The following is a 72,089-nucleotide window of genomic DNA, read 5'->3' on the forward strand; positions in this document are numbered from 1 at the left end:
CACTATGAGGAACATAGTAAGGAAATGGAAGACCACAGGGACAGTTCTTGTTAAGCCCAGGAGTGGCAGGCCAAGAAAAATATCAGAAAGGCAGAGAAGAAGAATGGTGAGAAGAGTCAAGGACAATCCACAGACCACCTCCAAAGAGCTGCAGCATCATCTTGCTGCAGATGGTGTCACTGTGCATCAGTCAACAATACAGCACACTTTGCACAAGGAGAAGCTGTATGGGAGAGTAATGAGAGAGAAGCCGTTTCTGCAAGCACGCCACAAACAGAGTCATCTGAGGTATGCAAAAGCACATTTGGACAAGCCAGCTTCATTTTGGAAGAAGGTCCTGTGGACTGATGAAACAAAGATTGAGTTGTTTGGTCATACAAAAAGGCGTTATGCATGGCGTCCAAAAAAACAGCATTCCAAGAAAAACACTTGCTACCCACTGTAGAATTTGGTAGAGGTTCCATCATGCTTTGGGGCTGTGTGGCCAATGCCGGCACCGGGAATCTTGTTAAAGTTGAGAGTCGCACGGATTCCACTCAGTATCAGCAGATTCTTGAGAATAATGTTCAAGAATCAGTGACGAAGTTGAAGTTACGCCGGGGATGGATATTTCAGCAAGACAATGATCCAAAACACCGCTCCAAATCGACTCAGGCATTCATGCAGAGGAACAATTACAATGTTCTGGAATGGCCATCCCAGTCCCCAGACCTGAATATCATTGAACATCTGTGGGATGATTTGAAGCGGGCTGTCCATGCTCGGCGACCATCAAACTTAACTGAACTTGAATTGTTTTGTAAAGAGAAATGGTCTAAAATACCTTCATCCAGGATCAAGGAACTGATTAAAAGCTGCAGGAAGCGACTAGAGGCAAAAGGAGGAGCTACCAAATATTAATGTCACTTTTCTGTTGAGGTACCCATACTTTTGCACCGGTCAAATTTTGGTTTAATGCATATTGCACATTTTCTGTTAGTACAATAAACCTCATTTCACTCCTGAAATATTACTGTGTCCATCAGTTATTAGATATATCAAACTGAAATGGCTGCTGCAAACACTAAAATATTTAGAACTAAAAATGATTAAGATTAATTTGAGTGCCCAAACGTTTTCATAGGACTGTAAGTGTAGGCTGTAGAGCACAGAGGAATCGGAGAGAACAGAGCTGGGGCCGGCCAGGTATTCCCATAACATGCGCCTATACTTGTCCCTCCTGGTGACACTAGGCCCCTCAGTAGCAGTAATTTGGCCAGGGGGGCCATTAACGCGTCCCAGACCTAGTAATAAGTCTTGCAACAGGGGGTATGCCTTTGCCTGTAGCCACCGTTTTTGCTGCTTAGCTTGCCTCCACATCTACACTGCTTTCACCCCTAGATATCACCCCAGTCTATGCCTCTGCTTCTAACCACCTGTTTTGTTGATTAGCTAGCCTCCACATCTACACTGCTTTCTCCCCTAAACATCACCCCAGTCTATGCCTCTGCTTCTAGTCACCTTTTTTGTTGATTAGCTAGCCTCCACATCTACACTGCTTTCGCCCCTAAACATCACCCCAGTCTATGCCTCTGCTTCTAGCCACCTTTTTTTGTTGATTAGCTTGCCTCCACATCTACACTGCTTTCGCCCCTAGACATACATCACCCCAGTCTATGCCTCTTCTTCTAGCCACTTTTTTTGTTGATTAGCTAGCCTCCACATCTACACTGCTTTTGCCCCTAAACATCACCCCAGTCTATGCCTCTGCTTTTAGCCACCTTTTTTGTTGATTAGCTTGCCTCCACATCTACACTGCTTTCGCCCCTAGACATACATCACCCCAGTCTATGCCTCTTCTTCTAGCCACTTTTTTGTTGATTAGCTTGCCTCGACATCTACACTGCTTTACCCGCTAGACATCACCCCTGTCCATGTCGAGTCGGTGGCCTCGTTGTCCACCAACTCCTCTTACAATTGCTCAATGTCCCCTTACTGCAAACCGCACATAACCACAGCTCGGGCTTGGTCTGCGTTGTACCCTACACCCTGCTTAACGCAGCTGCCATATCCAGAGTTGTGATGAGCGCATGCTAATGTTTTGTGTCCAGTGGAAAGGATGGGAAAGGATTTCACATAAGTCTGCCACCCATGGAAACTCATGGTGCAGAAACTGGGGGAGCTGACTCTGAGGAACCTTTGGGTTTTGGACATGGTACTCCATCAAAGGTCTCTGCTGCTCACACACTCTATTCTGGCAGATGGAGGCGTTGCTGGAGGCTTTGGAGGCTAGCAGAAGCTCCTGTACACTTGCGAAAGTGGACGCACCAGCGCTGCACTTTCACCAGTAGCTCGTGTACATTTGGGTATGTTTTCAAAAAACGTTGCACCACTAAGTTAGACGTGGGCCAGGCATGGAACGTGTTGGAGGCTGGCAAGCTCCATAGCCGCTACCAGGTTCCTGCCGTTATCACACATGACAAACATGCCTGGCCCCAGGTGCAGCAGGGAAAAAGACATTTCCATCTCAGCCAGGATGGCATCCCTGACCTTGGAGGCAGTGTGCTGTCTGTCCCCCAAGCTGATGATCTTCAGCGCGGCCTGCTGACGTCTCCCCACGTCAGTAGCTGAGGTCGATTCAACGGCGGAGGAGGAGGAGAGTGGTGTTTCAGCAGTCCTGCCAGGAACATTGGGCGGGGAGACAAAGCAGGCTGCCAAAGAATCTTGTGTTTTGCTTGAAGAAGAGACCATCTTAGTCTGACTGCTGGTTGCTTTTGCTGCAGCATGTGGAGTTGTGTCTGTCGGCCTTGTGATATACTCCTCATTCTGGATCCCATTACTTTCAACAGTCTCTAAAGTCTTTGGACACTTTGAGTTTTGTTCAGTTCCAAAGGACTCTGTGTTTAGATTTGGCTCAGTTGCAGCTCCAGGACATGCCTTTGAAGGCAAGGGTTCGTTTAGTGGCTCCATCTCAGCAGGATGATGATGGTGAACTTACTCCCCCCTGGTGTCCACTTACCTCCAGAGATGGCTGGTCCGGTGCCTTCCTTGTTCCTTGCCTCGCTGCCGCTCCACGCTGCTCTTCTCCCTTCGCTGCCCCTCCCTGCCAGGTTAGGAGAGTGTGGGCGGGTTAGGAGAGTGTGGGCGGGTACTGGGAGGGGAGACGTCACGTCTCCCCGCCCTGTACCCGCCCACACTCTCCTAGGCCGCAAGACCCGCCTACCTAGCGCTTTAAACACTAACCTGGGAGGCGGGGCAGCGAGGCAAGAAGAAGGAGGGCACCGGAGCAGCCATCTCTAGAGGTAAGAAGCTGCTAGAAATGTTTAGTTTAGCCTCCCATTCGAATGAATGGAGGCAGCCGGCGCGCAGGGGGTTAAGGCTATGTGCCGGCTGCTTCCATTCATTCCTATGGAACTGTAGCGGAGCCTTCACACTGAGTATACAGCGGATACTCAGTGTGAAGGCTAAGCAAAGCATTGTCGGAAAAGATCACCGATCTCGATCCCACATAAATAGATCGTGTTCGGAATTCCGATGGTGAAATTTTCTCGATCGCCGATCGGAATCAGATCTTTCCGAACATGATCGCTCAACCCTACCTGTTAGCTAATTTGGAAGGGCTCATGTTAAGGGCTAGAAAAGTGAATTTTGAAAGGTCTTACCACATCTCACACACACACACACACACACACACACACGGGTGAACCTGCTCCTTTCGCCGCCCGAGGCGAAGTACAGAAAGCCGCCCCCCCCCGCACCGGGAGGAGGGGCAGACCGGGGGCGTGGCTTAGCGGAGGGGGCGTGGTGTCTCGAAAGGGGTCAGGGCTTAGCGCCGTTCGCCGGCAGAGAGCAGGCCCGGAGACTTCCTGCGCTCTGCCTGAGCATGAGGGGAGGCTGCTGAAGCAGCGCTGCTCCAGTGGCCTCCCCAAACCACCGCTCTGTGCTAAGCCAGTCCAGGACAGCTTGTCCTGGACTGGCTTGGGTTAGCAAAAATGCCACCCTCCCTGAGGCCCTGGCATAGTGCCGCCTGAAGCGCTCGCTTCAGGTCGCCTCATGGGAGGTGCGACACTGCACACACACACATCCACAATGACAGTTGAGGGTGGGTACTGTTGGATTTCCCATTGCTTATTCCATCTGTGATTGTAATGGGCAATGTGATTTAAAGGGGTGCTTGTTAATGTTTTTTTAGCTTAAATTTGGGTTTGTGTCCATCCATTTGGGGAGTAAAGAAGGTTTCCAGATATTTTCCCACTTTGGTAGAGGTTTTTTTGAATGTGCAAAGTGTGTAGTTGTTAGGCTGTGATAGTGGGGTAATAGAGGGACATTGGTGTGTTAGATGTCCCCAGACATGCTTCCCCTGCTGTCCCAGTTGCATTGCAGACGTGTTGGCATCGAATGGTGGGATCCCCTGAAACGAAGCATTTTCTCCCATAGACTATAATGGGGTTCGATATTCGTTCGAATAGTCAAATATTGAGATGCTATTCGTAACGAATAACGAATAGAGATGAGCGAACAGTGTTCTATCGAACTCATGTTCGATCGGATATTAGGCTGTTCGGCATGTTCGAATCGAACAGCCACCTTCCCTGGCGCCTTTTTTGCTCCAATAACAGCGCAGGGTAGGTGGGACAGGAACTACGACACCGGTGACGTTGAAAAAAGTAAGAAAAACCCATTGGCTGCCGAAAACATGTGACCTCTAATTTAAAAGAACAGCGCCGCCCAGGTTCGCGTCATTCTGAGCTTGCAATTCACCGGGGACGGAGGTTTCCGTCCAGTTAGCTAGGGCTTAGATTCTGGGTAGGCAGGGACAGGCTAGGATAGGAAGGAGAAGACAACCAACAGCTCTTATAAGAGCTAAATTCCAGGGAGAAGCTTGTCAGTGTAACGTGGCACTGACGGGCTCAATCGCCGCAACCCAGCTTTCCGTGGATCCTGAATGGAATACACTGACAGTGTATTCCCGTATACCCGATATATACCCCCGATACCCGTTCCAACGGTGTGCCCCCCCACCTTCACCTCAGAAATACCCTGCAAGTCCCCTAGCAATAGAATTGGGGCTATATACACCCACAATTTTTGCTACTGGTATATAGTGCCATTGTCTGACTGGGAATTCAAAGAATATATTGGGGTTACGTGCACCCACAATTTTTGCTACTGGTATATAGTGCCATTTAGAGATGAGCGAACAGTGTTCTATCGAACTCATGTTCGATCGGATATTAGGCTGTTCGGCATGTTCGAATCGAATCGAACACCGCGTGGTAAAGTGCGCCATTACTCGATTCCCCTCCCACCTTCCCTGGCGCCTTTTTTGCTCCAATAACAGCGCAGGGTAGGTGGGACAGGAACTACGACACCGGTGACGTTGAGAAAAGTAGGCAAAACCCATTGGCTGCCGAAAACATGTGACCTCTAATTTAAAAGAACAGCGCCGCCCAGGTTCGCGTCATTCTGAGCTTGCAATTCACCGAGGACGGAGGTTTCCGTCCAGCTAGCTAGGGCTTAGATTCTGGGTAGGCAGGGACAGGCTAGGATAGGAAGGAGAAGACAACCACAACAGCTCTTGTAAGAGCTAAATTCCAGGGAGAAGCTTGTCAGTGTAACGTGGCACTGACGGGCTCAATCGCCGCAACCCAGCTTTCCCAGGATCCTGAATGGAATACACTGTCAGTGTATTCCCGTATACCCGATATATACCCCCGATACCCGTTCCAACGGTGTGCCCCCCCACCTTCACCCCAGAAATACCCTGCAAGTCCCCTAGCAATAGAATTGGGGCTATATACACCCACTATTTTTGCTACTGCCATATAGTGCCATTGTCTGACTGGGAATTCAAAGAATATATTGGGGTTACGTGCACCCACAATTTTTACTACTGGTATACAGTGCCAGTTTCTGACTGGGAATTCAAAGAATATATTGGGGTTATAAATACCCTCATTTCTTGCTACTGGTATATAGTGCCATTGTCTGACTGGGAATTCAAAGAATATATTGGGGTTACGTGCACCCACAATTTTTACTACTGGTATACAGTGCCAGTTTCTGACTGGGAATTCAAAGAATATATTGGGGTTACAAATACCCTCATTTCTTGCTACTGTCATATAGTGCCAGTTTCTGACTGGTAATTCAAAGAATATATTGGGGTTACGTGCACCCACAATTTTTACTACTGGTATACAGTGCCAGTTTCTGACTGGGAATTCAAAGAATATATTGGGGTTACAAATACCCTCATTTCTTGCTACTGCCATATAGTGCCAGTTTCTGACTGGTAATTCAAAGAATATATTGGGGTTACGTGCACCCACAATTTTTACTACTGGTATACAGTGCCATTGTCTGACTGGGAATTCAAAGAATATATTGGGGTTATAAATACCCTCATTTCTTGCTACTGGTATATAGTGCCATTGTCTGACTGGGAATTCAAAGAATATATTGGGGTTACGTGCACCCACAATTTTTACTACTGGTATACAGTGCCAGTTTCTGACTGGAAATTCAAAGAATATATTGGGGTTACAAATACCCTCATTTCTTGCTACTGGTATATAGTGCCATTGTCTGACTGGGAATTCAAAGAATATATTGGGGTTACGTGCACCCACAATTTTTACTACTGGTATATAGTGCCATTGTCTGACTGGGAATTCAAAGAATATATTGGGGTTATAAATACCCTCATTTCTTGCTACTGGTATATAGTGCCATTGTCTGACTGGGAATTCAAAGAATATATTGGGGTTACGTGCACCCACAATTTTTACTACTGGTATACAGTGCCAGTTTCTGACTGGGAATTCAAAGAATATATTGGGGTTACAAATACCCTCATTTCTTGCTACTGCCATATAGTGCCAGTTTCTGACTGGTAATTCAAAGAATATATTGGGGTTACGTGCACCCACAATTTTTACTACTGGTATACAGTGCCATTGTCTGACTGGGAATTCAAAGAATATATTGGGGTTATAAATACCCTCATTTCTTGCTACTGGTATATAGTGCCATTGTCTGACTGGGAATTCAAAGAATATATTGGGGTTACGTGCACCCACAATTTTTACTACTGGTATACAGTGCCAGTTTCTGACTGGAAATTCAAAGAATATATTGGGGTTACAAATACCCTCATTTCTTGCTACTGGTATATAGTGCCATTGTCTGACTGGGAATTCAAAGAATATATTGGGGTTACGTGCACCCACAATTTTTGCTACTGGTATATAGTGCCAATTTCTAACTGGGAATTCAAAATGCGCAAGGCTCCCGGAAAGGGACGTGGACGAGGCCGTGGGCGAGGTCGGGGGAATGGTTCTGGGGAGCAAGGTAGCAGTGAAGCCACAGGGCGTCCCGTGCCTACTCCTGTGGGGAAGCAAGCATTGCGCCACTCCACAGTGCCAGGGTTGCTTGCCACATTAACTAAACTGCAGGGTACAAACCTTAGTAGGCCCGAGAACCAGGAACAGGTCTTGCAATGGCTGTCAGAGAACGCTTACAGCACATTGTCCAGCAGCCAGTCAGACTCTGCCTCCTCTCCTCCTATTACCCAACAGTCTTGTCCTCCTTCCTCCCAAAATTCCCAAGCTTCACAGAACAATAACCCCAACTGTCCCTGCTCCCCAGAGCTGTTCTCCGCTCCTTTCATTGTCCCTCAACCTGCCTCTCCACGTCACGATTCCACGAACCTAACAGAGGAGCATCTGTGTCCAGATGCTCAAACACTAGAGTCTCCTCCATCTCCGTTCGATTTGGTGGTGGATGACCAGCAACCCACCCTCATCGACGATGATGTGACGCAGTTGCCGTCAGGGCATCCAGTTGACCGGCGCATTGTGCGGGAGGAGGAGATGAGACAGGAGTTGGAAGAGGAAGTGGTGGATGATGAGGACACTGACCCGACCTGGACAGGGGGGATGTCAAGCGGGGAAAGTAGTGTGGATGTTGAGGCAAGTGCAGCACCAAAAAGGGTAGCTAGAGGCAGAGGCAGAGGTCAGCAGCTTAGGCGAAGCCAGGCCACACCCGGAATCTCCCAAGATGTTCCAGTTCGTACCCAGCCCCGAAAAACTCCCACCTCGAGGGCACGTTTCTCGAAGGTGTGGAGTTTTTTCAAGGAATGCGCCGAGGACAGATATAGTGTTGTCTGCACAATTTGCCTCTCGAAATTGATTAGGGGCTCTGAGAAGAGCAACCTGTCCACCACTTCAATGCGCCGTCATTTGGAATCCAAGCACTGGAATCAGTGGCAGGCAGCAACGGCAGGACAAAGGCCGCCTGCCGTTCACGCCACTGCCACTGCCTCTGCCACTGCCTCTGCCTCTGCCACTGCCACTGCTGACTGTGCTGGCGATGCACTCCAGAGGACGAGCCAGGACACCACTTCATCTGCCTCCGCCACTTTGTTGACTTCTCCCTCATCCTCCCCTGTTCCTGTCTTATCTCCTTCTCCTGCACCATCAAAGGCACCATCAGGCGCTTCTTTACAACAACCCACCATCTCTCAGACATTGGAGCGGCGGCAGAAATACACTGCTAACCACCCACACGCGCAAGCCTTGAACGCCAACATCGCTAAACTGCTGGCCCAGGAGATGTTGGCGTTCCGGCTTGTTGAAACTCCCGCCTTCCTGGACCTGATGGCAACTGCGGCACCTCGCTATGCCGTCCCTAGCCGTCACTACTTCTCCCGGTGTGCCGTCCCCGCCTTGCACCAGCACGTGTCACTCAACATCAGGCGGGCCCTTAGTTCCGCGCTTTGCACAAAGGTCCACTTGACCACCGACGCGTGGACAAGTGCATGCGGACAGGGACGCTACATTTCACTGACGGCACACTGGGTGAATGTAGTTGAGGCTGGGACTGCTTCCCAAACTGGCCCGGTGTACCTCGTCTCCCCGCCTAACATTCCTGGCAGGGACACGAGAAGAACACCCCCCTCCTCCTCCTCCTCTACCGCCTCCTCCTCCGCCACCGCCTCCTCCTCCGCCACCGCCTCCTCCTCCGCTGTTAGATTGACCCCAGCTACGAGTTGGAAACGTTGCAGCACTGGCGTTGGTAGACGTCAGCAGGATGTGCTGAAGCTGATCAGCTTGGGGGACAGACAGTACACTGCCTCCGAGGTGAGGGATGCCCTCCTCGATGAGACGGCAATATGGTTTGAGCCGCTGCACCTGGGCCCAGGCATGGTCGTTTGTGATAACGGCCGGAACCTGGTAGCAGCTCTGGAGCTTGCCGGACTCCAACATGTTCCATGCCTGGCCCACGTCTTCAACCTAGTGGTGCAACGTTTCCTAAAGAGCTACCCCAATGTTCCAGAGCTACTGGTGAAAGTGCGGCGCATGTGCGCCCACTTTCGCAAGTCGACAGTAGCCGCTGCTAGCTTAAAATCTCTCCAGCAACGCCTGCATGTGCCACAACACCGGCTTTTGTGCGACGTCCCCACACGCTGGAACTCAACGTTTCAGATGTTGAATAGAGTGGTTGAGCAGCAGAGACCTTTGATGGAATACCAGCTACAAAACCCTAGGGTGCCACAAAGTCAGCTGCCTCAGTTTCTCATCCATGAGTGGCCATGGATGAGAGACCTTTGTGACATCCTACGGGTGTTTGAGGAGTCCACAAGGAGGGTGAGCTCTGAGGATGCGATGGTGAGCCTTACAATCCCGCTCTTGTGTGTTCTGAGAGAATCCCTGATTGACATCAGGGATAACTCAGATCACACAGAGGAGTCAGGGATAGCATCCGATCCGTCACAGCTGGAGAGTAGGTCCACACATCTGTCCGCTTCATCGCGTTTAATGGAGGAGGAGGAGGAGGAGGAGGAAGAAGAGTTGTCCGATGATGTGATGGTGATACAGGAGGCTTCCGGGCAACTTCGAATCGTCCCATTGTTGCAGCGCGGATGGGTAGACATGGAGGATGAGGAGGAAATGGAGATTGAACTTTCCGGTGGGGCCAGAGGAGTCATGCCAACTAACACTGTGGCAGACATGGCTGAGTTCATGTTGGGGTGCTTTACAACCGACAAGCGTATTGTCAAAATCATGGAGGACAACCAGTACTGGATCTTTGCTATCCTTGACCCCCGATATAAAAACAACATCTCGTCTTTTATTCCGGTAGAGGGGAGGGCCAATCGCATCAATGCTTGCCACAGGCAATTGGTGCAGAATATGATGGAGATGTTTCCAGCATGTGACGTTGGCGTCAGGGAGGACAGTTCCTCCAGTAGGCGACCAAGTTCTCACCGGTCCACACAAACGAGGGGCACACTGTCTAAGGTCTGGGACACCTTGATGGCACCCCCTCGCCAAAGTGCCGCCACAGAGGGTCCTAGTGTCACCAGGCGTGAGAAGTATAGGCGCATGTTGCGGGAATACCTTTCCGACCACAGCCCTGTCCTCTCCGACCCCTCTGCGCCCTACACGTTTTGGGTGTCGAAGTTGGACCTGTGGCTTGAACTTGCCCTATATGCCTTGGAGGTGCTGTCCTGTCCTGCCGCCAGCGTCCTATCTGAGAGGGTGTTCAGTGCAGCCGGTGGCATCATCACTGACAAGCGCACCCGTCTGTCAGCTGAGAGTGCCGACCGGCTCACTTTGATAAAAATGAACCACCACTGGATAGAGCCTTCATTTTTGTGCCCACCTGTGTAAAGCACCCCAACATGAAACTCCATGTCTGTACTCAACCTCTCCAATTCCTCCGCATCCTCATACTCATCCACCATAAGCGTTGCACAATTCTGCTAATACTAGGCTCCCTCCAACATGATTTCCCCCAACTCTGCTGGTTAGAGGCTCCCTCCACCCTGCTTTCCCACAACTCTGCTGGTTAGAGGCTCCCTCCACCCTGATTTCCCCCAACTCTGCTGGTTAGAGGCTCCCTCCACCCTGATTTCCACCAACTCTGCTGGTTAGAGGCTCCCTCCACCCTGATTTCCCCCAACTCTGCTGGTTAGAGTCTCCGTCCACCCTGCTTTCCCACAACTCTGCTGGTTAGAGGCTCCCTCCACCCTGATTTCCCACAACTCTCCTGGTTAGAGGCTCCCTCCACCCTGATTTCCCCCAACTCTGCTGGTTAGAGGCTCCCTCCACCATGAATTGGTCCAAACTGGGGTTTTTAGAGGCTCCCTCCACCATGAATTGGTCCAAAATGGGTTTTTTAGAGACTCCCTCCACCATGAATTTGCCCAAACTGGTGTTTTTAGAGGCTCCCTCCACCATGAATTTGCCCAAACTGGGCTGTTTAGAGGCTCCCTCCACCATGAATTGGTCCAAACTGGGGTTTTTAGAGGCTCCCTCCACCATGAATTGGTCCAAACTGGGGTTTTTAGAGGCTCCCTCCACCATGAATTGGTCCAAACTGGGCTGGTTAGAGGCTCCCTCCACCATAAATTGGTCCAAACTGGGTTTTTTAGAGGCTCCCTCCACCATGAATTGGTCCAAACTGGGCTGGTTAGAGGCTCCCTCCACCATGAATTAGTCCAAACTGGGGTTTTTAGAGGCTCCCTCCACCATGAATTGGTCCAAACTGGGGTTTTTAGAGGCTCCCTCCACCATGAATTGGTCCAAACTGGGTTTTTTAGAGGCTCCCTCCACCATGAATTGGTCCAAACTGGGCTGGTTAGAGGCTCCCTCCACCATGAATTGGTCCAACCTGGGGTTTTTAATGGCTCCATCCACCATGAATTGGTCCAAACTGGGCTGGTTAGAGGCTCCCTCCACCATGAATTGGTCCAAACTGGGTTTTTAGAGGCTCCCTCCACCATGAATTGGTCCAAACTGGGGTTTTTAGAGGCTCCCTCCACCATGAATTGGTCCAAACTGGGGTTTTTAGAGGCTCCCTCCACCATGAATTGGTCCAAACTGGGCTGGTTAGAGGCTCCCTCCACCATGAATTGGTCCAAACTGGGTTTTTTAGAGGTTCCCTCCACCATGAATTGGTCCAAACTGGGCTGGTTAGAGGCTCCCTCCACCATGAATTGGTCCAAACTGGGTTTTTTAGAGGCTCCCTCCACCATGAATTGGTCCAAACTGGGGTTTTAGAGGCTCCCTCCACCATGAATTGGTCCAAACTGGGGTTTTTAGAGGCTCCCTCCACCATGAATTGGTCCAAACTGGGGTTTTTAGAGGCTCCCTCCACCATGAATTTGCCCAAACTTGGCTGTTTAGAGGCTCCCTCCACCATGAATTGGTCCAAACTGGGGTTTTTAGAGGCTCCCTCCACCATGAATTGGTCCAAACTGGGCTGGTTAGAGGCTCCCTCCACCATGAATTGGTCCAAACTGGGGTTTTTAGAGGCTCCCTCCACCATGAATTGGTCCAAACTGGGTTTTTTAGAGGCTCCCTCCACCATGAATTGGTCCAAACTGGGCTGGTTAGCGGCTCCCTCCACCATGAATTTGCCCAAACTGGGCTGGTTAGAGGCTCCCTCCACCATGAATTTGCCCAAACTGGGGTTTTTAGAGGCTCCCTCCACCATGAATTGGTCCAAACTGGGGGTTTTAGAGGCTCCCTCCACCATGAATTGGTCCAAACTGGGGTTTTTAGAGGCTCCCTCCACCATGAATTTGCCCAAACTGGGCTGTTTAGAGGCTCCCTCCACCATGAATTGGTCCAAACTGGGGTTTTTAGAGGCTCCCTCCACCATAAATTGGTCCAAACTGGGGTTTTTAGAGGCTCCCTCCACCATGAATTGGTCCAAACTGGGGTTTTTAGAGGCTCCCTCCACCATGAATTGGTCCAAACTGGGGTTTTTAGAGGCTCCCTCCACCATGAATTGGTCCAAACTGGGGTTTTTAGAGGCTCCCTCCACCATGAATTGGTCCAAACTGGGTTTTTTAGAGGCTCCCTCCACCATGAATTGGTCCAAACTGGGCTGGTTAGAGGCTCCCTCCACCATGAATTGGTCCAAACTGGGTTTTTTAGAGGCTCCCTCCACCATGAATTGGTCCAAACTGGGGGTTTTTAGAGGCTCCCTCCACCATGAATTTGCCCCAACTCTGCTGGTTAGAGGCTCAATCCACCCTGATTTTCAAAACAAATGTTGGTGCCAACCTCAACTTACTACAAGGGCCAAATTCACTGCTGGTGACAAGCTCTCCTCACTGCAAGTGCCAAATACACATGTTTCAAGGTGTTTTCCTACTGTCAGAGAGGTGGTATTGAGTGTGTAAAGTGTGTAGTTGTTAGGCTGTGATGTTGGGGTAATAGAGGGTCTTTGGTGTGTTAGATGCCCCCAGACATGCTTCCCCTGCTGTCCCAGTGTCATTCCAGAGGTGTTGGCATCATTTCCTGGGGTGTCATAGTGGACTTGGTGACCCTCCAGACACGGATCTGGGTTTCCCCCTTAACGAGTATCTGTTCCCCATAGACTATAATGGGGTTCGAAACCCGTTCGAACACACGAACATTGAGCGGCTGTTCGAATCGAATTTCGAACCTCGAACATTTTAGTGTTCGCTCGTCTCTATTACAAAATAATCACTAAAAAAAGATAGGAGTGCACCGTATGCCCTATATTTAATGCGGCCCTGTATTCCCTGCTCATATAATACCGCCAGACAGTTCACCTATACCACCGTATCATATCCAGGGGCCCCTCCCAGATGTTTTGAGAGAGTTGGAGAATAACAGAGGGGCCTTGAGCCTCCTTGTGCACTTAGGCCCATGTATATCTGCCCTCCCCGCAGCCCCTGGAGCTATGATCTCCTCATTACACAATATACACATTTACATATATCTGCCATATATTGGAGCATTTGTTGGTGCGGTCATGCATTTGGTGTAACTGCTACCTCTGTCTTACTTATCATTATAGGCTCCTAGATCACAAAATATTATTATATACAGTAAAAAAAAGAAAAACAATTTACACAATCTTTTTTTTTTTTTTTTTTTTATTTACATTTTTTTTTTTTTTAGGAAGAATTTGCCATGGAATAAAGTATATGGCACCATCCGGGTCTGGAGCTGCCGTGTCCTGTAACGGATTGTAGTTCAGGCTGTTCTTTTTCCAGGCTTGGATATTCTTTCTGGATAGAAAAAGATAAAATGTTATTATTTCTATGTTACATGTCACATACATCTGATAGGGCGGAGGGAAAAGATGAAATATAGATGGCTTACCTTCCATTATTTTGGGATGTCTCTGTTCATAGCCCTTCATGGGGCTTCATTGGAAGCAGTGGTTACGGCACAGGGGGCACTGAGAGTGAGAGCGGAGCCAGGTCGAGATGCAACCCTGATGAAAGTTATGAGTACAGGGAAGCTCTGTGACTCGCTCTCCAATCTCATATTCAGTCATACAGATTACACATGACTGGGCCTCCTCCTGAGATATTACCTCTCTAGTGGGTAAGTTCTGAATCTGCAGAGTTCTTCTGCTGGGCGGACGCCGCCGTCTCTCCTGCCAGAGTAGATATTGTGCATGTGGTTCAAGTGGTTGCCCCTGTGGCATTGCCGGTGACGTTGGGGTCATCCCACCCATGTCCAGCAGCTGAATGAATCTACTGAATGCACGGGTTGCAGGGTAGGAGTATACAGGAGATCTGCTTGGAATTGGATCCTCAGGGGGTGGAACCGGATTTGGCCGTTGAAATTCAGTGGTGTCAGCTGTGGATCCACTTGCTGGACGGCTGCTATCACTGCTACTCTCTCCTATTATTCTGGAGGGCTCTGCAGGGGCGGGTCTTAATGGAGAGCGGCTTCTTTCCCTGCTCTCTTCTAGTCCTCTGTGCTGTGGAGGAGCTCTGTCGCGTCTCCCTGTCCTCGCAGTGATAGGATTCCTGCTTCTTTGATGTCCAGTAGAAGGTTCTCCATGATGTCCTAGGGATGACCTCAGTCTATGGACAATTGCTGCCTGACCTGTAAATATATAAAGGTAACACATTTAGCCCATAGGAATGGATCCTGTTATTGCTAAGGGTTTTGAGGAGAAGAGACCCCAGTATAGCTAAGTTCAACAGTAACCTGAATAAAGATATATATCATTCACTGGATGAAGGGACGCCATCAACTAATATTGGACAAACTGGGCCCCATAATCACAAAACAATAAGTCGTCTGAATTTTTTTTTTTATTCCCAATAAATAAATAAAAGAACTCCCAGCAATGTTAAATCTCCAATGCTAAGGGCTAGTTCACACGTAAAAACTGCCTGGCTTATTTTGGTCCCGAAAAAAAACGCTTCCTAATTAGGAAGCGGTTTTTTTTACCTTGAGGCGTTTTTTGGAGCGTTTTCTGGAGCAGTTTTTTCAGAAAATGACAGGCGGTTTTCCCCTCCCCTAAAGTGAATAATGAAAGCTAGCAGTCTCCATAGACCACCATTGTATGGAGGCAGGTTTTGAGGTGAAATCTGCTGTCAAAATCTGCCTCATTGCCCCCCGTGTGAACTAGCCCTAACGGTTCCGCTGCTCATAGTGTATAGTAATCATACAGGGACCAAAACAATAATAATCTAATGGGGATTTATAGAGATTAGAAGCCTAATCTAATGCCAAACAAAGATCTTTGGGAGATATAATTGCCCAACCTGATAATCGCGGGGATTAATGCATGTCCATAGCATATGCCATTAAGAACAACAGGGAGGCATAGAAGGCACTCTCCCCAGTAAACACTAACCCCAATGGGCTGTTAGTTCCCTAAATTAACTGGAAACACAAGCAACAGCCTCTCCCTGTCATAGACTTATATGTGCGCTGGCCACCAAGGATTAAAGCCCATAAGTTCCCTCTCCACACAGGTGAGCGCTAGCTTTCCCCCAACCAGGGCCGCACCTCTGAGGCGAGGTCACGCAGCCGCCTCAGGCAGCACTTTCAAAGGGGCGGTAATTTTACCAGTTTATTTTTTTCCTTATTTTTTCTCTTAACCAGCCCAAGACAGGATGCCCTGAAAACAGATCTGAGCAGTAATGTCCCAGAAGTCACGTGGGGATGTCACGTCTGGGACATTGCCATAAAGTCCTGAAGCCTGTGCTAGGAGTAACAATGGATCCCGGAGAGGTGAGTTACACTGTTTATTATGCTTCTTCACCTCCCCTGAGTCTCTGATTATTATACTCCAGGGTCTGAAAAGACCCCAGGGTATAATAATAGCGGCAGTTTCTCTCGGGGTTAGCCTTGTTTGTTCCGCTGCCCGTTCAAAGAGGGTAACCTCTCGCCAGAAATCTATTCAGCAAAATCTCACTTTGCTGATCATATTGATATGTGAATTCCATGGCTTGACCATTTATTCGGGCCTACACAGGAGTGGGTTGCCGCGATAGAAAGCTGATGCTGCATCGGCATTTCGTCGCGGAATGTTCAAATGGAATGTTCCGTGAAAAAGATATGAAGGTCACAGCTCTTAATATAGAAAAAATGATAATAATTTAGAAGTGCACTACTCACGTGTCAGAGCCGTCAGCGTTGTAGCAGGATTCCAAAAGATCGGTGCACGGATAATGGCTCTCTCGGCTAAGCCAAAATGCAGCAACAGGAAAAGACAAAAGGATATATCCAGCACTCGGAATCCGGCCTAATAAAGATAAAACTTAACTTTTATTAAGAAATGGTCATTCTTCCATTAAAAAATTATGATCATACAAGGGACATTAGCTTACCCCTCGTATGATCAAAAAAATTTTAATGGAAGAATGACCAATTCTTAATAAAAGTTAAGTTTATTTTTATTAGGCCGGATTCCGAGTGCTGGATATATCCTTTTGTCTTTTCCTGTTGCGGAATGTTCCGTGACCTTTTCCTCCGTGTGAACATACCCTTAGAGTGGGGGGTTTAACGTTGTTGGGATTTCTTTTATTGATTTATTGGGAATAACAGTTATGTTTTAGACGGGTTATTGTTTTGTGATTATGGGGCCCAGTTTGTCAAATTGCCTGAATAAAGAACTTCTGTTTTCTATCATGGGCAGGGGTGGAATTCGGAGGAAAGTAAAACCCACCCCAAACGACTAGGAATGGAAAATGTGCTGTTTACCCTGAAACATTGCTCAGCAGAGCCCAGGGATAACTCCTCCCAGGAAATCTCCTCTAGGGTGGGGGGAATATTGTCTCTCTCTTCCTGAACAATTCACTTACCTTGATTCTCCGGTCGGCGCAGCCATGTATCATTGTCAGCTATCAGCTGACGCAGCTCTCGGGCGCTCATGGCTTAGTTACCAAGGCGGATCTGATGAAATATTAGAGAACTAAGTTCTCAGGTGGCTCCGATATTACTGGGCCCTGATCACAGATCAGTAAGAATGAATGGAAGTAATCACTAGATATGTAGTACAAACTAGTTCGCTCTTCCAGAACCAAAGTGAAGTGTCAGCAAAAGCATCAACTCAAGAAATGGCTGTGATGTCAGAGCGCTCAGGGTTTATATACCCTCAGGGTTCCGTTATGACATCATCATATGCAAATATGTGCATTATGACATCATCATATGCAAATATGTGCATTATGACATCATCATATGCAAATGTGAACAGAACCTCACATAATAGGTAAGCAGATCCTAGTTTTATGACATCACAGAAGTAAGGTCATGTGACTGTGTGTGTGTGTGCAAAAATAAAAAATAATAATAATAATAATAATAATAATAATAATAATAATTTGAATTAAAATCTGGATGTGGCTATTTCTAGGTACCGTACCTATGAACTCCTGGCTATTTTTAGGTACCATCCGTGTACCGTGCCTATAAACTTAAATGAACTGCAGATGTATCATATTTATCCCAGTAAATTTTCACTTTATTAAGACATTTATGTTACAATGGCTAATCTTCCTCGCACTGCGGACATCCATCCACTCTATAACAATCTTCATGTAGTGTGGAACAACAAGAAAAACAAGTTGTCAATTTTTTAGACTTTTTCCCCAAATCAAAGTGGCAAATCAGACATTTCTCTATTTCCTTGCAATTTTTTTGTGTTTTCGTTGTTTCCCTTTTTCTCCTCTTTGTGGATACCTTCAGCCTGAAAAGGTACAACTACCTGCGGACGCGCAGATGAAGATTTGCAGCTTGTAGAAGGTGGTGTATTTCCATCAACTATATCCGGAACATTTGAAGTCTCAGCACCTGCAACATCTTGATGTACAGACTGGTTATATGACAAGCTGGGTTGTAATAACGAAGAACCTCGTCTGGCATTGTTTTGGATAACCTTGATTTCTTCCAAGTAGTTTAGAAAGGTTGAAGTTCCGTGATTAGATAAAATATCCGCCAACTGAGTTAGGGATTGGAACGCCAGATTGTACTTAGCAGTACTACTGAGTGGTTCTTCATCAATAGTCTCTTGTTCTTCCACAGCACAATATAAATCAAATTCTGTGTCTTCAAAACTAGGCTCAATTTGCAAATTTTCCCAGTATTTTTTGTGGAAGCAGTTCCTATCATACAAAGGGATTGATTCGGTTTCTCTCATTAACCACATGAGGACCGCCGTACGTAAATTTACAGCCTCATGTGCTGGGATCCGCCGACAATTGAAGGTGATGGGCATCCCCCGCGGCGAGATCGGGGGGTGCCGATGTCAGTAAAAGGTAGTCTGGGGTCTGGCCAGTGACCCCAGACTACCGGAGCCCCCACATACCTGGTGATCCTGCCAGGCGATGGAGGAAGTGAGCGATGTGTCTCACTTCCTCTGTAGCTTACAGGATACGAGCAGGCTCATGTCCTGCTCGTGTCCTGTCTGCTATTGTGCAGAATCAGTTGATGCTTTCATCAAAGCATCAACTGATTCAAGTGTCCTAAAGGGATACATGAAAAAGTAAAAAAAAAAGTAAAAAAACAAAAAAATAAAGTGTATGAAAAAAGTAATAAAGTTATAAAGACCAAAAATCTCTTTTTTTCTATACAAAATGAATTATATAAATAAGCACTAAAAATAAAAAAAGCAAAGCATATTTGGTATCGCCGCGTGCGTAACAACCTGTACAATAAAACTGAAATAATATTTAATGTACACAATGAACGTCGGGAAAAAAAACATGGAAAAAACTTTCCGGAAGTAATGATTTCTTGCCATCTCATCCTACAAAATATGCTATAAAAAGTGATCAAAAAGTCATAGGCACCCCACAACAGTGCCAATAAAAAGCGCACATTGTCCCGCAAAAAATAAGCCCTCAACCAGCACTGTCAATTGAAAAATAAAAATGTTACGCCTCTCAGAAGATGGCGATGCAAAAAACATTGATTTATGTCCCCAAATGTGTTTTTATTCTACAGAATTAGTATCGCATAAAAAAATAACATAAATGAGGTATCGCCGTAAACGTACCGACCCGCAGAATAAAGGTCACATGTCGCTTATACTGTACGCTGCATGACGCAAAATTTAAAATGTGAAACTCAATGCCAGGATTGATTTTTTTTTTTTTTTTTTTAATCCAGCAAGAAAGAGTTAATAAAATGTATTCAGTAAGTTGTAGGCACCCAAAGATGGTGTCATTACAAAATGCATCTCATCCCGCAAACAACAAGCCCTTATATGGCCGCGTCACCATAAAAATAAAGAAAATATAGCATCTAATAATGTGAAGACAAAAACCCGCAAAAATCGCCAAATCATTAGAACACGACTGGCTGCGGCAGGTAGGGAATATATAAGCTGTGCGAGCGAATATCAGGGGACACCCCAGATTTACAGCTTATGAGGGAAAAGACACCAGAAGTGACCCCCAAAGTGACCCCCAGAGCAACTCCCCCAATCATAGGAGCTACTGGGACATATTAGGGAATTTGGTGTCTGCAATGTCCTCCGCACCTCTTATATATTCCCTCTTCGCCATCCGCTGTGCAGTCACGTCCGGGATACTAATACTCACTACACCCCCTGAGAAATTCTTTGAGGGGTGCAGTTTTCAAAATTAGGTCACTCCTTTGGGGAATCCACTTTTCTGGTACCTTACTGGCTCTACAAACATGACATGGCGTTCAGATACCAAACATCTGAATCTGTGCTGCAAAAGCCGCATCGCGCTCCTTCCCTTCTGCGCCCTGCTGTGCGCCCAAACTGCAGTTTATGACACATGTATGACACATGTATGACACTGCTGTACCCCGGATAACGTATGTAATGTCATTTGTGGGTATAAACTGATATTAGGGCACAGCTGGACACAGAAGGGAAGAAGGGTTATTGGGTTTTTGGAGCGCAGACGGTTTGGTTTTTGGATGCCATGACACTTTTGCAGAGCTGAAACACCAGTAAAGTGGAATCCCCTGATATGTGACCTTATTTTGGAAACTACACCCCTGAAGGATTTATCCAGGGGTACAGAGAGCATTTTTAACCCCCAAGTGTTGCTATAACTTATTATCCATAAATGAATATGAAGCGAGGTGAGAGGTGAAAATAACAATTTTTCCAGGAATCTGTCATTTCAGTGCCTAACATGTTGTGCCCGCCTTGTATCAGAGATGAACGCTCTAAAAGCTGTTGTGCCCGGGATACCCGCTTACCAGTTTTTGGAGTGTGTATCTCTGCTGACATAAGTTGGGCACAACATATCGGGCACTAAAATGGCGAATCTCTGGAAAAATTTCATTTTTAACTTCTCTATCAGTTGCGATTTCATTTCTGGAAACTAAATAAATGCAACACTCAAGGGTTAAAAATTCTCGCTACGCCACTTGATAGATCCCATCAGTGGGGTAGTGTCCAAAATAGGGTGACATGTCTGCGGATTCCACTTTATTGACAATTCAGGGGCTTTGCAAAAGTGGCATGATGTCCAAAAACCAAACTGTGCTCCAAAAACCAAAATAGCGCTCCTTCCCTTCTGTGTCCGGCTGTGCCCAAACAGCCATTTCTACCCACATATGGCATTAAGTCCGTTATCCGGGGTACACCAGTGTCATACATGTCGGCATACACCGCTATTTGGGTACCCAGCAGGGTGCAGATGTGAAGGAACGCTATGTGCTTTTGGAGTGCAGATTTAGATTCTTCGTTTTTGGACACCATGTCACATTTGCAGAGACCCTAAAATTGCCCCTACAAAATGGGGTCACTTCTTGGTGAATTCCAGTTTACTGGCACCTCCAGGGCTCTGCAAAAACAACATGGTGCCCAGAGGGTCCCTCTAAATATGTACCCCAAAAGCTAAAACACACAGTGGTCGTTCCCTTCTGAGCCCTACTGTGTGCCCAAGCAGCAGTTTACACCCACATATATAATTTTTTAACCCCCGGGATGGCCCCTTAATAGTTTTAGGAGTGCAGGTCTCTGACAACACAAAGTGGGTGCAACGTGTTGGGCACTGAAATGGCATATTTTTAAAAATTTCAATTTTCATTTTGTACATTAATTTTTGGGAAGCATTTTAGGCTCAAAATGATAATACCCCTTGATACATTCCTTGACAGGTGTAGTTTCTAAAATGGGGTCACTTTTGAGGGGTTTCCATTGTATTGGTACTTTAGGGGCTCAGCAAATGCGATATGGCACCAGAAAACTATTCCAGCAAAATCTGCCCTCCAAAATCCAAATAGCGCTCTTTCCATTCTGAGCCCCACCATGTACCCATACAGCAGATTATGGCCACATATGGGGTATTGCCGTGTTCAGAAAAAATTGTGTAACAAACTGTGGAAGGCTTTTAATTCTTAAACTACTTGCAAAATTAAAACTATGGCGCTAAATGGACGATTTATTGGGAAAAAAAAGTAATTTTTCATTTTCATGTCCCAATGTTAATAAAATCTGTGAAACACCTGTGAGGCCAAAATACTCACTCTACCCCTAGATAAATTCTATGAGGGGTGTAGTTTCCAAAATGGGGTCACTTTTAGGGGGTTTCCACTGTATTGGTACTTTAGGGGCTCTACAAATGCGACATGGGACCTGAAAACTATTCCAGCAAAATCTGCCCTTCAAAAGCCAAATAGCCCTCTTTCCATTCTGAGCCCCGCCATGTTCCCATACAGCAGATTATGGCCACATATGGGGTATTGCCGTGTTCAGGAGAAATTGTGTAACGAACTTTAGGGAGCTTTTTCTCCTTTATCCTCTTGTGAAAATTAAAAATTTGGGGCTAAATTGACAGTTTATTGGAAAAAAAGTAATTTTTCATTTTCATGGCCCAATGTTAATAAAATCTGTGAAACAGCTGTAGGGTCAAAATGCTCACTCTACCCTTTGATATGTTCTGTGGGGGGTGTAGTTTCCCAAATGGGGTCACTTTTAGGGGGTTTCCACTGTATTGGTTCTCTAGGGGCTCTGCTAATGCGACATGGCACCTAAAAATAATTCCAGCAAAATCTGCCATCCAAAAGCCAAATAGCGCTCCTTCCATTCTGAGTCCTGCCATGTACCCATACAGCATACTATGGCCACATATGGGGTATTTCCGTGTTCAGGAGAAATTGTTTAACAAACTGTGGGGGGCTTTTACTCCTTTAACCCCTTGTGAAAATGAAAACTTTGGAGATAAAGTGACATTTTAGTAATGTTTCATTTACACATCCCAATGGTAGTAAAATCTGTGAAACAACTGTAGGGTGAAAATGCTGACTATACCCCTTGATGAATTCTGTGAGGGGTGTGGATTCTAAAATGGGGTCACTTTTGGGGGTTTCCATTGTTTTGGTATTCTAGGGTCTCTGCAAATGAGGCATGGTGCCTGAAAATTATTCCAGCAAAATCTGCTGTTTAAACACCCAGTGTCGCTTCTTCCCTTCCATGCACTGCCGTGTGCCCAAAAATCAGTTTACACCCACATGTGGGGTATTTCTGTGTACGGGAGAAATTGCACAATAAACTGTCAGATGCATTTTCTCCTTTAACCCTTTTTGAATGTGTTAATTTTAGGTCTAAATGAATGTATTAATGAAAAAAAATGAAATGTCTAAATTTCACTGCCATATTATTTCTATTCTTATGAAATGCTTAAAGAGTTAAAAAAACATCCCAAATGCTGTTTTGAATAATTTGAGGGGTGCAGTTTTGAAAATGGGGTGATTTATGGGGGTTTCTATTATACAGGCCTTTATAATTACTTTCAGAACTGAAGTGGTCCCTAAAAAATTGGTTTGGAGAATTTTCTTGTAAATCTGGAAAATCGCTGTTACACTTGGAAGCCTTGTGACGTCCAAAATAAATTAAAAGACAATCAAAAGATGATGCCGATATAAACCAGAGATATGGGAGATAATATTTATTCATGTATTTGGATGGTATAACTATCTGCCTGAAAAGTAGAAAATTTCACATTTTGAAAATTGCAATTTTTTTCAAATTTCCATCAAATTTCCTAGTTTTTTTTATAAATAAATACAAAAATATTGATTAGTGTTTACAACTAACATGAAGTATAATGTGTTACGAAAAAAACAATCTCAAAATCACTTGTGTAAGTTAAAGCGTCTCAAAGTTATTGCCATTTAAAGTGATACATGTCAGTTTTGAAAAAAAAGGCCTGGTCTTTAACATACTTTTGGGCCCGGTCCTTAACCGGTTAAAAGCATGTGTCTGCATGGAACACAATATTGTAGCCGGAAACTGCAGTTACACAAGTTAACAGAACTGTCGTAAGCTTTTGAGTGATCGCCATTGCATGTTTCGATTACGGAATTCTACAAAATTTGCAAATTTGGCTTCATCGTTTGAAAACTCTTTAGAACTTTGCAAAAGAACCGTACACCAACTTCTGTAATTTCCTGCGATGCTGAATCAAGGTGAGTTTGCAATGGCGGATCGATTATTCTAAATGCTTTAAGCGACTGTTGAATCTGTTTATGCTGTAATCAGTTATCTATGAACGTTATGAGTTCTTTCATGCAAATAGTCACTGTTGGTAAGCTTCGAAACTTTTCCTGAAGATTAGAGATGAGCAAACGGCGTTCGATCGAATAAGTATTCAATCGAATATCATGGCGTTCGATGTATTCGTTCACAATCGAATACCAGGCCGCATACACAGTAAAAATTCGTATCCCCTCCCACTTTCCCTGGTGTGTTTTTTGCACCAATAACTGTGCAGGGGAGGTGGGACAGAAATTACGACAATGGAGGCAGTGAAAAAAATAGAAAAAAACCATTGTCTGCCGAAAACATGTGCCCTCCCATTCATAAGAACGGCCGCTGCCCTATTCGACATTTTTGCCGTCAGACATATGGAGAGAAACATATCTGCTGAGGGCTAGATAGAAATTAGCTTCATATAGGCAGGTAAGAAGTAATGAAGAAAGCCACCAGCTCTTCTCAGAGCTATACACTGTAGGGACATCAGTCCAGCTTTCCCCGGACGGTGGAAAACAGGGACACACAACAGATACAACTTCATATATAGCGGAGAAACAGCTTTCATTTTTAGCTGTCCGCACACAGAATAGCCGGAATCCATAGCAGTGACTAATTCATATAGAGATGAAAAAAGCCCTGAATTTATTTTTATTTATTTTTTTTATTTTTTTTTTTTTGGGGGGGGCTGAAAAATAGCAGCAATCCACAGAAATTACAAGTTCATAAAGCTGGAAAAAGCCTTGAATTTTGGGGGGCCTGAAACATAGCAGCAATCCACAGCAGTTACTTCTTGCTACATACGTGCTAAGCAGCTTTTCAGGCTGTGTAACCCCAAAACAAGGATACAGAGCAATTAGTTCAGGCTATGTACGCTCAATCCAGATATTCAGGGTGTGTACCCCCAAAACCTAGGTGGGAGACCCAGAAATTCAGTCACGCTATATCAGCTCAATCCAATTTTTAAGGGTCTACCCCCAAAAGCTAAGTGTGATACACAGCAATTCAGTCAGGCTGTATCAGCTCAATCCAATTTTTTTTTTCAATCCAATATTGTTTGCTCTCCATGATGTGAACTATGCCTTTGTCTCTTGAAAAGCAACCCAACATGAAGTCAGCCATGTGTGCCAGTGTGTTACTTGGCATGACTTTGCTACCCCCAACTGTAAGGGTCACTCTCCATTTCCTCCATTTTTCACTCCCCTTCACACCATCCATGCTGAAGCAATGGGATGCACTAAAATGCACTCTCAAGCCTCGTGTGGGACAGTGACATGAAATGCCACTTCATCCCCCTCATCTTCCTCCACCAGCCAACGGTGCGAAGATGTCAGGAGTGCGCTATGAATGTTTTCTGCCTAGTAGAGGCTACTTCTCACTTACGAAAATGGCCGCACTTTGACCAGTATATCAGGCACAATGGTGTAGGTTTCAAAGAACCTTTGCACCAACAAGTTGAAAATGTGGGCCATGTGTGGACCGTGTTTGAGTCTGGCAAGCTCCAGATCTGCTACAAGGTTCCGGCCATTATCACATATGCAAAAATGCCTGGCCCCAGGTGCAGCAGGGAAAAACACATTGCCATCTCAGCCAGGATGGCATCCCTGACCTCGGAGGCAGTGTGCTGTCTGTCCCCCAAGCTGATGAGCTTCAGCACGTCCTGCTGACATCTCCCCACGCCAGTGTTACAGCGTTTCCAGTTTGTAGCTGGGGTGGAGGTTGCAGCGCAGTAGGCTTTCAGATAACCCGTGGTATGAATTTTGGGCTGGGAGAGGAGATAGGCCACCCCAGTTTGCACACCCGGCCCAGACTCCCCTACATTCATCCTGCCTGTCATTAAAGATAAGCAGCATCCCTGACCACAGGCGCTTGTCCATGCGTCGGTGGTCAAGTGGACCTTGCAGCAAAGCGCGGAGCTCTGGGCCCGACTGATGTAATGGGACACGTGCAGGCGCAAGGCAGGGACAGCAATCCAAGAGAAGTGGTAACGGCTAGGCCCAGCATAGGGAGGTGCCCCAGCTGCCATCTGGTGACGGAAGGCCTGTGTATGCAGAAGCATAAACGTCAACATCTCCAGGGCCAGCAGTTTTTCGATGATGCAATTAAAGCCTTGGGCATGTGGGTGGCTTGCGCTGTACTTCTGCCTGCAATGAAACGCCTGGGAGATGGGGAGTGGCTGGGAAGAAGCGCATGATGGTGCAGGCCAAAAGGGTGGATCAGCGTGAAGTCCCCAATGTGTCAGAGACAAATGTGTAGGTGGCTGTGTATATGGGTCAATTGAAATGTATAAGTCTGTACTCTTATCCAAAGTTGTGGATAAAAAGTCCAGTCATGTACATTACAGCTTAGTAACTCAATGTGCCTCATATTAATAGCAGTTAACCCCATCATGTTCCGCACATTAACCCCTGTGTGCTTTACATAAGGGACACTGATATGTGAGAGACATGGAGGTAATAAGTGAACATCTTCATTATATAGGTCCCTTATTAGTACCTCCATATGTCTCACACATCAGTAACCCTTATGTGAGCCACATAGGGGTTAATGTGAGGGACATGATGGGGTTAACTGCTATTAATGTGAGCCACATGGAGTTACTAAAACTAAAGTAATAACCCCAAATGCCTGACATTAATAAGAATAGTTAGTAACACACGTACCTGGTGTTGTGTTTGCTTTCACTTTGCTCCCCGGAGCTTCCTCTCCTCCTCAGGGCTGCAGACGGCAGGAGCTCCTCCTCACGTGTAGCAGCAGGTCCAGGGAGCCCTTATCCTGTACAGTGAGAGGCTCACCTCTGATTGGTGGCAGGGAGAGAAGGGGGCGTGTCCTACACCTCAGCTCTAGCAGAGTACTGAAGGGACGCTCTCTCTTAAATTAGTGCATGAAGGTTGTGGGCTGGCTGGCGTGCCGACAAAATATGCCTCGTGTGCCAGGGGTTGCCGATCCCTGCTCTAGTGGGTAACTGCCACTATTTACTTACTGATCCCCGCCGTATCCACAGCCACCACCGTCTCCACTTCCACTTCAGCCCTCCAGGGGGCCTCCTCTGTCCCACATGATGTCGTCGCTGATGCTATTCACTAATGGGGGCAGAGACTGTGGTATTGGTGATGGGGAAGGAAATAGATTGACGGCCGTTACCTGCTGGAGTATTCCAGGAGGTAGTGGCCAAAAGTCACTATGGGTGGCCTTTACTTTCAGGGCACCTGTACATGGGGGCATATACTGTGTGGGGGGGTCAGTAACTGAGGCATTTACTATGTGGAGGGCAGTAAAGGAGGTAGAAAATTGTCCAATAACAAGGCAATATACCACTTGGGGGCCAGTAAATGGGGCGTTATAGTGTGTGGGGATATTAAAGGGAGAGTTATACTGTGTGGGAGTCACGAGACGGGCACTATACCCCATAGGTGCTGTTGGGGCCCAGGCAATTTTTGCTATGGAGCCCGTTCTTTGCTAATCGTTGCTAATCAGCAACCGCTAATAATAAACCTGAAATGTAGACAGAATTTTTTTTGTATTTGTAGATCTTGGATCTGTGTATGTAGATATATCTGAAGACGGATACTGAGTGTGACATCTATAAAATAATACCGCCAATATAATAGAATAAAAGAGCCGAAAGTTACAGGAGGAGACGTAACAAGTAGAGATGAGCGAACACTAAAATGTTCAAGGTTCGAAATTCGATTCGAACAGCCGCTCACTGTTCGAGTGGGTTTCGAACCCCATTATAGTCTATGGGGAACATATACTCGTTAAGGGGGAAACCCAAATCCGTGTCTGGAGGGTCACCAAGTCCACTATGACACCCCAGGAAATGATACCAACACCCTGGAATGACACTGGGACAGCAGGGGAAGCATGTCTGGGGGCATAAAAGTCACTTTATTTCATGGAAATCCCTGTCAGCTTTCGATTTTCGCAAGCTAACTTTTCCCCATAGGAATGCATTGGCCAGCACTGATTGGCCAGAGTACGGAATTCGACCAATCAGCGCTGGCTCTGCTGGAGGAGGCGGAGTCTAAGATCGCTGCACACCAGTCTCCATTCAGGTCCAACCTTAGACTCCGCCTCCTCCGGCAGAGCCAGCGCTGATTGGCCGAAGGCTGGCCAATGCATTCCTATTGGTAGCAGTGCTGAGCCAGTTCTGCTCAACTACACCGTGTGCCGGTCAGCCCATCTGATATAGCAGAGCCGAGTGTGCACTCCTATATCAGATGCATTCCTATATCAGATGGGCTGACCGGCACACTCGGCTCTGCTACATCTGATGTAGCAGAGCTGAGTGTACACACTCGGCTCTGCTATATCAGAGGGGCTGACCGGCACACGATGTAGTTGAGCAGAACTGGCTCAGCACTGCTACCAATAGGAATGCATTGACCAGCCTTCGGCCAATCAGCGCTGGCTCTGCCGGAGGAGGCAGAGTCTAAGGTCGGACCTGAATGGAGACTGGTGTGGAGCGATCTTAGACTCCGCCTCCTCCAGCAGAGCCAGCGCTGATTGGTCGAATTCTGTACTCTGGCCAATCAGCGCTGGCCAATACATACCTATGGGAAAATGTTTATGTCACAAAAATCACAATTACACACCCGATAGAGCCCCAAAAAGTTATTTTTAATAACATTCCTACCTAAATAAAGGTTATCCCTAGCTATCCCTGCCTGTACAGCTATCCCTGTCTCAGTCACAAAGTTCACATTCTCATATGACCCGGATTTGAAATCCACTATTCGTCTAAAATGGAGGTCACCTGATTTCGGCAGCCAATGACTTTTTCCGATTTTTTTCGATGTCTCCGGTGTCGTAGTTCCTGTCCCACCTCCCTTGCGTTGTTATTGGTGCAAAAAAAGCGCCAGGGAAGGTGGGAGGGGAATCAAATTTTTTTGGAGTTTGCCACGTGATGTTCGATTCGAATCGAACACATCGAACAGCCTGATATCCGATCGAACATGTGTTCGATAGAACACTGTTCGCTCATCTCTAGTAACAAGGAAATCCAGTATAAATTGTCATGTGCCCAACATCTTGCTCCTCCTGTCACTGTGGAGCTGAGCCCTGGTCTACAAGGATCCATATCCAATATGTCCTTAAAAGATGAAGTGCATACATGGATGTTTTTGTGTTTGAGTTGACTGCCCCCTACTGTCCGCCATGCGCTTATGTTTCCACATTATATGATGGTGAACGATACAATCTTTTTATTTTTAAGCTTATTTTTGACAGAATCCAGTTGTTTGAGGAACATCCAGACACCTGAGCTCTGAAATTTAGCATCTTTATTGTATTTAGATAAACCTGTACAAAACATGGAGATGCCGGGGATTGAACCCGGGGCCTCATACATGCAAAGCATGCGCTCTACCACTGAGCTACATCCCCTATATAAGAATTACATTAATGTTCTCAATTCTGAGATGAAACAACACGTTCCATTGAGCCCCTGTACTGAGGGGAAATAAGCCCAGCAGGTATTAGGCCCTATATAGTTACCGATCCCTGCCGCTGCCCCCAGCCACCTTTGCTTACATTTCAGTCCTCTAGGGGGCCCCATACGTCTCATATCATGTAGCTGAGGCTGAACAGTGTCAGGATGTTGTTGACAGCAACGTGATCCGCATCGTACAGGGCCCCCTGGAGGGCTGAAGTGTAAGCGAATGATAGCTATCAAGACTATTTTTCTCAGATGTGTTGGGGGCATTAGTATGGATAGCCTATAGGGGATGTAGCTCAGTGGTAGAGCGCATGCTTTGCATGTATGAGGCCCCGGGTTCAATCCCCGGCATCTCCAATTTTTGAGAAAAACAACTACAAAACATCAAAGGTCAGTAAAACTGATATACAGGCAGGAAGTCACACGAAATATGTTGGGGGATAATACAAAGACGGAATTTAATGTAAAAGAGCTTAACCTTTTGTCTGTAGAGAAAATGATGGACACTAGGGGGCAGTCTAGTCCACACAATACATGTACAGGAATACATTGCCGGTGACACAATGACATAGGATGGCGCTATAGAAATAAGGAGGACTATTTATTACATCACTGGCCATGTGTTTCTATACATGTATTGTGTTAGCTACACCGCCCCCTAGTGGTCACTATCGACATAGGATTCTAAAATGGTGAACAGATAATATTCAGCCTTTATAATACAGACGGGCAGATGTTTCCTGAATTCCTGCACATTTATCAGTTTTCTGGATCTTTGATGTTTTTGTAGTTGTTTGTCACATAACATGGAGATGCCGGGGATTGAACCCGGGGCCTCATACATGCGAAGCATGCGCTCTACCACTGAGCTACATCCCCTACAGAAAACCACTACAAATACTCCAATTCCTGAGACAATATACTACGTGTAGCCCTATTGTGCTGATACTACTGGATATCATTATGTGATTAGTAAAGTGGAAATATATAATAATAATACCGCTATATAGATAAAATGTCGCCATACAGCGCCCACATACAGTACACCTAAATAACACTGTCCTACAAATAAATACTAAAAACATAGAGTGCATATAAATGATACTGCCAGACTGTGCAAAACAATAATACCACCATATAGTGCACACGGATAATACTATATATACTATACACATTAGTAGTGCTACTACGCAGTACACGTAAAAAACCCCACTTTTGTGTTTCAACAATTTGAAGTGTGTACATGGATGTTTTTGTGTTTGAGTTGACTGCCCCCTACTGTCCACCATGCGCTTATGTTTCCACATTATATGATGGTGAACGATACAATCTTTTTTATTTTTAAGCTTATTTTTTGACTAAATCCAGTTGTTTGAGGATCATCCAGACACCTGAGCTCTGAAATTTGGCATCTTTATTGTATTTAGATAAACCTGTACAAAGCATGGAGATGCCGGGGATTGAACCCGGGGCCTCATACATGCAAAGCACGCGCTCTACCACTGAGCTACATCCCCTATATAACAATTCCTATAACTATTCCACTAACGTTCCCAATTCTGAGATGAAACAACACGTTCCATTGCGCCCCTGTACTGAGGGGAAATAACCCCAGCAGGTATTAGGCCCTATATAGTTACCGATCCCTGCCGCTGCCCACAGCCACCTTTGCTTACATTTCAGTCCTCTAGAGGGCCCCATGCGTCTCATATCATGTAGCTGAGGCTGAACAGTGTCAGGATGTTGTTAATAGCAATGTGGTATGCAACGCACAGGGCCCCCTGGAGGGCTGAAGTGTAAGCATGACTATTTTTCTCTGATGCATTGGAAGCATAAGTAGGAGCATTGTGTAGGGGATGTAGCTCAGTGGTAGAGCGCATGCTTTGCATGTATGAGGCCCCGGGTTCAATCCCCGGCATCTCCATCTTTTGAGACAAAGAACTACAAAACATCAAAGGTCAGTAAAACTGATATACAGGCAGGAAGTCACAGGAAATATGTTCGGGGATAATACGAAGACGGAATTTAATGTAAAAGAGCTTAACCTTTTGTCTGTAGAGAAAATGATAGACGCTAGAGGGCAGACTAGTCCACACTATACATGTACAGGAATACATTGCCAGTGACCCTGCAGCACCTGGTGATTTCACATCCTATCACCAATGTGGTATGCCAGAAATCCAGTATAAATTGTCATGTGCCCGACATCTTGCTCCTCCTGTCACTGTGGAGCCAAGCCCTGGTCTACAAGGATCCGTATCCAATATGTCCTTACAAGTTGAAGTGCGTACATGGATGTTTTTGTGTTTGAGTTGACTGCCCCCTACTGTCCACCACGCGCTTATGTTTCCACATTATATGATGGTGAACGATACAATCTTTTTATTTTTAAGCTTATTTTTTGACAAAATCCAGTCATTTGAGGAACATCCAGACGTCCGAGATCTGAAATTTGTCATCTTTATTGTACTTAGATAAACCTGTACAAGACATGGAGATGCCGGGGATTGAACCCGGGGCCTCATACATGCGAAGCATGCGCTCTACCACTGAGCTACATCTCCTATAGGAAACCTCTGAAAATACTCCAATTCCTGAGACAATATACTACATGCAGCCATATTGTGCTGATACTACTGGATATCATTATGTGATTAGTAAAGTGGAAATATATAATAATAATACCGCTATATAGATAAAATGTCGCCATACAGCGCCCACATACAGGTCATCAGATCGTTCCTATCTGCATAAAAACTGTCCTTACCTGTGTAAAGTGAGGAGCCCAGTGTCACTAACAGAATAACATTTATACACGTACATACCCCTTTTTAAAATTCTAAGCACCTTACCCCTGTCCCTGATATACGACCCCACTCCCCTTCTATTATCCAAACCCCCTATTTCCTATAACGTCTTTAAGTTAAGGGATTCTTCTTTAAACTTAAGCAATTATAGACTGTTACAAGTTAGTATTGCTTAGTGCACAAAGAACTCAGCTCTGACACTTTTCTGTATATATAGTTCAAACTGTCTCAGAGATTTTGTCTCAAAGCTGAACTTTTGTGTAATTTTTGCAAAAAATCAATGTTTGATAAAAAGTTGCATGAAGGTGGCTGTGAATATAATAAGCTAGATGGTATTTTTTTTTATCATCGCCAGGGTGTCTGCTGTTTGGAAATATATTGGTTTATGGGGTTTAGTCATTGATTGTAATGTCTATGGCATGTTTTAGTCATGCTACTATTTTTTTCACATTTAAGGCCAAAATCAAGATTTTGAGGTGCACTTTTTTTGGGTCTTAAGGGGAGTTTAGTCACATATATGTAGTATTGATGAATTAAAGGCACCTTAGAATTTAGTATACTAAAGAAATTATGAAATAAATTTTTTGAGAGAAGTCCTCAGTAGATACCTTTTTTAATGGCTAACTTAAAAAGCTTTTTGACAGTGGCGGATCCAGGGTTTGCGGGGCCCTGGGCAATTGACTTTGTCGGGGCCCTACTTACTGGGGGTCTCGCACTTCTAACCTGTACTTCCCAACTGTTGAAGACTAGAAAGAGGGAACAAAACGTGTGGTAAATTTGGCCCTGCCCACTTTTATGTTGACTCCACCCATTCTCATTCTATTTTCATGTGATTCCACACAGTATAATCCTCCTACAGTCACCCGTAAATTATATCTCCCCCCATTTTCATATACACCCTTCATCTACCCCTAGTTTCATGTCACCCCCCCCCTCTATCTCTGTCCCCAGTTTCATGCCATTCTCCCCCTTTATCTGTCCACAGTTTCATTTCCCCCCGTCTCTACCCCAGTGTCATGCCGTTCTCCCCCCTTCATCTGCCCCAATGTCATGCCATTCCCCCCCTTCATCTGCCCTAGTGTCATGCCGTTCTCCCCCTCCATCTGCCCCAGTGTCATGCTGTTCTCCCCCCCTTCATCTGCCCCAGTATCATGCTGTTCTCCCCCCCTCCATCTGCCCCAGTGTCATGCCATTCTCCCCCCTCCATCTGCCCCAGTGTCATGCCGTTCTCCCCCCTCCATCTGCCCCAGTGTCATGCTGTTCTCTCCCCCTCTATCTGCCCCAGTGTCATGCCTTTCTCCCCCCTCCATCTGCCCCAGTGTCATGCTGTTCTTCCCCCTCCATCTGCCCTATTGTCATTCTGTTCTTCCCCCTTCATCTGCCCCAGTGTCATGCCATTCTCCCCTCTCCATCTGCCCCAGTGTCATGCCATTCTCCCCCTCCATCTGCCCCAGTGTCATGCCATTCTCCCCCCTCCATCTGCCCCAGTGTCATGCTGTTCTTCCCCCCTTCATCTGCCCCAGTGCCATGCCATTCTCCCCCCTCCATCTGCCCCAGTGTCATTCTGTTCTTCCCCCCTTCATCTGCCCCAGTTCCATGCCATTCTCCCCCCTCCATCTGTCCCAGTGTCATGCCATTCTCCCCCCTCCATCTGCCCCAGTGTCATGCTGTTCTTCCCCCCTTCATCTGCCCCAGTGCCATGCCATTCTCCCCCCTTCATGTGCCCTAGTGTCATGCCTTTCTCCCCCTCCATCTGCCCCAGTGTCATGCCGTTCTCACGTTCTCTCACACACACACACACACACTCACCATTCCTCGTTCCCTTGCAGCTCTCTCCCTCATACACATATTGTAGCCGCGATGTGATGACGTCATCACATCGCGGCTACAAATGCCGGAGCTCAGCGTTAAAGCAGGAGCTGAGCTGTGACAGCTCCGGCTTTAAACGCCTATGCATTCAGCTCATCGGCGTCCTACCGCCGATGAGCTGAAATACATAGGCGTTTAAAGCAGGAGCTGTGAGCTCAGCTCCTGCTTTAACGCTGAGCTCAGTTGGAGTCGGGACATGCCGACCGGGACCATTTTGTTAGGTCCCGGCCGCGTCGCGGGGCCCCAGGCGGTTGCCCGGCTCGCCCGGCCCTGGATCCGCCCCTGTTTTTTGATGACATATTTCGAGCTTTCGAGACTATAGAGGTCTCTTCATCAGGATGGTATAACACAATTTCTGAAGGTAGGCATATATATACACAGAGAAATGGATTGTTAGATGCAAAATAGATGGAGAACAGAACACAATGTAAATAAACAGTAAAAAACCATATATATCAGTTCACAGGAAAGTTCTCTGGGGTTGTAGCATCTTTGTAGCTGATCTAAGAAGCTACAAACCCAGAGATGAAACAACACGTTCCATTGAGCCCCTGTACTGAGGGGAAATAATCCCAGCAGGTATTAGGCCCTATATAGTTACCGGTCCCTGCCGCTGCCCACAGCCACCTTTGCTTACATCTCAGTCCTCTAGGGGGCCCCATGCGTCTCATATCATGTAGCTGAGGCTGAATAGTGTCAGGACGTTGTTGATCGCAACGTGGTATGCAATGCACAGGGCCCCCTGGAGGGCTGAAGTGTAAGCGAATGATAGATAGCACAACTATTTTTCTCAGATGAATTGGGAGCATTAGTTGGAATGTTCTATAGGGGATGTAGCTCAGTGCTAAAGCGCATGCATTGCATGTATGAGGCCCCGGGTTCAATCCCCAGCATCTCCATCTTTTGAGACAAACAACTACAAAACATGGGCTCTACCCATCAACCAGAAGAAGACCAAAGTCATGGTATTTCAGAAGAAGGGCCACAATAAAGTCTCCACCCCACAATTCACACTGAATGGCTCCACACTGGAGAAAACCTACAGCTAGACCTACATGGGGCTGGAGCTCAGCCAATCAGGAAGCTTCAAAGCAGCAATAGAAACCCTGAAAGCAAAAGCCTGCAGAACCTTCTACGCCAGGGGTAGGGAACGTACAGCTCTCCAGCTGTTGCAAAACTACAACTCCCAGCATGCATACTGGCTCTGCTGTTCTGGGAACTCCCATGGAAGTGAATGGAGCATGCTGGGAGTTGTAGTTTCACAGCAGCTGGAGAGCCAAAGGTTCCCTACCCCTGTTCTACGCCATCAGAAGACAGCTGTACCACCTCAAACCACCGGTGAGGGTCTGGCTGAAGATATTTGACGCAGTCATCTCCCCGATCCTTCTCTATGGCAGCGAGGTTTGGGGCCCAGCCACCTACCCAGACCAGTCAAAGTGGGATTCCAGCCCAACAGAGACCTTCCACCTGGAGTTCTGCAAATACCTGCTCCATGTCCATCGCAACACCACCAACATGGACTGCAGGGCTGAGCTAGGCAGACTCCCCCTATGGCTCACCATACAGAAGAGGGCGCTAGCTTTCCAGGCACACATCCAGGGGAGCAAGCCCGACTCCTACCACCACCAAGCATGGCTAAGCCACCTGAGCAAACCAGACACTCACCAACCAAACAACAGCCAACCACCAAACCAAAAACACCAACAGATGATAACCAAGGCCGAAATAAAGGCGACCACAGAGGCAAACAGAGAGCGGTACATTGAAGAATGGAGAAACAAAATAAATAACTCCAAGAAACTCACCGTGTATCCCCTCAGTGAATACCATCAGCGATGACATCATGTGGGACAGACGGGGCCCCCTGGAGGGCTGAAGCAGGGAAGAATAAAGAGCCAATAATGACACCTGTCAGCTTTCCGGCAGTATATAGAACTGCCTGTGGGCAAAATGGTGAAAGGTCCTCTTTAACACACAAAAAAACACTTATAATTACCATCCAACGCTCCCCCGCCGCGCTCTGCAGTTTCACTAATAGACCTGTAGGCGCGATGTGATGATGTGACGTCATCACATCGCGCCTATATGTCCACTAGCCGGAACGTAGCGGCTAGTGGATATAATCATCTCGCAATGTATTCAACTCGGATCCGGTGTCCCTAGGCTTGTGCGGGCCGTACAAAATTTTTCGGGGGGGGGGGGGGCGCGAGTTTGAGACCCCTGATTTATTACATCACTGGCCATGTATTTCTATAGATGTATTGTGTTAGCTACACCGCCCCCTAGTGGTCACCATCGACTTAGGATTCTAAAATGGTGAACAGATGATATTCAGCCTTTATAATACAGACGGGCAGATGTTTCCTGAATTCCTGCACATTTATCAGTTTTCTGGATCTTTGATGTTTTTATAGTTGTTTATCACAAAACATGGAGATGCCGGGGATTGAACTGAGCTACATCCCCTATAGGAAACCTCTATAAAACCTCTGAAAATACTCCAATTCCTGAGACAATATACTACATGCAGCCATATTGTGCTGATACTACTGGATATCATTATGTGATTAGTAAAGTGGAAATATATAATAATAATAATACCGCTATATGGATATAATGTCGCCATACAGCACACCGACAGCGCCCACATACAGGTCATCAGATCATTCCTATCTGCATAGAAACTGTCCTTACCTGTGTAAAGTGAGGAGCCCAGTGTCACTAAGCACTTCCACCACATTCACTTACACTAACAGAATAACATTTATACACGTACATACCCCTTTTTAAAATTCTAAGCACCTTACCCCTGTCCCTGATATACGACCCCACTCCCCTTCTATTATCCAAACCCCCTATTTCCTATAACGTCTTTAAGTTAAGGGATTCTTCTTTAAACTTAAGCAATTATATACTGTTACAAGTTAGTATTGCTTAGTGCACAAAGAACTCAGCTCTGACACTTTCCTGTATATATAGTTCAAACTGTCTCAGAGATTTTGTCTCAAAGCTGAACTTTTGTGTAATTTTTGCAAAAAATCAATGTTTGATAAAAAGTTGCATGAAGGTGTCTGTGAGTATAATAAGCTAGATGGTATTTTTTTTATCATCGCCAGGGTGTCTGCTGTTTGGAAATATATTGGTTTATGGGGTTTAGTCATTGATTGTAATGTCTATGCCATGTTTTAGTCATGCTGCTATTTTTTTCACATTTAAGGCCAAAATCAAGATTTTGAGGTGCAGTTTTTTAGGGTCTTAAAAGACGTTTAGTCACATATATGTAGTATTGATGAATTAAAGGCACCTTAGACTTAGTATTCTAATGTGCAGTTGATTTGTAAACGTGTCATGTGCCACTGCTTCTGCCAATCACGACGCTTGTTACAAAAACCTCATTCAGTTAACTAACTGGCTGTTAATTACCTGTACACGACTTTGGTGAAACTCCTAGACACTAACAGAAGTTAGTTAGTTTTAACTTCGGTTAGCTAACTGGAAATTTAACATGCGTTGGTGAAACTGGCCATAAAGAAATTATGTCAGTACTAGCAGTTACCCGCGACTTCGTCTGCAGGTTGGCGGTGGCGCTGAACCGCTTATATTTTTTGTCCCCCATCTCTGCCCCCAGTTTCTTGTCCCCCCATCTCTGCCTCCAGTTTCTTGTCCTCCCCATCTCTGCCTCCAGTTTCTTGTCCCCCCATCTCTGCCCCAGTTTCTTGTCCCCCCATCTCTGCCCCCAGTTTCATGTCCCCCCTTCATCTGCCCCCACTTTCTTGTCCCCCCATCTCTGCCCCCAGTTTTTTGTCCCCCCCATCTCTGCCCCGTTTCTTGTGCCCCCCTTCATCTGCCCCCAGTTTCTTGTCCTCCCATCTCTGCCCCAGTTTCTTGTCCCCCATCTCTTCCCCCAGTTTCTTGTCCCCCCCTTCATCTGCCCCCAGTTTCTTGTCCCTCCATCTCTGCCCCCAGTTTCTTGTCCTCCCATCTCTGCCCCCAGTTTCTTGCCCCCTTCATCTGCCCCCAGTTTCTTGTCCCCCATCTCTGCCCCCAGTTTCTTGTCCTCCCATCTCTGCCCCAGTTTCTTGCCCCCTTCATCTGCCCCCAGTTTCTTGTCCCCCCCATCTCTGCCTCCAGGTTCATGTCCCCCCATCTCTGCCCCAGTTTCTTGTCTCTCCATCTTTGCCCCCAGTTTCTTGTCCCCCCATCTCTGCCCCCAGTTTCTTGTCCCCCCATCTCTGCCCCCAGTTTCTTGTCCCCCCATCTCTGCCCCCAGTTTCTTGTCTCTCCATCTCTGCCCCCAGTTTCTTGTCCCATCTCTGCCCCCAGTTTCTTGTCCCCCTATCTCTGCCCCCAGTTTCTTGTCCCTCCATCTCTGCCCCCAGTTTCTTGTCCCCCCATCTCTGCCCCCAGTTTCTTGTCCCTCCATCTCTGCCCCCAGTTTCTTGTCCCCCCATTTCTGCCCCCAGTTTCATGTCCCTCCATCTTTGCCCCCAGTTTCTTGTCCCCCCATCTCTGCCCCCAGTTTCTTGTCCCCCCATCTCTGCCCCCAGTTTCTTGTCTCTCCATCTCTGCCCCCAGTTTCTTGTCCCTCCATCTCTGCCCCCAGTTTCTTGTCCCCCCATCTCTGCCCCCAGTTTCTTGTCTCTCCATCTCTGCCCCAGTTTCTTGTCCCCCCATCTCTGCCCCCAGTTTCTTGTCCCCCATCTCTGCCCCCAGTTTCTTGTCCCCTCATCTCTGCCCCAGTTTCTTGTCCCCCCATCTCTTCCCCCAGTTTCTTGTCCCCCCCATCTCTGCCCCCAGTTTCTTGCCCCCCATCTCTGCTCCCAGCTTCATGTCCCCCCCCCCTACATCGGCCCCAGTGTAGTTGGACTCACCTTGCCACGCTCCCCCGCCGCTCTCTCCGCTCGCTCACTGCACATAGTTGTCGGGCGTCTGGCTGCGTGTGGCATATATGAGGCAGAGCGGAGGCCGGCGTCAAGGTTGTATGGAAGTTTACATTGTCCATATCAGGTTCACAAGGACACTAACAGCTCAGTGACATGTACCGCAGTTCTGTTTTGCACATTTCCGGTCTGGATGAAACCACCGGGAGATCTCATGAGACAAATCTCGCCAGGTTCCCCCAACAAATGCTCTCAGTGCTGCCCCCTCCTGGACTCAGCAATCTGCCTCCTAAGGCCTGACAGCAGATGTAAACTGGGACTGTCCTGGATATCATTATGTGATTAGTAAAGTGGAAATATATAATAATAATACCGCTATATAGATATAATGTAGCCATACAGCGCCCACATACAGCACACCGAAATAACACTGTCGTACAAACAAATACTAAATACATAGAGTGAATATAAATGATACTGTCACACTGTGCAAAACAATAATACCACCATATAGTGCACACGGATAATACTCCCATACTATACACATTAGTAGTGCTACCTGAGCTACATCCCCTATAGAAGGTGCAGAAGTCTATATCGGGTTCACAAGGACACTAACAGCTCAGTGACATGTACCGCAGTTCCGTTTTGCACATTTCCGGTCTGGACGAAACCACCGGGAGATCTCATGAGACAAATCTCGCCAGGTTCCCCCAACAAATGCTCTCAGTGCTGCCCCCTCCTGGATTCAGCAAACTGCCTCACAGCAGATGCAAACTGGGACTGTCCTGGTGTCCCAAGAGGCCCCCGCTACCATAGGGCCCAGTAGGAGTGCACCATATGCCCTACTAACAGTTACCCGTGACTTCGTCTGCGGGTTGGCGGTGGCGCTGAACCGCTTATATTTCTTGTCCCCCCATCTCTGCCTCCAGTTTCTTGTTCCCCCATCTCTGCCCCCAGGATCTTGTTCCCCCCTTCATCTGCCCCCAGTTTCTTGTCCGCCCAGTTTCTTGTCCCCCCCATAGCTGCCCCCAGTTTCTTGTCCCCCCCTTCATGTGCCCCCAGTTTCTTGTCCCCACATCTCTGCCCCAGTTTCTTGTCCCCCCCATCTCTGCCTCCAGTTTCTTGTCCCCCCATCTCTGCTCCAAGCTTATGTTCCCCCCCCCTACATCGGCCCCAGTGTAGTTGGACTCACCTTGCCACGCTCCCCCGCCGCTCTCTCCGCTCGCTCACTGCACATAGTTGTCGGGCGGCTGGTTGCCTGTGGCATATATGAGGCAGAGCAGGGGCCTTGCGCTGCTTTCCTGGCTTGTCAGTCTTTCGCTTCACTGTGGAGCCGAGCCCTGGTCTACAAGGATCCGTATCCAATATGTCCTTACAAGTTGAAGTGGGTACATGAATGTTTTTGTGTTTGAGTTGATTACATCCTAGGCAGATAGACTGCAATAGAGGCGCCGGTATTATACAGTGCATTGCAGAATACCGGCGCCTCTATTGCAGCCTACCTGCCATACGCAGCCAGCCGCCCGACACCTATGTGCAGTGCGCAAGTGGAGAGAGCGGACGGGGAGCGTGGCAAGGTGAGACCACCTACACTGGGGCCGATGTGGGGGGGGGGACATGAAGCTGGGGAATGTGGTTGATCCCAGGGGACAACGACCCAGGGACACCCCCCCGGGACAGCCCTTCTCCAACCCCCTGTACCCGCTGCACTGACCTGTTATGTGGTGTGTCGGGTGCAGCAGCCTCCTCCTTAGCTGTCCGCGAAGTGTGTAGGTTGCCTGGGATAGCTGCGGTGCCGGGACCATGTGGGCTGCCGCCATCTTGCCCACCTTCAGCCCCCAACCTATGGTGCCGCAGCCCTGGCTCCAGAGCTCGCCCACAGCCTGCCATGCACCAATGGGAGGAGCGTGCACAGACCAGTGCTGGCGGAGGGTCCTTTGGAGGGTCACGGAGGCGATTTCAGGTGAGCGACCCACATTTAAAGTAGCCTATTACCTTTTTCTGGGCAGTGTGTGTGTGTGTGTGTGTGTGTGTGTGTGTGTGTGTGTGTGTGTGTGTGTCTGTGTGTGTGTGTGTGTGTGTGTGAAATTACCCCAAAATCCATTCAGCCATTTGGCTGTGATTGAGGAACAAACATCCAAACTCACAAACATCCAAACTCACAAACTTTCACCTTTATAATATTAATAGGATATCCCTGCATGTGGTAGAGTTTAGGTCAGAAATTTGGAATTTTGGATTTTTTTATAATAAAATTTTTTAACTCAAATGTATACAAGTATAATGTAACATCCCACAATAGAACTGTTCAAGCTATATTCCCCTGGCTCCCTGCTTTCAGAAAATATATTGGTATGGGGGACTCTCACAAACATTTAATTTAGAAATATGCGTTTTATTTACATGTCAAAACTGTGAAAATTGCTCTGGCTACTGGAGATGCAAAATTTCCAGAGACCCTTGGCAGCGAAAAGGTTAAGCTTATTTTTTGACAGAATCCAGTTGTTTGAGGATCATCCAGACACCCGAGCTCTGAAATTTATCATATTTATTGTATTTAGATAAACCTGCACAAAACATGGAGATGCCGGGGATTGAACCCAGGGCCTCATACATGAAAGCATGCGCTCTACCACTGAGCTACATCCCCTATATAGCTATTCTATTAATGTTCCCAATTCTGAGATGAAACAACACGTTCCATTGAGCCCCTGTACTGAGGGGAAATAATCCCAGCAGGTATTAGGTCCTATTTAGTTACCGGTCCCTGCCGCTGCTCACAGCCACCTTTGCTTACATCTCAGTCCTCTAGGGGGCCCCATGCATCTCATATCATGTAGCTGAGGCTGAACAGTGTCAGTACGTGGTTGACAGCAATGTGATATGCAACGCACAGGGCCCCCTGGAGGGCTGAAGTGTAAGCGAATGATAGGTACCACGACTATTTTTCTCAGATGCATTGGGAGCATTAATAGAAACATGGTATAGGGGATGTAGCTCAGTGGTAGAGCGCATGCTTTGCATGTATGAGGCCCCGGGTTCAATCCCCGGCATCTCCAATTTTTGAGACAAAGAACTACAAAACATCAAAGGTCAGTAAAACTGATATACAGGCAGGAAGTCACACGAAATATGATCGGGGATAATACGAAGACGGAATTTAATGTAAAAGAGCTTAACCTTTTGTCTGTAGAGAAAATGATGGACACTAGGGGCAGGGCCGGCGTCAGCGCACGGCATAGTCGGGCAAGTGCCGGGGCCCACAGAGCCTCTGGGGGCCCCCCGGCACTTGCCTGTCACAATTTCAGCTCATCGGCGTCCGTCCGCCGATGAGCTGAATACATACGCGATGCAGGAGCTGCGAGATCAGCTCCTGCTTTAAAGCTCCGGCCCGGCTTGCGTGTGTAGGCGCGATGACGTCATCACATCACGCCTACACACGCAAGCCGGGCCGGAGCTAAGCAGGAGCTGATCTCACAGCTCCTGCATCGCGTATGTGATTGGAGGGAGAGAGAGAGGAGCGTCGGGGGAACGAGGGAAGGTGAGTGATAGAAGGTGAGTTAAGTGTTTGTTTTGTATTACATATTAAGGTGAAACATAATGAAGGGGGCCCATGAAACTGGGGGGCAAAGGGAGGGGGGGGAACGGCATGACACTGGAGAACATGAAGGAAGTGGGGAGAGAACGGCATGAAACTGGGGACAGAGATGGAGGGGGCCCAAAGAAACTGGGGGGCAAATGAAGGGGAGGGGGGAACAGCATGACACTGGGGCAGATGGAGGGGGGGGGAGAACAGCATGACACTGGGGCAGATGGAGGGGGTGGGGAGAGAACGGCATGGAACTGGGGACAGAGATGGAGGGGGCCCAATGAAACTGAAGGGGCAAATGAAGGGGAGGGGGGGGAACGGCATGACACTGGGGCAGAGACGGGGGACATGAAACTGTGGGCAGATGAAGGGGGAGAACGTGATGAAACTGGGGACAGAGATGGAGGGGGGACATGAAACTGGGGGCAGAGGAAGGGTGTATATGAAACTGGGGGAGAGATGGAGGGGGGCATATAATTTACAGGTGACTGTAGGAGGATTATACTGTGTGGGAGCACATAATGAATGAGTGGGTGGAATCAACATAAAAGTGGGTGGAGCTAAATTTGCAGCGGCGCGCAGAGCGCGCCGCACATTTTGCCCCTCTTTCTGCTCTTTAAAAGATTGGGAGGTATGGTGTTGGTGACGCCACACTCCTGCATGACGTCACTCGCTTCATCTGCAACGCACAGTGTCTCCACTCCCCCACCTCCTTTACAAGGGGGCCCACTGAGGCTCTGTCGCCCAAGGGCCCATAAAAACCTGGAGCCGGCCCTGACTAGGGGGCAGACTAGTCCACACAATACATGTACAGGAATACATTGCCGGTGACACAATGACATAGGATGGCGCTATAGAGATAAGGAGCACTATTTATTACATCACTGGCCATGTATTTCTATACACGAATTGTGTTAATTAAACCGCCTCCTAGTGGTCACTATCGGCATAGGATTCTAAAATGGTGAACAGATAATATTCAGCCTTTATAATACAGACGGGCAGATGTTTCCTGAATTCCTGCACATTTATCAGTTTTCTGGATCTTTGATGTTTTTGTCGTTGTTTATCACAAAACATGGAGATGGCGGGGATTGAACCCGGGGCCTCATACATGCAAAGCATGTGCTCTACCACTGAGCTACATCCCCTATAGGAAACCTCTAAAAATCCTCCAATTCCTGAGACAATATACTACGTGTAGCCCTATTGTGCTGATACTACTGGATATCATTATGTGATTAGATATAATGTAGCCATACAGCGCCCACATACAGTACACCTAAATAACACTGTCCTACAAATAAATACTAAAAACATAGAGTGCATATAAATGATACTGTCACACTGTGCAATACAATAATACCACCATATAGTGCACACGGATAATACTCCCATACTATACACATTAGTAGTGCTACCACGCAGTACACGTAAAAAAACACTTTCATGTCATTTTTTCAGAGACTATAATATTGATGTTCTGTCCTAAGAAAAGATCATGAATATACAATGTTGTGGGGTCTGAGACCCTTTTTAGCCCCTTATATGTTCTATGTGCACTATACCCTGTAGGTGCTGTGGGGGCCCAGTCAGTGTTTACTATGGGGCCCGGTCTTTGCTAGTTACAACCCCTGATAACAGACCTGAAATGTAGACAGAATAGTACCAACATATACCATGCCCATATAGTGCCATATACCTGCCCATAATAATAACAATACCAATGTAATACTGCCATATAGGTGGCATGTAGTCTCAGAAACAGGAGCGTTTTCACACTGTGTATGAGGGGATGTGGCTCAGTGGTAGAGCCCATGCTTTGCATGTATGAGTCCCCGGGTTCAATCCCCGGCATCTCCATGTTTCGTGTTACATAATAATCACTAAAAAAAGATAGGAGTGCACTATATGCCCTATATTTAATGCGGCCCTGTATTCCCTGCTCATATAATACCGCCAGACAGTTCACCTATACCACCGTATCATATCCAGGGGCCCCTCACAGATGTTTTGAGAGAGTTGGAGAATAACAGAGGGGCCTTGAGCAGGGGTGAACCTGCCCCTTTCGCCGCCCGAGGCGAACGACAGAAAGCCGCCCCCCTCCCCCGGGAGGAGGGGTCGGGGCGAAGCGGCGTTCGCAGGCAGAGAGCAGGCATGGAGAGGACCTGCTCTCTGCCTGAATGGGAGGGGAGGCCGTTGGATCAGCGCTGCTCCAGCGGCCTCCCCAATCCACCGCTTGGTGCTAAGCCATTCTAGGACAGCTTGTCCTGGACTGGGTTAGGTAAGCAAAAATACTGCGCTCCCTGGGGCCCTGGCATAGCGCCGCCTGAAGCGCTCGCTTCAGGTCGCCTCATGGGAGGTGCGGCGCTGGCCTTGAGCCTCCTTGTGCACTTAGGCCCATGTAAATCTGTTGGTGCGGTCGTGTATTTGGTGTAACTGCTACCTCTGTCTTACTTATCATTATAGGCTCCTAGATCACAAAATATTATTATATACAGTAAAAAAAGAAAAACAATTTACACAATCTTTTTTTTTTTTTTTTTTTTTTTTTTATTTACATTTTTTTTTTTTTTTTTTAGGAAGATTTTGCCATGGAATAAAGTATATGGCACCATCCGGGTCTGGAGCTGCCGTGTCCTGTAACGGATTGTAGTTCAGGCTGTTCTTTTTCCAGGCTTGGATATTCTTTCTGGATAGAAAAAGATAAAATGTTATTATTTCTATGTTACATGTCACATACATCTGATAGGGCGGAGGGAAAAGATGAAATATAGATGGCTTACCTTCCATTATATTGGGATGTCTCTGTTCATAGCCCTTCATGGGGCTTCATTGGAAGCAGTGGTTACGGCACAGGGGGCACTGAGAGTGAGAGCGGAGCCAGGTCGAGATGCAACCCTGATGAAAGTTATGAGTACAGGGAAGCTCTGTGACTCGCTCTCCGATCTCATATTCAGTCATGCAGATTACACATGACTGGGCCTCCTCCTGAGGTATTACCTCTCTAGTGGGTAAGTTCTGAATCTGCAGAGTTCTCCTGCTGGGCGGACGCCGCCGTCTCTCCTGCCAAAGTAGATATTGTGCATGTGGTTCAAGTGGTTGCCCCTGTGGCATTGCCAGTGACGTTGGGGTCATCCCACCCATGTCCAGCAGCTGAATGAATCTACTGAATGCACGGGTTGCAGGGTAGGAGTATACAGGAGATCTGCTTGGAATTGGATCCTCAGGGGGTGGAACCGGATTTAGCCGTTGAAATTCAGTGGTGTCAGCTGTGGATCCACTTGCTGGACGGTTGTTATCACTGCTACTCTCTCCTATTATTCTGGAGGGCTCTGCAGGGGCGGGTCTTAATGGAGAGCGGCTTCTTTCCCTGCTCTCTTCTAGTCCTCTGTGCTGTGGAGGAGCTCTGTCGCGTCTCCCTGTCCTCGCAGTGATAGGATTCCTGCTTCTTTGATGTCCAGTAGAAGGTTCTCCACGATGTCCTAGGGATGACCTCAATCTATGGACAATTGCTGCCTGACCTGTAAATATATAAAGGTAACACATTTAGCCCATAGGAATGGATCCTGTTATTGCTAAGGGTTTTGAGGAGAAGAGACCCCAGTATAGTTAAGTTCAACAGTAACCTGAATAAAGATATATATCATTCACTGGATGAAGGGACGCCATCAACTAATATTGGACAAACTGGGCCCCATAATCACAAAACAATAAGTCGTCTGAAATTTTTTTTTTTTTATTCCCAATAAATAAATAAAAGAACTCCCAGCAATGTTAAATCCCCAATGCTAAGGGCTAGTTCACACGTAAAAACCGCCTGGCTTATTTTGGTCCCGAAAAAAAACACTTCCTAATTAGAAAGCGTTGTTTTTTACCTTGAGGCGTTCTTTGGAGCGTTTTCTGGAGCAGTTTTTTCAGAAAATGACAGGCGGTTTTCCCCTCCCCTAAAGTGAATAGAGGGGAGGGAAAACTGCTAGCGGAAAAATGAAAGCTAGCAGTCTCCATAGACCACCATTGTACGGAGGCAGGTTTTGAGGTGAAATCTGCTGTCAAAATCTGCCTCATTGCCCCCGTGTGAACTAGCCCTAATGGTTCCGCTGCTCATAGTGTATAGTAATCATACAGGGACCAAAACAATAATAATCTAATGGGGATTTATAGAGATTAGAAGCCTAATCTAATGCCAAACAAAGATCTTTGGGAGATATAATTGCCCAACCTGATAATCGCGGGGATTAATGCATGTCCATAGCATATGCCATTAAGAACAACAGGGAGGCATAGAAGGCACTCTCCCCAGTAAACACTAACCCCAATGGGCTGTTAGTTCCCTAAATTAACTGGAAACACAAGCAACAGCCTCTCCCTGTCATAGACTTGTATGTGCGCTGGCCACCAAGGATTAAAGCCCATAAGTTCCCTCTCCACACAGGTGAGCGCTAGCTTTCCCCCAACCAGGGCCGCACCTCTGAGGCGAGGTCACGCAGCCGCCTAAGGCAGCACTTTCAAAGGGGCGGCAATTTTACCAGTTTATTTTTTTCCTTATTTTTTCTCTTAACCAGCCCAAGACAGGATGCCCTGAAAACAGATCTGAGCAGTAATGTCCCAGAAGTCACGTGGGGACGTCACGTCTGGGACATTGCCATAAAGTCCTGAAGCCTGTGCTAGGAGTAACAATGGATCCCGGAGAGGTGAGTTACACTGTTTATTATGCTTCTTCACCTCCCCTGAGTCTCTGATTATTATACCTCAAGGTCTGAAAAGACCCCAGGGTATAATAATAGCGGCAGTTTCTCTCGGGGTTAGCCTTGTTTGTTCCGCTCTCCGTTCAAAGAGGGTAACCTCTCGCCAGAAATCTATTCAGCAAAAACTCACTTTGCTGATCATATTGATGTATGCTTGATCAGTTACTCTGTACTGCTGGAAAGCTGACAGTGCTTGTCCATAGACAAATATTATCTGGAGGGAGGGGGCGTTCCTCCCCGCTCACCCAGTACAGCGCAATAGGCACTGCTGTGGAGAAGGTTGTACCTGAGTGACTGTCAGGAACGCCCTTCTGACTGTAAAGAGCTACGGTACCAGGGCCGATAGTTCTTTACCCGGGGCACAGATTGGGAAAGCCGACAGTGCGCTGAATTCAGATCATTGTCAGCGTTCCAGCAGTATATAGAATTGCCTACGCCGAAATCGGTGAAAGGTCCTCTTTAAGGGTCTGGGGGGTGGCAGTTTCTTTTCTGAACAAGGTAGTGATGGGAGATATGAAGAAACTGGATTGAACGCTAGCTAGTAGCGAAAAAAAGAAGCAACATGCCCTATCTGCGCAGAATCAGCCGTGAATTCCATGGTTTGACCATTTATTCGGGCCTACACAGGAGTGGGTTGCCGCGATAGAAAGCTGATGCTGCATCGGCATTTCGTCGCGGAATGTTCAAATGGAATGTTCCGTGAAAAAGATATGAAGGTCACAGCTCTTAATATAGAAAAAATGATAATAATTTAGAAGTGCACTACTCACGTGTCAGAGCCGTCAGCGTTGTAGCAGGATTCCAAAAGATCGGTGCACGGATAATGGCTCTCTCGGCTAAGCCAAAATGCAGCAACAGGAAAAGACAAAAGGATATATCCAGCACTCGGAATCCGGCCTAATAAAAAAAAAACGTAACTTTTATTAAGAAATGGTCATTCTTCCATTAAAAAATTATGATCATACAAGGGACATTAGCTTACCCCTCGTATGATCAAACAATTTTAATGGAAGAATGACCAATTCTTAATAAAAGTTAAGTTTATTTTTATTAGGCCGGATTCCGAGTGCTGGATATATCCTTTTGTCTTTTCCTGTTGCGGAATGTTCCGTGACCTTTTCCTCCGTGTGAACATACCCTTAGAGTGGGGGGTTTAACGTTGTTGGGATTTCTTTTATTGATTTATTGGGAATAACAGTTATGTATTAGACGGGTTATTGTTTTGTGATTATGGGGCCCAGTTTGTCAAATTGCCTGAATAAAGAACTTCTGTTTTCTATCATGGGCAGGGGTGGAATTCGGAGGAAAGTAAAACCCACCCCAAACGACTAGGAATGGAAAATGTGCTGTTTACCCTGAAACATTGCTGAGCAGAGCCCAGGGATAACTCCTCCCAGGAAATCTCCTCTAGGGTGGGGGGAATATTGTCTCTCTCTTCCTGAACAATTCACTTACCTTGATTCTCCGGTCGGCGCAGCCATGTATCATTGTCAGCTATCAGCTGACGCAGCTCTCGGGCGCTCATGGCTTAGTTACCAAGGCGGATCTGATGAAATATTAGAGAACTAAGTTCTCAGGTGGCTCCGATATTACTGGGCCCTGATCAAAGATCAGTAAGAATGAATGGAAGTAATCACTAGATATGTAGTACAAACTAGTTCGCTCTTCCAGAACCAAAGTGAAGTGTCAGCAAAAGCATCAACTCAAGAAATGGCTGTGATGTCACAGCGCTCAGGGTTTATATACCCTCAGGGTTCCGTTATGACATCATCATATGCAAATATCTGCATTATGACATCATCATATGCAAATTTGAACAGAACCTCACATAATAGGTAAGCAGATCCTAGTTTTATGACATCACAGAAGTAAGGTCATGTGACTGTGTGTGTGAAAAAAAAAAAAAAAATAATAATAATAATTTGAATTAAAATCTGGATGTGGCTATTTCTAGGTACCGTACCTATGAACTCCTGGCTATTTTTAGGTACCATCCGTGTACCGTGCCTATAAACTTAACCCCTTCCCGCCGATGGCATTTTTTGATTTTCGTTTTTCGTTTTTGACTCCCCTCCTTCTAAACCCCATAACTTTTTTATTTCTCCGCTCCCAGAGCCATATGAGGTCTTAATTTTTGCGGGACAAATTTTTCTCCATGATGCTACCATTAATTATTCTATATAATGTACTGGGAAGCAGGAAAAAAATTCAGAATGGGGTGGATTTGAAGAAAAAATGCATTTCTGCGACTTTCTTACGGGCTTTGGTTTTACGGCGTTCACTGTGCAGCCAAAATGACATGTCCCCTATATTCTGTGTTTCGGTACAGTTCCAGGGATACCAATTTTATATGGTTTTATTTACATTTTGACCCCTAAAAAAAATTCCAAAACTGTGTTAAAAAAATTTTTTTCTAAAAGTCGCCATATTCCGACGGCCGTAACTTTTTTATACGTAAGTGTACGGGGATGCATAGGGCGTATTTTTTTGTGGGGCCAGGTGTAATTTTTAATTTTACCATTTTTGGGAAATGTTCTTGCTTTGATCACTTTTTATTAAAATTTTTATCAGAATCAAAACAGTGAAAAAAATGGCGGTTTGGCACTTTCGACTATTTTTCCCGCTACGGTGTTTACCAAACAGGAAAAATATTTTTATAGATTTGTAGAGCGGGCGATTTCGGACGCGGGGATACCTAACATGTATATGTTTCACAGTTTTTAACTACTTTTATATGTGTTCTAGGCAAAGGGGGGTGATTTGAACTTTTAATTCTTTTTATATTTTTCTATATTTTTTTTACTTTTTTTTACTTTTTTTTTTTTTGCATTTATTAGACCCCCTAGGGGTGTTGAACCCCAGGGGGTCTGATCACTAATGCAATGCATTACAATGCTAATGCATTGCAATGCATTGCAAAAAAGCATCATCTCTTTTGTAGGCTGCATAGACCAGCCTGCAAAAGAGAGGATTTGCAGACAAGCCTGGAAGCCTTGTATAAGGCTCCCGGCTGTCATGGCATCGGGACGTCAGCCCGGGAGCATGCTCCAGGAGCCGGCAATCCAGGCCTTTGACCGCGGTGCCGGAGGGGTTAATGCCTCCGATCAGTCCGGGGACCGATCGGAGGCATGAGAGCCTGTTGTCTACTGCTTAAAGCAGTAGACAACCGGCGGCTATGGCGGCCGCCCAGCTCCCGGGCGGTCGCCATAGTTACAGACCCGACATGCGCCGTACTATTACGGCGCATGTCGGGAAGGGGTTAAATGAACTGCAGATGTATCATATTTATCCCAGTAAATTTTCACTTTATTAAGACATTTATGTTACAATGGCTAATCTTCCTGGCACTGCGGACATCCATCCACTCTATAACAATCTTCATGTAGTGTGGAACAACAAGAAAAACAAGTTGTCAATTTTTTAGACTTTTTCCCCAAATCAAAGTGGCAAATCAGACATTTCTCTATTTCCTTGCAATTTTTTAGTGTTTTGGTTGTTTCCCTTTTTCTCCTCTTTGTGGATACCTTCAGCCTGAAAAGGCACAACTACCTGCGGACGCGCAGATGAAGATTTGCAGCTTGTAGAAGGTGGTGTATTTCCATCAACTATATCCGAAACATTTGAAGTCTCAGCACCTGCAACATCTTGATGTACAGACTGGTTATATGACAAGCTGGGTTGTAATAACGAAGAACCTCGTCTGGCATTGTTTTGGATAACCTTGATTTCTTCCAAGTAGTTTAGAAAGGTTGAAGTTCCGTGATTAGATAAAATATCCGCCAACTGAGTTAGGGATTGGAACGCCAGATTGTACTTAGCAGTACTACTGAGTGGTTCTTCGTCAATAGTCTCTTGTTCTTCCACAGCACAATATAAATCAAATTCTGTGTCTTCAAAACTAGGCTCAGTTTGCAAATTTTCCCAGTATTTTTTGTGGAAGCAGTTCCTATCATACAAAGGGATTGATTTGGTTTCTCTCATTAAAAGCATGTGTCTGCATGGAACACAATATTGTAGCCGGAAACTGCAGTTACACAAGTTAACAGAACTGTTGTAAGCTTTTGAGTGATCGCCATTGCATGTTTCGTTTACGGAATTCTACAAAATTTGCTAATTTGGCTTCATTATTTGAAAACTCTTTAGAACTTTGCAAAAGAACCGTACACCAACTTCTGTAATTTCCTGCGATGCTGAATCAAGGTGAGTTTGCAATGGCGGATCGATTATTCTAAATGTTTTAAGCGACTGTTGAATCTGTTTATGCTGTAATCAGTTATCTATGAACGTTATGAGTTCTTTCATGCAAATAGTCACTGTTGGTAAGCTTCAAAACTTTTCCTGAAGATTAGAGATGAGCAAACGCCGTTCGCCGTAAGTATTCGATATACATATAAGTCCATGCATCGGTGGTCAAGTGGACCTTGCAGCAAAGCGCGGAGCTCTGGGCCCGATTGATGTTATGGGACACGTGCAGGCGCAGGCAGGGACAGCAAACAAAGAGAAGTAGTAACGGCTAGGCCCAGCATAGGGAGGTGCCCCAGCTGCCATCTGGTGACGGAAGGCCTGGGTATCCAGAAGCATAAACGCGAACATCTCCAGGGCCAGCAGTTTTTCGATGATGCCATTAAAGGCTTGGGCATGTGGGTGGCTTGCATTGTACTTCTGCCTGCAATGAAACGCCTGGGAGATGGGGAATGGCTGGGAAGAAGCGCATGATGGTGCAGGCCAAAAGGGCGGATCAGCGTGAACTCCCCAATGTGTCAGAGACAGATGTGTAGGTGTCCTTGCATCATATCCTTGCACCATACTTGGCTTGATTGGACTTTCATTTTGTGCCAAAAAGTGGTCAAGACAGCGATCCCTCAGCTAATCCCGTTACACCGTCCATTGCCAACTGCAGCACTGAAGTTACCATCACTGGAAGTGGTACAACGTCTTTCTCTGCATTTAGCCATGCTGGATGCTATGCTAGCTGACTACACTTGGTTGCTTCACGGTTCTCTTAATGCATATTGCTAAGGGGACTCAGATGTGTTTCTCGGCACTGAGGCCACCACCTCTGAGATCCCAAAGGAAGTTGACAAGAGATGTGTAGTACAGAAAAACAGATGAGAAAATACAGTCCTATGAAAAAGTTTGGGCACCCCTATTAATCTTAATCATTTTAGTTCTAAATATTTTAGTGTTTGCAACAGCCATTTCAGTTTGATATATCTAATAACTGATGGACACAGTAATATTTCTGGATTGAAATGAGGTTTATTTTACTAACAGAAAATGTGCAATATGCATTAAACCAAAATTTGACTGGTGCAAAAGTATGGGCACCTCAACAGAAAAGTGCCATTAATATTTAGTAGATCCTCATTTTGCAAAGATAACAGTCTCTAGTCGCTTCCTGTAGCTTTTAATCAGTTCCTGGATCCTGGATGAAGGGATTTTGGACCATTCCTCTTTACAAAACAATTCAAGTTCAGTTAAGTTTGATGGTCACCGAGCATGGACAGCCCGCTCTCAAATGATCTGAAATCAAAGATTGTTCAACATAGCTGTTCAGGGGAAGGATACAAAAAGTTGTCTCAGAGATTTAACCTGTCAGTTTCCACTATGAAGAACATAGTAAGGAAATGGAAGACCACAGGGACAGCTCTTGTTAAGCCCAGAAGTGGCAGGCCAAGAAAAATATCAGAAAGGCAGAGAAGAAGAATGGTGAGAAGAGTCAAGGACAATCCACAGATCACCTCCAAAGAGCTGCAGCATCATCTTGCTGCAGATGGTGTCACTGTGCATCAGTCAACAATACAGCACACTTTGCACAAGGAGAAGCTGTATGGGAGAGTAATGAGAGAGAAGCCGTTTCTGCAAGCACGCCACAAACAGAGTCATCTGAGGTATGCAAAAACACATTTGGACAAGCCAGCTTCATTTTGGAAGAAGGTCCTGTGGACTTATGAAACAAAGATTGAGTTGTTTGGTCATACAAAAAGGCATTATGCATGGCGTCCAAAAAAACAGCATTCCAAGAAAAACACTTGCTACCCACTGTAGAATTTGGTGGAGGTTCCATCATGCTTTGGGGCTGTGTGGCCAATGCCGGCACCGGGAATCTTGTTAAAGTTGAGAGTCGCACGGATTCCACTCAGTATCAGCAGATTCTTGAGAATAATGTTCAAGAATCAGTGATGAAGTTGAAGTTACGCCGGGGATGGATATTTCAGCAAGACAATGATCCAAAACACCGCTCCAAATCGACTCAGGCATTCATGCAGAGGAACAATTACAATGTTCTGGAATGGCCATCCCAGTCCCCAGACCTGAATATCATTGAACATCTGTGGGATGATTTGAAGCGGGCTGTCCATGCTCGGCCACCATCAAACTTAACTAAACTTGAATTTTTTTGTAAAGAGGAATGGTCCAAAATACCTTCATCCAGGATCCAGGAACTGATTAAAAGCTGCAGGAAGCGACTAGAGGCAAAAGGAGGAGCTACTAAATATTAATGTCACTGTAAGGATTGGAGTCAGGGTCAGGCAGTGCAAAGGGACACAGCTGGAAAGCAACACTGTGCAGCTAATGACAAAAAGGGGTCGTAGGCCCTGCGGCTATGACTATGCTGTAGTATCTGAGATGAGGCAGACCAATGCACTTCCTAATTGAAGTGCGCCTACCACGACTCCTACGCTTCTATCCCGGTGGCTAGGATAAGGGAAGAGGAGGCCCTGAAAGTGCTAGGGACTGGAGTCACGGGGTCACACCTAAACAGAAAGCACAGTGTAAATGCAATGCAAAACCAAAGACTAAACAGCATGGAACCAGGGAGGACCACAAGTCCCAGCAAGACACAGAAGAGAAGGCGAGGTCAGACGAGCAAGAGGTCGAGCCAGGAGATATAATAAAGGTACCAAATCAAAAGACAAGGGATAGTCAAAAATACAAGCCGGGTATACAAACCAAGAAACAGACCGAATACAAACAGACAGGGAATCAGACTGAGCAGGGGAACCAGGAAACACAAGTGAATGGCTGGCAAGGATCCATGCCTGGGTGGGGTTTAAATAGCAGCAGAGAACACACCTGATGGCTAATGACATGGAGACTGAAAGCAAGGAAAAGATTAACCTTTAATGACCTAAGCACACCCAATAGAACTCCTAACACGTCTCCCAGGAAGACGCCGCGCAGCAAGGAGACCGCGGCGACTCCGTATCCTGACAGTCACTTTTCTGTTGAGGTGCCCATACTTTTGCACCGGTCAAATTTTGGTTTAATGCATATTGCACATTTTCTGTTAGTACAATAAACCTCATTTCACTCCTGAAATATTACTGTGTCCATCAGTTATTAGATATATCAAACTGAAATGGCTGCTGCAAACACCAAAATATTTAGAGCTAAAAATGATTAAGATTAATAGGAGTGCCCAAACGTTTTCATAGGACTGTAAGTGTAGGCTGTAGAGCACAGAGGGATCGGAGAGAACAGAGCTGGGGCCGGCCAGGTATTCCCATAACATGCGCCTATACTTGTCCCTCCTGGTGACACTAGGCCCCTCAGTAGTGGTAATTTGGCCAGGGGGGCCATTAACGCGTCCCAGACCTAGGAATAAGTCTTGCAACAGGGAAGAGTTTTGTATGCCTTTGCCTGTAGCCACCGTTTTTGCTGCTTAGCTTGCCTCTACATCTACACTGCTTTCACCCCTACACATCACCCCAGTCTATGCCTCTGCTTCTAGCCACCTGTTTTGTTGATTAGCTAGCCTCCACATCTACACTGCTTTCGCCCCTAGACATCACCCCAGTCTATGCCTCTGCTTCTAGCCACCTTTTTTGTTGATTAGCTTGCCTCCACATCTACACTGCTTTCGCCCCTAGACATCACCCCAGTCTATGCCTCTTCTAGCCACTTTTTTTGTTGATTAGCTTGCCTCGACATCTACACTGCTTTACCCGCTAGACATCACCCCTGTCCATGTCGGGTCGGTGGCCTCGTTGTCCACCAACTCCTCTTACAATTGCTCAATGTCCCCTTACTGCAAACCGCACATAACCACAGCTCGGGCCTGGTCTGCGTTGTACCCTACAACCTGCTTAACACAGCTGCCATATCCGGAGTTGTGATGAGCGCATGCTAATGTTTTGTGTCCAGTGGAAAGGATGGGAAAGGATTTCACATAAGTCTGCCACCCATGGAAACTCATGGTGCAGAAACTGGGGGAGCTGACTCTGAGGAACCTTTGGGTTTTGGACATGGTACTCCATCAAAGGTCTCTGCTGCTCACACACTCTATTCTGGCAGATGGATGCGTTGCTGGAGGCTTCGGAGGCTAGCAGCGGCTCCTGTACACTTGCAAAAGTGGGCGCACAAAGTTTCACCAGTAGCTCGTGTACATTTGGGTATGTTTTCAAAAAATGTTGCACCACTAAGTTAGACATGGGCCAGGCATGGAACGTGTTGGAGGCTGGCAAGCTCAAGAGCCGCTACCAGGTTCCTGCCGTTATCACACATGACAAACATGCCTGGCCCCAGGTGCAGCAGTGAAAAACACATTTCCATCTCAGCTAGGATGGCATCCCTGACCTTGGAGGCAGTGTGCTGTCTGTCCCCCAAGCTGATGATCTTCAGCGCGGCCTGCTGACGTCTCCCCACGACAGTAGCTGAGGTCGATTCAACGGCGGAGGAGGAGGAGAGTGGTGTTTCAGCACTCCTGCCAGGAATATTGGGCGGGGAGACAAAGCAGGCTGCCAAAGAATCTTGTGTTTTGCTCGATGAAGAGACCATCTTAGTCTGACTGCCGGTTGCTTGTGCTGCAGCATGTGGAGTTGGGTCTGTCAGCCTTGAATTTTGTTCAGTTCCAAAGGACTCTGTGTTTAGATTTGGCTCAGTCGCAGCTCCAAGACATGCCTTTGAAGGCAAGGGTTCGTTTAGTGGCTCCATCTCAGCAGGATGATGATGGTGAACTTACTCCCCCCTGGTGTCCACTTACCTCCAGAGATGGCTGGTCTGGTGCCTTCCTTGTTCCTTGCCTCGCTGCCGCTCCACGCTGCTCTTCTCCGTTCGCTGCCCCCTCCCTGCCAGGTTAGGAGAGTGTGGGTGGGTTAGGAGAGTGTGGGCGGGTACTGGGAGGGGAGACGTCACGTCTCCCCGCCTTGTACCCGCCCACACTCTCCTAAGCCGCAAGCCCCGCCTACCTAGCGCTTTAAACACTAACCTGGGAGGCGGGGCAGCGAGGCAAGAAGAAGGAGGGCACCGGAGCAGCCATCTCTAGAGGTAAGTAGCTGCTAGGAATGTTTAGTTTAGCCTCCCATTCGAATGAATGGAGGCAGCCGGCGCGCAGGGGGTTAAAGCTGTGTGCCGGCTGCTTCCATTCATTCCTATAGAACTGTAGCGGAGCCTTCACACTGAGTATACAGCATATACTCAGTGTGAAGGCTAAGCAAAGCATTGTGGGAAAAGATCACCGATCTCGATCCCACATAAATAGATCGTGTTCGGACTTCCGATGGCGATCGTGAAATTTTCTCGATCGCTGATCGGAATCAGATCTTTCCGAACATGATCACTCAACCCTACCTGTAACCTAATTTGGAAGGGCTCATGTTAAGGGCTAGAAAAGTGAATTTTGAAAGGTCTTACCACATCTCACACACACATCCACAATGACAGTTGAGGGTGGGTACTGTTGGATTTCCCATTGCCTATTCCATCTGTGATTGTAATGGGCAACGTGATTTAAAGGGGTGCTTGTTAATGTTTATTTAGCTTAAATTTGGGTTTGTGTCCATCCATATGGGGAGTAAAGAAGGTTTCCAGATATTTTCCCACTTTGGTAGAGGTTTTTTTGAATGTGCAAAGTGTGTAGTTGTTAGGCTGTGATAGTGGGGTAATAGAGGGACTTTGGTGTGTTAGATGTCCCCAGACATGCTTCCCCTGCTGTCCCAGTTGCATTGCAGACATGTTGGCATCGAATGGTGGGATCCCCTGTAACGAAGCATTTTCTCCCATAGACTATAATGGGGTTCGATATTCCTTCGAATAGTCAAATATTGAGATGCTATTCGTAACAAATAACGAACATCGAATACTTTAACTGTTTGCTCATCTCTAGCAGTGACAAATAATCTGCTCTTGGACTGGCTTATCTGCCATCTTCCAATTTGATGAAACTCCCCCTTAAACATGCTGGAGCATCTGTATGAGCAGCAGAAGGGGGTGAACGATTGTAACAGATTTTTAGGAGTCCAGAATTGTGTAGGTCTGTAGTGTCTGAATGTGAATGTGTTCTAGTCCCCTCTTCACCATCATACAGGCAGTTTTTGGGACCAGTTTCAAAATCTGAAACAGGGCCCCACCTACCATGTGCCATTTATTATACTTGTGTCTACATATACAAACACTTGCTAAATTTGACATATTGGCCTCTGGGAGACCTGGTGCACAAAGCGTTTTGTAAAAATTGTCCGGCGGCCCAAACCCTTTTGGGAGAACACCCCCTTTTTGCAGATCACTCCCCATTTTTGTGACATTAATGCTAAATGTGTCAGTCACATTGCTTTTCTGATATGACTGGTACATAGAGTGCTCATGTTATGTTATTCTGCTGGGCTGAGGACACTTGTCCACCCTGGGAGTCCAGGCAGTCAACCTTTCTGAGGGCCCCTCCCAGATGTTTTGAGAGAGTTGGAGAATAACAGAGGGGCCTTGAGCCTCCTTGTGCCCTTAGGCCCATGTATATCTGTTGGTGCGGTCGTGTATTTGGTGTAACTGCTACCTCTGTCTTACTTATCATTATAGGCTCCTAGATCACAAAATATTATTATATACAGTAAAAAAAGTAAAAACAATTTACACAATCTTTTTTTTTTTTTTTTTTTTTTTATTTACATTTTTTTTTTTTTTTTTTAAAGGAAGAATTTGCCATGGAATAAAGTATATGGCACCATCCGGGTCTGGAGCTGCCGTGTCCTGTAACGGATTGTAGTTCAGGCTGTTCTTTTTCCAGGCTTGGATATTCTTTCTGGATAGAAAAAGATAAAATGTTATTATTTCTATGTTACATGTCACATACATCTGATAGGGCGGAGGGAAAAGATGAAATATAGATAGCTTACCTTCCATTATTTTGGGATGTCTCTGTTCATAGCCCTTCATGGGGCTTCATTGGAAGCAGTGGGTACGGCACAGGGGGCACTGAGAGTGAGAGCGGAGCCAGGTCGAGATGCAACCCTGATGAAAGTTATGAGTACAGGGAAGCTCTGTGACTCGCTCTCCAATCTCATATTCAGTCATGCAGATTACACATGACTGTGCCTCCTCCTGAGATATTACCTCTCTAGTGGGTAAGTTCTGAATCTGCAGAGTTCTCCTGCTGGGCGGACGCCGCCGTCTCTCCTGCCAAAGTAGATATTGTGCATGTGGTTCAAGTGGTTGCCCCTGTGGCATTGCCGGTGACGTTGGGGTCATCCCACCCATGTCCAGCAGCTGAATGAATCTATTGAATGCACGGGTTGCAGGATAGGAGTATACAGGAGATCTGCTTGGAACTGGATCCTCAGGGGGTGGAACCGGATTTGGCCGTTGAAATTCAGTGGTGTCAGCTGTGGATCCACTTGCTGGACGGCTGCTATCACTGCTACTCTCTCCTATTATTCTGGAGGGCTCTGCAGGGGCGGGTCTTAATGGAGAGCGGCTTCTTTCCCTGCTCTCTTCTAGTCCTCTGTGCTGTGGAGGAGCTCTGTCGCGTCTCCCTGTCCTCGCAGTGATAGGATTCCTGCTTCTTTGATGTCCAGTAGAAGGTTCTCCACGATGTCCTAGGGATGACCTCAGTCTATGGACAATTGCTGCCTGACCTGTAAATATATAAAGGTAACACATTTAGCCCATAGGAATGGATCCTGTTATTGCTAAGGGTTTTGAGGAGAAGAGACCCCAGTATAGTTAAGTTCAACAGTAACCTGAATAAAGATATATATCATTCACTGGATGAAGGGACGCCATCAACTAATATTGGACAAACTGGGCCCCATAATCACAAAACAATAAGTCGTCTGAATTTTTTTTTTATTCCCAATAAATAAATAAAAGAACTCCCAGCAATGTTAAATCCCCAATGCTAAGGGCTAGTTCACATGTAAAAACCACCTGGCTTATTTTGGTCCCGAAAAAAAACGCTTCCTAATTAGGAAGCGTTGTTTTTTACCTTGAGGCGTTCTTTTCTTGAGCAGTTTTTTTCAGAAAATGACAGGCGGTTTTCCCCTCCCCTAAAGTGAATAGAGGGGAGGGAAAACTGCTAGCGGAAAAATGAAAGCTAGCAGTCTCCATAGACCACCATTGTATGGAGGCAGGTTTTGAGGTGAAATCTGCTGTCAAAATCTGCCTCATTGCCCCCCATGTGAACTAGCCCTAACGGTCCCGCTGCTCATAGTGTATAGTAATCATACAGGGACCAAAACAATAATAATCTAATGGGGATTTATAGAGATTAGAAGCCTAATGTAATGCCAAACAAAGATCTTTGGGAGATATATTTGTCCAACCTGATAATCGCGGGGATTAATGCATGTCCATAGCATATGCCATTAAGAACAACAGGGAGGCATAGAAGGCACTCTCCCCAGTAAACACTAACCCCAATGGGCTGTTAGTTCCCTAAATTAACTGGAAACACAAGCAACAGCCTCTCCCTGTCATAGACTTGTATGTGCGCTGGCCACCAAGGATTAAAGCCCATAAGTTCCCTCTCCACACAGGTGAGCGCTAGCTTTCCCCCAACCAGGGCCGCGCCTCTGAGGCGAGGTCACGCAGCCGCCTCAGGCAGCACTTTCAAAGGGGAGGCAATTTTACCAGTTTATTTTTTTCCTTATTTTTTCTCTTAACCAGCCCAAGACAGGATGCCCTGAAAACAGATCTGAGCAGTAATGTCCCAGATGTCACGTGGGGATGTCACGTCTGGGACATTGCCATAAATTCCTGAAGCCTGTGCTAGGAGTAACAATGGATCCCGGAGAGGTGAGTTACACTGTTTATTATGCTTCTTCACCTCCCCTGAGTCTCTGATTATTATACTCCAGGGTCTGAAAAGACCCCAGGGTATAATAATAGCGGCAGTTTCTCTCGGGGTTAGCCTTGTTTGTTCCGCTGCCCGTTCAAAGAGGGTAACCTCTCGCCAGAAATCTATTCAGCAAAATCTCACTTTGCTGATCATATTGATGTATGCTTGAACAGTTACTCTGTACTGCTGGAAAGCTGACAGTGCTTGTCCATAGACAAATATTATCAGGAGGGAGGGGGCGTTCCTCCCAGCTCACCCAGTACAGCGCAATAGGCACTGCTGTGGAGAAGGATGTACCTGAGTGACTGTCAGGAACGCCCTTCTGACTGTAAAGAGCTACGGTACCAGGGCACAGATTGGGAAAGCCGACAGTGCGCTGAATTCAGATCATTGTCAGTGTTCCAGCAGTATATAGAATTGCCTACGCCCAAATCGGTGAAAGGTCCTCTTTAAGGGTCTGGGGGGTGGCAGTTTCTTTTCTGAACAAGGTAGTGATGGGAGATATGAAGAAACTGGACCGAACGCTAGCTAGTAGCGTAAAAAAGAAGCGACATGCCCTATATCTGCGGCAGAATCAGCCGTGAATTCCATGGCTTGACCATTTATTCGGGCCTACACAGGAATGGGTTGCCGCGATAGAAAACTGATGCTGCATCGGCATTTCGTCGCGGAATGTTCAAATGGAATGTTCCGTGAAAAAGATATGAAGGTCACAGCTCTTAATATAGAAAAAATGATAATAATTTAGAAGTGCTCTACTCACGTGTCAGAGCCGTCAGCGTTGTAGCAGGATTCCAAAAGATCGGTGCACGGATAATGGCTCTCTCGGCTAAGCCAAAATGCAGCAACAGGAAAAGACAAAAGGATATATCCAGCACTCGGAATCCGGCCTAATAAAAAAAAAACGTAACTTTTATTAAGAAATGGTCATTCTTCCATTAAAAAATTATGATCATACAAGGGACATTAGCTTACCCCTCGTATGATCAAACAATTTTAATGGAAGAATGACCAATTCTTAATAAAAGTTAAGTTTATTTTTATTAGGCCGGATTCCGAGTGCTGGATATATCCTTTTGTCTTTTCCTGTTGCGGAATGTTCCGTGACCTTTTCCTCCGTGTGAACATACCCTTAGAGTGGGGGGTTTAACGTTGTTGGGATTTCTTTTATTGATTTATTGGGAATAACAGTTATGTTTTAGACGGGTTATTGTTTTGTGATTATGGGGCCCAGTTTGTCAAATTGCCTGAATAAAGAACTTCTGTTTTCTATCATGGGCAGGGGTGGAATTCGGAGGAAAGTAAAACCCACCCCAAACGACTAGGAATGGAAAATGTGCTGTTTACCCTGAAACATTGCTCAGCAGAGCCCAGGGATAACTCCTCCCAGGAAATCTCCTCTAGGGTGGGGGGAATATTGTCTCTCTCTTCCTGAACAATTCACTTACCTTGATTCTCCGGTCGGCGCAGCCATGTATCATTGTCAGCTATCAGCTGACGCAGCTCTCGGGCGCTCATGGCTTAGTTACCAAGGCGGATCTGATGAAATATTAGAGAACTAAGTTCTCAGGTGGCTCCGATATTACTGGGCCCTGATCACAGATCAGTAAGAATGAATGGAAGTAATCACTAGATATGTAGTACAAACTAGTTCGCTCTTCCAGAACCAAAGTGAAGTGTCAGCAAAAGCATCAACTCAAGAAATGGCTGTGATGTCACAGCGCTCAGGGTTTATATACCCTCAGGGTTCCGTTATGACATCATCATATGCAAATATCTGCATTATGACATCATCATATGCAAATTTGAACAGAACCTCACATAATAGGTAAGCAGATCCTAGTTTTATGACATCACAGAAGTAAGGTCATGTGACTGTGTGTGTGAAAAAAAAAAAAAAATAATAATAATAATTTGAATTAAAATCTGGATGTGGCTATTTCTAGGTACCGTACCTATGAACTCCTGGCTATTTTTAGGTACCATCCGTGTACCGTGCCTATAAACTTAACCCCTTCCCGCCGATGGCATTTTTTGATTTTCGTTTTTCGTTTTTGACTCCCCTCCTTCTAAACCCCATAACTTTTTTATTTCTCCGCTCCCAGAGCCATATGAGGTCTTAATTTTTGCGGGACAAATTTTTCTCCATGATGCTACCATTAATTATTCTATATAATGTACTGGGAAGCAGGAAAAAAATTCAGAATGGGGTGGATTTGAAGAAAAAATGCATTTCTGCGACTTTCTTACGGGCTTTGGTTTTACGGCGTTCACTGTGCAGCCAAAATGACATGTCCCCTATATTCTGTGTTTCGGTACAGTTCCAGGGATACCAATTTTATATGGTTTTATTTACATTTTGACCCCTAAAAAAAATTCCAAAACTGTGTTAAAAATTTTTTTTTCTAAAAGTCGCCATATTCCGACGGCCGTAACTTTTTTATACGTAAGTGTACGGGGATGCATAGGGCGTATTTTTTTGTGGGGCCAGGTGTAATTTTTAATTTTACCATTTTTGGGAAATGTTCTTGCTTTGATCACTTTTTATTAAAATTTTTATCAGAATCAAAACAGTGAAAAAAATGGCGGTTTGGCACTTTCGACTATTTTTCCCGCTACGGTGTTTACCAAACAGGAAAAATATTTTTATAGATTTGTAGAGCGGGCGATTTCGGACGCGGGGATACCTAACATGTATATGTTTCACAGTTTTTAACTACTTTTATATGTGTTCTAGGCAAAGGGGGGTGATTTGAACTTTTAATTCTTTTTATATTTTTCTATATTTTTTTTACTTTTTTTTACTTTTTTTTTTTTTGCATTTATTAGACCCCCTAGGGGTGTTGAACCCCAGGGGGTCTGATCACTAATGCAATGCATTACAATGCTAATGCATTGCAATGCATTGCAAAAAAGCATCATCTCTTTTGTAGGCTGCATAGACCAGCCTGCAAAAGAGAGGATTTGCAGACAAGCCTGGAAGCCTTGTATAAGGCTCCCGGCTGTCATGGCATCGGGACGTCAGCCCGGGAGCATGCTCCAGGAGCCGGCAATCCAGGCCTTTGACCGCGGTGCCGGAGGGGTTAATGCCTCCGATCAGTCCGGGGACCGATCGGAGGCATGAGAGCCTGTTGTCTACTGCTTAAAGCAGTAGACAACCGGCGGCTATGGCGGCCGCCCAGCTCCCGGGCGGTCGCCATAGTTACAGACCCGACATGCGCCGTACTATTACGGCGCATGTCGGGAAGGGGTTAAATGAACTGCAGATGTATCATATTTATCCCAGTAAATTTTCACTTTATTAAGACATTTATGTTACAATGGCTAATCTTCCTCGCACTGCGGACATCCATCCACTCTATAACAATCTTCATGTAGTGTGGAACAACAAGAAAAACAAGTTGTCAATTTTTTAGACTTTTTCCCCAAATCAAAGTGGCAAATCAGACATTTCTCTATTTCCTTGCAATTTTTTTGTGTTTTGGTTGTTTCCCTTTTTCTCCTCTTTGTGGATACCTTCAGCCTGAAAAGGCACAACTACCTGCGGACGCGCAGATGAAGATTTGCAGCTTGTAGAAGGTGGTGTATTTCCATCAACTATATCCGAAACATTTGAAGTCTCAGCACCTGCAACATCTTGATGTACAGACTGGTTATATGACAAGCTGGGTTGTAATAACGAAGAACCTCGTCTGGCATTGTTTTGGATAACCTTGATTTCTTCCAAGTAGTTTAGAAAGGTTGAAGTTCCGTGATTAGATAAAATATCCGCCAACTGAGTTAGGGATTGGAACGCCAGATTGTACTTAGCAGTACTACTGAGTGGTTCTTCGTCAATAGTCTCTTGTTCTTCCACAGCACAATATAAATCAAATTCTGTGTCTTCAAAACTAGGCTCAGTTTGCAAATTTTCCCAGTATTTTTTGTGGAAGCAGTTCCTATCATACAAAGGGATTGATTTGGTTTCTCTCATTAAAAGCATGTGTCTGCATGGAACACAATATTGTAGCCGGAAACTGCAGTTACACAAGTTAACAGAACTGTTGTAAGCTTTTGAGTGATCGCCATTGCATGTTTCGTTTACGGAATTCTACAAAATTTGCTAATTTGGCTTCATTATTTGAAAACTCTTTAGAACTTTGCAAAAGAACCGTACACCAACTTCTGTAATTTCCTGCGATGCTGAATCAAGGTGAGTTTGCAATGGCGGATCGATTATTCTAAATGTTTTAAGCGACTGTTGAATCTGTTTATGCTGTAATCAGTTATCTATGAACGTTATGAGTTCTTTCATGCAAATAGTCACTGTTGGTAAGCTTCAAAACTTTTCCTGAAGATTAGAGATGAGCAAACGCCGTTCGCCGTAAGTATTCGATATACATATAAGTCCATGCATCGGTGGTCAAGTGGACCTTGCAGTAAAGCGCGGAGCTCTGGGCCCGATTGATGTTATGGGACACGTGCAGGCGCAGGCAGGGACAGCAAACAAAGAGAAGTAGTAACGGCTAGGCCCAGCATAGGGAGGTGCCCCAGCTGCCATCTGGTGACGGAAGGCCTGGGTATCCAGAAGCATAAACGCGAACATCTCCAGGGCCAGCAGTTTTTCGATGATGCCATTAAAGGCTTGGGCATGTGGGTGGCTTGCATTGTACTTCTGCCTGCAATGAAACGCCTGGGAGATGGGGAATGGCTGGGAAGAAGCGCATGATGGTGCAGGCCAAAAGGGCGGATCAGCGTGAACTCCCCAATGTGTCAGAGACAGATGTGTAGGTGTCCTTGCATCATATCCTTGCACCATACTTGGCTTGATTGGACTTTCATTTTGTGCCAAAAAGTGGTCAAGACAGCGATCCCTCAGCTAATCCCGTTACACCGTCCATTGCCAACTGCAGCACTGAAGTTACCATCACTGGAAGTGGTACAACGTCTTTCTCTGCATTTAGCCATGCTGGATGCTATGCTAGCTGACTACACTTGGTTGCTTCACGGTTCTCTTAATGCATATTGCTAAGGGGACTCAGATGTGTTTCTCGGCACTGAGGCCACCACCTCTGAGATCCCAAAGGAAGTTGACAAGAGATGTGTAGTACAGAAAAACAGATGAGAAAATACAGTCCTATGAAAAAGTTTGGGCACCCCTATTAATCTTAATCATTTTAGTTCTAAATATTTTAGTGTTTGCAACAGCCATTTCAGTTTGATATATCTAATAACTGATGGACACAGTAATATTTCTGGATTGAAATGAGGTTTATTTTACTAACAGAAAATGTGCAATATGCATTAAACCAAAATTTGACTGGTGCAAAAGTATGGGCACCTCAACAGAAAAGTGCCATTAATATTTAGTAGATCCTCATTTTGCAAAGATAACAGTCTCTAGTCGCTTCCTGTAGCTTTTAATCAGTTCCTGGATCCTGGATGAAGGGATTTTGGACCATTCCTCTTTACAAAACAATTCAAGTTCAGTTAAGTTTGATGGTCACCGAGCATGGACAGCCCGCTCTCAAATGATCTGAAATCAAAGATTGTTCAACATAGCTGTTCAGGGGAAGGATACAAAAAGTTGTCTCAGAGATTTAACCTGTCAGTTTCCACTATGAAGAACATAGTAAGGAAATGGAAGACCACAGGGACAGCTCTTGTTAAGCCCAGAAGTGGCAGGCCAAGAAAAATATCAGAAAGGCAGAGAAGAAGAATGGTGAGAAGAGTCAAGGACAATCCACAGATCACCTCCAAAGAGCTGCAGCATCATCTTGCTGCAGATGGTGTCACTGTGCATCAGTCAACAATACAGCACACTTTGCACAAGGAGAAGCTGTATGGGAGAGTAATGAGAGAGAAGCCGTTTCTGCAAGCACGCCACAAACAGAGTCATCTGAGGTATGCAAAAACACATTTGGACAAGCCAGCTTCATTTTGGAAGAAGGTCCTGTGGACTTATGAAACAAAGATTGAGTTGTTTGGTCATACAAAAAGGCATTATGCATGGCGTCCAAAAAAACAGCATTCCAAGAAAAACACTTGCTACCCACTGTAGAATTTGGTGGAGGTTCCATCATGCTTTGGGGCTGTGTGGCCAATGCCGGCACCGGGAATCTTGTTAAAGTTGAGAGTCGCACGGATTCCACTCAGTATCAGCAGATTCTTGAGAATAATGTTCAAGAATCAGTGATGAAGTTGAAGTTACGCCGGGGATGGATATTTCAGCAAGACAATGATCCAAAACACCGCTCCAAATCGACTCAGGCATTCATGCAGAGGAACAATTACAATGTTCTGGAATGGCCATCCCAGTCCCCAGACCTGAATATCATTGAACATCTGTGGGATGATTTGAAGCGGGCTGTCCATGCTCGGCCACCATCAAACTTAACTAAACTTGAATTTTTTTGTAAAGAGGAATGGTCCAAAATACCTTCATCCAGGATCCAGGAACTGATTAAAAGCTGCAGGAAGCGACTAGAGGCAAAAGGAGGAGCTACTAAATATTAATGTCACTGTAAGGATTGGAGTCAGGGTCAGGCAGTGCAAAGGGACACAGCTGGAAAGCAACACTGTGCAGCTAATGACAAAAAGGGGTCGTAGGCCCTGCGGCTATGACTATGCTGTAGTATCTGAGATGAGGCAGACCAATGCACTTCCTAATTGAAGTGCGCCTACCACGACTCCTACGCTTCTATCCCGGTGGCTAGGATAAGGGAAGAGGAGGCCCTGAAAGTGCTAGGGACTGGAGTCACGGGGTCACACCTAAACAGAAAGCACAGTGTAAATGCAATGCAAAACCAAAGACTAAACAGCATGGAACCAGGGAGGACCACAAGTCCCAGCAAGACACAGAAGAGAAGGCGAGGTCAGACGAGCAAGAGGTCGAGCCAGGAGATATAATAAAGGTACCAAATCAAAAGACAAGGGATAGTCAAAAATACAAGCCGGGTATACAAACCAAGAAACAGACCGAATACAAACAGACAGGGAATCAGACTGAGCAGGGGAACCAGGAAACACAAGTGAATGGCTGGCAAGGATCCATGCCTGGGTGGGGTTTAAATAGCAGCAGAGAACACACCTGATGGCTAATGACATGGAGACTGAAAGCAAGGAAAAGATTAACCTTTAATGACCTAAGCACACCCAATAGAACTCCTAACACGTCTCCCAGGAAGACGCCGCGCAGCAAGGAGACCGCGGCGACTCCGTATCCTGACAGTCACTTTTCTGTTGAGGTGCCCATACTTTTGCACCGGTCAAATTTTGGTTTAATGCATATTGCACATTTTCTGTTAGTACAATAAACCTCATTTCACTCCTGAAATATTACTGTGTCCATCAGTTATTAGATATATCAAACTGAAATGGCTGCTGCAAACACCAAAATATTTAGAGCTAAAAATGATTAAGATTAATAGGAGTGCCCAAACGTTTTCATAGGACTGTAAGTGTAGGCTGTAGAGCACAGAGGGATCGGAGAGAACAGAGCTGGGGCCGGCCAGGTATTCCCATAACATGCGCCTATACTTGTCCCTCCTGGTGACACTAGGCCCCTCAGTAGTGGTAATTTGGCCAGGGGGGCCATTAACGCGTCCCAGACCTAGGAATAAGTCTTGCAACAGGGAAGAGTTTTGTATGCCTTTGCCTGTAGCCACCGTTTTTGCTGCTTAGCTTGCCTCTACATCTACACTGCTTTCACCCCTACACATCACCCCAGTCTATGCCTCTGCTTCTAGCCACCTGTTTTGTTGATTAGCTAGCCTCCACATCTACACTGCTTTCGCCCCTAGACATCACCCCAGTCTATGCCTCTGCTTCTAGCCACCTTTTTTGTTGATTAGCTTGCCTCCACATCTACACTGCTTTCGCCCCTAGACATCACCCCAGTCTATGCCTCTTCTAGCCACTTTTTTTGTTGATTAGCTTGCCTCGACATCTACACTGCTTTACCCGCTAGACATCACCCCTGTCCATGTCGGGTCGGTGGCCTCGTTGTCCACCAACTCCTCTTACAATTGCTCAATGTCCCCTTACTGCAAACCGCACATAACCACAGCTCGGGCCTGGTCTGCGTTGTACCCTACAACCTGCTTAACACAGCTGCCATATCCGGAGTTGTGATGAGCGCATGCTAATGTTTTGTGTCCAGTGGAAAGGATGGGAAAGGATTTCACATAAGTCTGCCACCCATGGAAACTCATGGTGCAGAAACTGGGGGAGCTGACTCTGAGGAACCTTTGGGTTTTGGACATGGTACTCCATCAAAGGTCTCTGCTGCTCACACACTCTATTCTGGCAGATGGATGCGTTGCTGGAGGCTTCGGAGGCTAGCAGCGGCTCCTGTACACTTGCAAAAGTGGGCGCACAAAGTTTCACCAGTAGCTCGTGTACATTTGGGTATGTTTTCAAAAAATGTTGCACCACTAAGTTAGACATGGGCCAGGCATGGAACGTGTTGGAGGCTGGCAAGCTCAAGAGCCGCTACCAGGTTCCTGCCGTTATCACACATGACAAACATGCCTGGCCCCAGGTGCAGCAGTGAAAAACACATTTCCATCTCAGCTAGGATGGCATCCCTGACCTTGGAGGCAGTGTGCTGTCTGTCCCCCAAGCTGATGATCTTCAGCGCGGCCTGCTGACGTCTCCCCACGACAGTAGCTGAGGTCGATTCAACGGCGGAGGAGGAGGAGAGTGGTGTTTCAGCACTCCTGCCAGGAATATTGGGCGGGGAGACAAAGCAGGCTGCCAAAGAATCTTGTGTTTTGCTCGATGAAGAGACCATCTTAGTCTGACTGCCGGTTGCTTGTGCTGCAGCATGTGGAGTTGGGTCTGTCAGCCTTGAATTTTGTTCAGTTCCAAAGGACTCTGTGTTTAGATTTGGCTCAGTCGCAGCTCCAAGACATGCCTTTGAAGGCAAGGGTTCGTTTAGTGGCTCCATCTCAGCAGGATGATGATGGTGAACTTACTCCCCCCTGGTGTCCACTTACCTCCAGAGATGGCTGGTCTGGTGCCTTCCTTGTTCCTTGCCTCGCTGCCGCTCCACGCTGCTCTTCTCCGTTCGCTGCCCCCTCCCTGCCAGGTTAGGAGAGTGTGGGTGGGTTAGGAGAGTGTGGGCGGGTACTGGGAGGGGAGACGTCACGTCTCCCCGCCTTGTACCCGCCCACACTCTCCTAAGCCGCAAGCCCCGCCTACCTAGCGCTTTAAACACTAACCTGGGAGGCGGGGCAGCGAGGCAAGAAGAAGGAGGGCACCGGAGCAGCCATCTCTAGAGGTAAGTAGCTGCTAGGAATGTTTAGTTTAGCCTCCCATTCGAATGAATGGAGGCAGCCGGCGCGCAGGGGGTTAAAGCTGTGTGCCGGCTGCTTCCATTCATTCCTATAGAACTGTAGCGGAGCCTTCACACTGAGTATACAGCATATACTCAGTGTGAAGGCTAAGCAAAGCATTGTGGGAAAAGATCACCGATCTCGATCCCACATAAATAGATCGTGTTCGGACTTCCGATGGCGATCGTGAAATTTTCTCGATCGCTGATCGGAATCAGATCTTTCCGAACATGATCACTCAACCCTACCTGTAACCTAATTTGGAAGGGCTCATGTTAAGGGCTAGAAAAGTGAATTTTGAAAGGTCTTACCACATCTCACACACACATCCACAATGACAGTTGAGGGTGGGTACTGTTGGATTTCCCATTGCCTATTCCATCTGTGATTGTAATGGGCAACGTGATTTAAAGGGGTGCTTGTTAATGTTTATTTAGCTTAAATTTGGGTTTGTGTCCATCCATATGGGGAGTAAAGAAGGTTTCCAGATATTTTCCCACTTTGGTAGAGGTTTTTTTGAATGTGCAAAGTGTGTAGTTGTTAGGCTGTGATAGTGGGGTAATAGAGGGACTTTGGTGTGTTAGATGTCCCCAGACATGCTTCCCCTGCTGTCCCAGTTGCATTGCAGACATGTTGGCATCGAATGGTGGGATCCCCTGTAACGAAGCATTTTCTCCCATAGACTATAATGGGGTTCGATATTCCTTCGAATAGTCAAATATTGAGATGCTATTCGTAACAAATAACGAACATCGAATACTTTAACTGTTTGCTCATCTCTAGCAGTGACAAATAATCTGCTCTTGGACTGGCTTATCTGCCATCTTCCAATTTGATGAAACTCCCCCTTAAACATGCTGGAGCATCTGTATGAGCAGCAGAAGGGGGTGAACGATTGTAACAGATTTTTAGGAGTCCAGAATTGTGTAGGTCTGTAGTGTCTGAATGTGAATGTGTTCTAGTCCCCTCTTCACCATCATACAGGCAGTTTTTGGGACCAGTTTCAAAATCTGAAACAGGGCCCCACCTACCATGTGCCATTTATTATACTTGTGTCTACATATACAAACACTTGCTAAATTTGACATATTGGCCTCTGGGAGACCTGGTGCACAAAGCGTTTTGTAAAAATTGTCCGGCGGCCCAAACCCTTTTGGGAGAACACCCCCTTTTTGCAGATCACTCCCCATTTTTGTGACATTAATGCTAAATGTGTCAGTCACATTGCTTTTCTGATATGACTGGTACATAGAGTGCTCATGTTATGTTATTCTGCTGGGCTGAGGACACTTGTCCACCCTGGGAGTCCAGGCAGTCAACCTTTCTGAGGGCCCCTCCCAGATGTTTTGAGAGAGTTGGAGAATAACAGAGGGGCCTTGAGCCTCCTTGTGCCCTTAGGCCCATGTATATCTGTTGGTGCGGTCGTGTATTTGGTGTAACTGCTACCTCTGTCTTACTTATCATTATAGGCTCCTAGATCACAAAATATTATTATATACAGTAAAAAAAGTAAAAACAATTTACACAATCTTTTTTTTTTTTTTTTTTTTTTTATTTACATTTTTTTTTTTTTTTTTTAAAGGAAGAATTTGCCATGGAATAAAGTATATGGCACCATCCGGGTCTGGAGCTGCCGTGTCCTGTAACGGATTGTAGTTCAGGCTGTTCTTTTTCCAGGCTTGGATATTCTTTCTGGATAGAAAAAGATAAAATGTTATTATTTCTATGTTACATGTCACATACATCTGATAGGGCGGAGGGAAAAGATGAAATATAGATAGCTTACCTTCCATTATTTTGGGATGTCTCTGTTCATAGCCCTTCATGGGGCTTCATTGGAAGCAGTGGGTACGGCACAGGGGGCACTGAGAGTGAGAGCGGAGCCAGGTCGAGATGCAACCCTGATGAAAGTTATGAGTACAGGGAAGCTCTGTGACTCGCTCTCCAATCTCATATTCAGTCATGCAGATTACACATGACTGTGCCTCCTCCTGAGATATTACCTCTCTAGTGGGTAAGTTCTGAATCTGCAGAGTTCTCCTGCTGGGCGGACGCCGCCGTCTCTCCTGCCAAAGTAGATATTGTGCATGTGGTTCAAGTGGTTGCCCCTGTGGCATTGCCGGTGACGTTGGGGTCATCCCACCCATGTCCAGCAGCTGAATGAATCTATTGAATGCACGGGTTGCAGGATAGGAGTATACAGGAGATCTGCTTGGAACTGGATCCTCAGGGGGTGGAACCGGATTTGGCCGTTGAAATTCAGTGGTGTCAGCTGTGGATCCACTTGCTGGACGGCTGCTATCACTGCTACTCTCTCCTATTATTCTGGAGGGCTCTGCAGGGGCGGGTCTTAATGGAGAGCGGCTTCTTTCCCTGCTCTCTTCTAGTCCTCTGTGCTGTGGAGGAGCTCTGTCGCGTCTCCCTGTCCTCGCAGTGATAGGATTCCTGCTTCTTTGATGTCCAGTAGAAGGTTCTCCACGATGTCCTAGGGATGACCTCAGTCTATGGACAATTGCTGCCTGACCTGTAAATATATAAAGGTAACACATTTAGCCCATAGGAATGGATCCTGTTATTGCTAAGGGTTTTGAGGAGAAGAGACCCCAGTATAGTTAAGTTCAACAGTAACCTGAATAAAGATATATA

The 72,089-nt window shown here is 46.2% G+C and overlaps 9 non-coding genes across 9 annotated transcripts; 4 read left to right on the forward strand and 5 right to left on the reverse strand.

Annotated features, from left to right (window-relative positions):
- Positions 1 to 29,055: 29,055 nt before the first annotated feature.
- On the reverse strand, positions 29,056 to 29,127 carry TRNAA-UGC (transfer RNA alanine (anticodon UGC)). The gene has a single exon. It is a non-coding gene; the product is annotated as a tRNA-Ala (tRNA).
- Positions 29,128 to 29,464: 337 nt separating this feature from the next.
- Positions 29,465 to 29,536, forward strand: TRNAA-UGC (transfer RNA alanine (anticodon UGC)). The gene has a single exon. It is a non-coding gene; the product is annotated as a tRNA-Ala (tRNA).
- Positions 29,537 to 29,986: 450 nt separating this feature from the next.
- Positions 29,987 to 30,058, reverse strand: TRNAA-CGC (transfer RNA alanine (anticodon CGC)). Its single transcript has one exon. It is a non-coding gene; the product is annotated as a tRNA-Ala (tRNA).
- A 566-nt stretch (positions 30,059 to 30,624) lies between these two features.
- Positions 30,625 to 30,696, reverse strand: TRNAA-UGC (transfer RNA alanine (anticodon UGC)). Its single transcript has one exon. It is a non-coding gene; the product is annotated as a tRNA-Ala (tRNA).
- A 335-nt stretch (positions 30,697 to 31,031) lies between these two features.
- On the forward strand, positions 31,032 to 31,103 carry TRNAA-UGC (transfer RNA alanine (anticodon UGC)). Its single transcript has one exon. It is a non-coding gene; the product is annotated as a tRNA-Ala (tRNA).
- A 568-nt stretch (positions 31,104 to 31,671) lies between these two features.
- Positions 31,672 to 31,743, reverse strand: TRNAA-CGC (transfer RNA alanine (anticodon CGC)). Its single transcript has one exon. It is a non-coding gene; the product is annotated as a tRNA-Ala (tRNA).
- Positions 31,744 to 41,725: 9,982 nt separating this feature from the next.
- TRNAA-UGC (transfer RNA alanine (anticodon UGC)) lies at positions 41,726 to 41,797 on the forward strand. Its single transcript has one exon. It is a non-coding gene; the product is annotated as a tRNA-Ala (tRNA).
- Positions 41,798 to 43,406: 1,609 nt separating this feature from the next.
- On the reverse strand, positions 43,407 to 43,478 carry TRNAA-UGC (transfer RNA alanine (anticodon UGC)). The gene has a single exon. It is a non-coding gene; the product is annotated as a tRNA-Ala (tRNA).
- A 640-nt stretch (positions 43,479 to 44,118) lies between these two features.
- TRNAA-UGC (transfer RNA alanine (anticodon UGC)) lies at positions 44,119 to 44,190 on the forward strand. The gene has a single exon. It is a non-coding gene; the product is annotated as a tRNA-Ala (tRNA).
- Positions 44,191 to 72,089: the final 27,899 nt, after the last annotated feature.

The sequence above is a fragment of the Leptodactylus fuscus genome, unplaced genomic scaffold (assembly GCF_031893055.1).
Source record: "Leptodactylus fuscus isolate aLepFus1 unplaced genomic scaffold, aLepFus1.hap2 HAP2_SCAFFOLD_166, whole genome shotgun sequence".
NCBI classification, from domain to species: Eukaryota; Metazoa; Chordata; class Amphibia; order Anura; family Leptodactylidae; genus Leptodactylus; species Leptodactylus fuscus.